The following is a 72,089-nucleotide window of genomic DNA, read 5'->3' as shown; positions in this document are numbered from 1 at the left end:
ATGGCTGCCTTGGTGTGCCCTCAGCTTGAGGTTCCTATCCAGAGACATGATATACCAGAAAGTCTGGTGCGTGCGCTACCATAAAACAAGGCCTTTCAAGCTGTGCACCTCAAGACTGAAATTCCCAGCTATATTTTGGTCTTTACCCCAGGAGCACACCCCCAGAGGCTTTCTGTGCCCACCTTCCATAATGCTGCCAGGGCCCCTTGAGGGATGGACAGCCATGTCCTACTCCCCTGCCAAGCCTGGTTAGACCTGGCTCAATCAGAAACACTCAGACCCTCTAAGAACAAGCATGAGACTCCCTCAGGAGACCTCTGGATCTTCTCATGTGACAAGTACCTCCCTTGGTAAGTTAGTGTGCTCCATTCCTGCTCTCACCCTTGCCCCAGGGTGTGACAAGCTCTGGTGGGAGGCCAAAGAGATGCTGGTGCCTTTCTGCATCTGGGGGGTCTACTGATTCCTGGCCCATTGATAGGAAGAGAAAAAGCTTGTGCAATCAGGACACCGTGTTGTTTTCCTTTATTTCCCATTAAATGCCTGAATAGCCAATACCACATTATTAATTTGTAACTGCCTCCTCTGAAATGCATTTCTAATTTTTGTAATATGCACATGTTTCGCTTCTTCACATATCTTATTTCAATTCATGTTTCCCAAGTATACTGTGGATACTTGCAGGCCTAACTCCCATTGAAGTTAACCACTCTTCTGGTGTGAAGAGAGGTCTCAATAAGGTCATAAATAATGACTAGAGCCTCTGTGAGGTTCTTTCTTACTGCCACGGTTGTGTGAAGTCACGTGAAGTGGCGTCAGTGTATTTTGTCTGGTCCCATTCATGTCCACAAACACTGGCAAACAATGTTGCTATGTTAATCTATCTTTCACCTGTGAAGCACTTGGTTTTGAACTTCACCCTTCCTTTATTCTGCATTAAAAAATGCTGCTGGAAGCTGCATTTGTTGTTGCTGTCCCTTTTGATTGTTCTTAGTTTGTATAAACTTACAGAAAATGTTTTTGATGTACCCTGGTACCTCTATTTATCTAAAACTACCTCAGTGTTATACAGACATATTTCCAAAAGCAATGGAAAAAATCCACAAAAACATAGTATCTACTAAAATGCATTCTGATTTATGTTCTTGTGGGCCCTGTGCTGTTTGGAAAGATTTGCTTTCCTCTCATTGGCAGGAATTTTTTTGAATGTACATCGTCCAATTATGTAGTTATATCATATACATCACAAATTTTATGCCTTTATGCTCAACAGCTTTGTAGTGTGACTGTGATATATTAAATATCACATAAAATAGTTTCTAAACAGATACTTCATTTTGTACAAACAAGAATCTTATTTTACTGGTGAGGTAAACTGATTTAAAGAAAAATACATCTAAACTCTTAACCTGGGCAATACAGAATTTATGTACTTTTCATTGCTCATCCCTGAGCATCAAACAAGTGACTTTACTCACATTTTAATTTACCATTGTTGCACTGTCAAAATTATTTAGGAATCATCCAAAGGAGAAAAAACCTCCATACTAGTCATATTTACCTGAGAATGATTCACTTCATTCATAAAAGAATCCAAAGGTATTTCAGAAGATCTAATTCTATTAACACAGTTCCAAAAAAATCCTGCTGGGCTTCGTTTTGCTCTGCCTTGTATTTTCTGTAGCTGTTTTGGTCTCTGACAGAGGCTGCAGAGTGCTTCTCTCACCTAGGAGTATTTTAATCTAATGCCTAAAACCTCCAACGTTTCTGTCATTAGAAAGAGTATATCCCTGACAGAGCAAAATGGAATAGGATCAGACCTGAAAAATGTGAAGCACAGAAAGGAATCAGTTAGTTCTAAGTTGCAGGGAAAACACCTTGTACATATGCAGAATATAATGAGCACTTTTGCCATAACTCTATCCAAATAAAACAATCTCTTCCAGCTACACGATGCTACATGTAAAGGCAAAGTAAGTTAGCTTTGATATCAGGATGAAATTAGCTATGATATCATACATTTCTTTTGAAATTGAGGCAAGGGTTACAAAAATAAATGAGGTTATGCTCAGAAATAAATGGCGAATAGCTCTGGGAGGCAAGATTTGTGTCTCTTGTTACTTTCTGAGTTACATATTTATTTTCTGCTATGGATGGTGAAATATAATCTAGCAGTCAAGCAAATTCAACGAGGGTTATTTGGTTGGTGTTTTTTGCATTTCTTTTTGCATGTGTCATTTTTCTCAAGAATCAAAACAACCTGATTTTTGCAATCGAGGGGAAGAATGTCAGGTTGTTCTACACAGTAGCAACCACAATACAAACTGCAGGCAGCAAGTATAATCTGACCTGTGCAGTCCAGGAGTGAGGACTGTCAGTATCCATTCTGAAAAAAAATACATATATATTCTGCAATATTTTATTAACTGACCTGGAAATATTTATTATTTTTATTGAATGAATACATCATAAATCTTACTTTTTATCTACTGACCACTCACAAATTATATGCAACATGAATGGGGGGGGGAGCCTGAGCCTTTGATAATCTAGGTGGGTAGCTGAAATTCGCTAATAGAAGGCACTCAAATCAGACACAAAATGCTTCACACAAGAACTAATTGCTGGAAGTTGAAGCTAGATAAATTCAGACCAGAAATAAAATCAAAGTGTCTAACAATGGGGACAGTCACTGAAGTTCAACACACAGGGCTTATGATGAATTCTCCACCACTGGAAATACAAATAATTCTTTTATTAAAAAAAAAAAAGATATGCTCTATTTCAAGTACTGATGTGGGGTCTAAAGAAGGATTTTTCTTTAGTGAGTCCTAAAGCCTGCATTACACAGGACTTCAGACCAGGTGATCACTGTAGAGGCATCTGAACTTAAAATCTATGAATCTGCATGTTGAAACAGCTTTGAAATCAGTGTGCAGATGGGCGCTTATCCCAGGTAGATGCTGAGAGTTCTGGGGTAATTTACATTTTGACCCATTTCCTAGACTTAGAGTTTCTGCTGTAGAACACTCTCATGACCCACTTTTGCAGTTGTCTCCATTTCTGACAATAGCTGCATTTTCTCATACCCTTTTCTCTCGCTTGCAGTTGAGATGTTGTTGTGCAAGGTGAACTTTGAAGAGGCAGTCTAGATTCAGAAGCTGCTCTTCAGCTGTCTAACAAGAAAAATGCCTGTGGGCTGAAAATAGAACAGTTAATCTAGATCCGTCTGATAGATTGGTTACACTAAGGATATCTCAGCTGATCTTCAAATACAGAACAAGGACAAGACTCTGATAAAAGAGCATTGATTAGGAAAGCTTGCAAGGTGAAAGAAATGGTAACAGAGAGGAGATCAGAGTCACCAGGTAGCACAGACTTGGCTAATTCTTGTCTACAGCTATAACTGCTTCACTTTCACCACCTTGTTAGGTGTGTGGGTTTTGTACTTTTTTGACAGACGGGCTAGAAAGACAAAACCTACAGGAAGATCTGAATTACCAAATAGAGCTGTCAACTTTGTGTGTCACTCGTGTGTGACTGGAGATTCCTGGAGATCCAAATAGTTCTTTTCCTTCACATCAAAAGTGAGAATGAGTCTCACCAGCCCATTTTCACAGCTTGTAGTGTGTAGGACATCAATCCATTCTTCTGCAGTCAAGGTCATAATTTCTTTTTGAAGAAGCTGTTTGTGCTTGCCAGATTCTTTCACATTGCATATGAAAAGGGTACCCCATATGTTGTGAAAAACTGCAGGAACTGACAGAGATTCCTTGGTATTACTAAATGGAGTAAGAAACCCTAACTGTAGCACGCAGTCTATTTACCCATGAAGAGCCCTCTCTTCCCAGAGCTCTGCACCACAAGAATGTCCATCTATCCCTTCACTCCACACCTCCCCATCCACACTGTGCACTGACTTGATACTGGCAGGCTGTGGCAAACACTGAATTCCTTAGTTTCCCTCTCAATCTCAACACATCCTCCTCCTTACCACATCCTTCCCCTGTTGCTGGCTTCCAGCACTGTCTGTAACAGCATCAAAGCCTGCAAAGCCTCAAAAATTAAAAGATGGGGCAATCACAGCCTAAGGGGGCAAAGTCACAGACAGTTGAGGGTGGGAGGAAAGGTTAGGGCTTGTCATGGATGTGCAAAGATGCTTTCTCTACAGCATTGCTGAGGAGGGAGCCCCATGGAGGCTTGCAGCACTCATGTTATTCTTGCCCAGGGCCCTGCTGAAATTAGTGTCAGTCTCAAGAGAAACATGCAATCCTTAAAGATACAAAGCTATATTTTTTGCAAGCACAGCCTATGTGCGGTATGAACGAACAATTAAGAAGTGGATATAAATCACTGATTTGAAACTGATTTTAAAGATGCAGATTTTAGAAAGGTAATTTTAGATCTTGCGCAGTATCACTAGGAACAGCACAGCAAAGTCCTGTTTCCTAATTCGAGCTGGATGAAGAGGACATTTGTTTAAAGATCTACCAGGACTGTGCTGGTGCTGAGCATTCCCATTAGGGGCACAGAGAATTCCACGTTTGCCACAGTGTCTGTCACTTATGAGTCAGTCTCACACCAGGTCCTTCTTCTGCTACGAAAAAAGCAACATTAGGATGTTCTGTCTCCTTTCCTGGGATCTGTATCAAAATGGAAATAACCCTCAAAATCACTTTAGGAGAACAAAATGGCAGTTTTGACATTGTATGAGCCATATGGCAAAGAAGGGCTTAAGCATAATGCTTCTGTTTCTTTCTCTCAACTGAAGATGACAGTAGTCTGGTTGTTTTTCAAATTTCTACATTAAGGTTTGTTTATATGTAGGTGAAAAAAACCAAACCAAAACCAAACCAAAGCACCAAAAACCAACCAACCCTTGTATGACATGTCTGGCTTAAGCTGACAAGCATACTGCATGGGTGATTTATATTTAGAGCAAAGCCCAGAGGTGTCTAAAGCAATCTGCTTTCAAAAGTAGATGTTGTCATAGTCTAAATCTGCTCTTAAAGAAAACTGGACCTCAGTGTTATTTTCAGGTTAAAATACACAATACTCAGAAGAAAGGGCAACATCTGAGAACAAACATGTGATGTCCAGAGTTTAGTGAGACACTTGACATCAGGATGCTTTATACTTATAGGTGAATGGCTAAAGCAATTTTGTTTTAATCAGTGAGTTGTGTGAATGGCATTTATGCAATTGATAGACATTTTTACACAAGCTACTGGCAAGTGCATTGACTGTAGATGGCTGGCTTTGGGGGGAAATATCTTTGCATTCTTCCTGGTGATGCTCATGGCAGAGGTGCCCTATTAGGTGCTGTTTTGTAAATCAGCGTCTTCCTCACAGCTGCTGGAACCACAGCATGTCCCTTGTGTATGTTCTCTGCCTGAGCCCCTGTCTTTTGCAGCTACTGACATTTCAAAGACTTCACATCCCAGTGCTTGGGGAAGATGGGAAGTGAAAAGGCCTCCTTGTGGGAGATTTGATTGCCCAAGGTTAACTTTTGGGTTTGTTTCCTCTCCACTGCTATTAGCTCCCTAGAAGCGAGCACGTGGGATATCTTATATTCAGATGATGTTGTTTCAGCACACCTAATGCTATGATAGTTGAATATTTACCCAGAAGCCTTATCTTCTCAAGGGATCAATATGTTTTGATCATTTATCTTTCCATTTAAAAACAAATATGTACATATATGAAGCAATGATTTTACTTTGTGCATACTTCTTTGCACTGCAACTTTCAGCTTGGAAAGAGCAAACTCTTTTGAAATGAATGCCATGGGAAAACCGTAGAAAATGGACCAAAAGATTTTGTATTCTTACATGATTTGTAAAAAGCTGTGGAGCAATGAGGAATTTCTACTTTAAATCTTGGAAGCAGCAACTACAACTTTGGCTAAAATTGAAAGGAGGAAAATGATTTAAAAAAAAAAAAGAAAATCAGCTATCCTTGGAAGACGCGTGCTCTGTTCTTATCAGCTCCTGTGTTCCGGTCTTCTGGTTTGTTTCCTGTGGTTCTGGCATTTCACCAACACAGACTTTCATCTCTAAAAAAAAAAAAAAGTTAGTGGCACATATTTATACTGAATTCCTTCATTAAAAAAGGGAGGGGCATTTGCTTTGAAAAAAATGCGGTCACTTTCTTTTCGGAACTGTATATATTACCTCTGTGTTCAGTGGCACTTCTCAGGTACTGAAGATGTGTTAGATGAACCTGTGCTTTAACCTCACACAAGGCCTGTGTTACCTGTCAGAAATAGACCATTCAGTACATACACTTGAAATGGCAGTTTAGTTTGGCACCCCATTAAAACTTCCAGGAGAAGACACACATTTCTTTTCACATCTTTTTGCTGCCTGAATTAATCTTTATGTATCCAGTGTTTAAGGAATTCATCCCTTTGACCACGCCATTTCAAGGTGGCATTAGGTTCAGAAGCTCTGAATTTTTGTCAACTTGCAATAAAGCATTTCTCAAGAATGTGGAGACCGTCATGTTATATAGGTTATCGTACAGTGACAAGACACTCGGTGTGCCTTCTTGAGCAATTTAAGTGCAAGGTGAAAACCTTATCCAGAAAGCTAATTGTGTACATATCATTGCAACCACGAACACATGGCTGTCAGAGTACCATTCCTTTTATAGTCCTCCATGACAATAAAAAGCATAGCAGTGGAAGAGGAGGACCTCAGCATATGGAAGAACTAGCCACTGCAACCATAGACTGGCTAAATCTATCAAACTGGGGGGAAGGGAAGGAAGGACCTAGAAATAAATGGAAAATGGGATAAAATAAAATACAGATTTACCAGAACTGATTGACCTGAAATTAATGAGCTTTCAAGAAGTCAGTTTCTTAGAAAATGTCATTTTTCAAATTTACCTATCAGGGCCCCAATTCCCTCGCCAATATGCTGCCACTAGCTGGGTGCCCGTTCCCCTGTGCTTCCTTGTGCTGCAGCTGCTCTCATGGGTAAGTGCCCCAGCCACAAATTCTGCAGCTGTAGGGGTAGGACTAGCACAGACCCCTCAGGAAAGAAACTGAGGAAACCGTGAGTTATTTCCATTCAGCGAAGTTCCTGAAACTTTGCTCAACCCTCTTACACCCGCTGATTCTGCCCAGTCATCCTCTCACACTTCCAGCACTCTTTTCTCCTAGCTGGTGCCCTGTAGATAGCAGTACTCCAATCTTCACCCACCCTGATTCCTGGAATGGAGTAGCACTGTGATGGCAGAATCTGTTGGGAGATGGACAGTGTGGCAGTGCAGTGCTGTGGTCCATCTGCAGCCTCCCTGTTGACTGAAAGACAATGCTAGGAAACAAAATAAAGGCAAGAAGTAGAAGACAAAAAGTTGACTTAAAATGGGAGAGCACAAGTGGAAGCAGCACTCAACGGAGAGACAGGACAAGGCAAAGTTCACACCACCAGGAAGCTAATGCCAGAAAATAAAAGATGATTATGTTTTGCTTCTTAGCTTCATCCTCTTTATTCTTTCTACGTGGCTTTCCATAACCTTTTTCATGTTATCTTTCCTACCCCATATTTTCTTCCCTTCCTGACTCTTCAGTATTTACTGCCTACTTTTCAGTGTGTTTTCTGTTTACAGAAACAGGTCATTAGCCTTCACAAACTGAATTTAAACTCTATTTGAAAATACTCATTCTGATTCCAACTACTGACAAAACCTTTGCACATTGTATGACTGGGGAGACAGAATATGACTGTGCTCTATGCAACATTCAAAGAAACACTTTTAAAGTCTAACCTCACAGCAATAGTCTTTTTCTTCTTTACTCCAATTTATCTTCTGTAACTCATCGTGTCTCCGGCCCAGTGAGTCACGAATTCCTGTTTCCAGATCCAGCAGCTTGTCATTTGTTACACACCTTCAAAAGGCTGAATGTCGAAGGTACTGAACTTTCCCAAATGAGTGCTTTTGCCATTAGTTCATTGTACAGAAGAGGGTTACAGTGTGATTACAGTGACTCTTTTCTTGAAAGAATATGTAGACAACATCTCCAGAAGATGTTCTTGAGCAGGCGGGCCAGCTTGTGCAGGGTGAAATCTCAGGGCATTCTAGTCACCTGTCATTTCTGTCTGTCTGCTTTCACACTGCTTTGCAGCACGCTTTTCCAAGCACTGGAATGCGCATTGGCACCTATCTTTTCTGCACATGTGATTTCCTTTTATAAGCTAGGCACTTATTAGACCTAGCCCCAAATGTTTAATGTTACCCATTTCACACAAATCAACCTGTTTATAGGGAGTTATCTGTAGTTAGCAACCTCTGCATTTCTGCAAATTAAAAATAAAATCACATCTAACCAAATAATTTGTTCTATAATTTAAAGCCTGGATCCTAATCACAGGTGGAACTGTGTGTGAGAGGTCCTTTTGAAATCAGTGGGACTGATTTTACTAATAAAGTAGCATATATACTGAAGTGTTCCCTTGGGCCTCCTTTTAGTTTTTTTTTCTATTTGTAAAACATCTGCAGGAATTCTCCTTTGTTTACTTAATTTTCCAAATTATACAATGATTTTATGTTGCTATTTTCTGAATTGATTGTGAACTGTTTTTGTATTAATGTGCACATTTATTCCTGTGGAAGGAGATTTCAAATGATGATCGTGAATTTAGGCCTCTCTTTCATTTTCACATCATACATTTGCTATTTTTCTTCTCCCCCTCTTCACATCTGAATACACACATCCACCAAGCATTCACACAGCAATCTAAATAAGAGGTTGGGCAGCTTAGGGTAATTCCACACCAAAGGACCAACAGTTAGGTACTGAAGGGGGCATTGGGGAGATCACTTTTAACTTTCCCTCTCCAATATAAATATATGCCTGCACATCCCTTCTTCTTACTCAAATATCAGTCTGACTATGCCCACTTAAAATATCTGTTACACTCCTAAGGTAAATGGAGAAGTGTAAGGAGGCTTACTACTGAAAAAAAGGATTGTGTATGTTACATATACCATCCTTAGGAAACATGGCCCCGGGCTTCTCTTATCATGTGCGTTCAACAGATGTAGTCTGTGTTTCCCAAGGTAAGTCCACGCAGGGCTTACACCCTGTGAAACAGGGAGCTGAAGAACTCTCCACAGCTGTCCGATACCTTTAGTTCCCACTCTGAGCAGAGCTCAGTTTAATTCAGCACATCAGGTTGGTTGTTTTCTTGTTGCCCTGACAAACTTTGCTTATATTATAATGAGAAAGCTCTTTCCCAGCATGTAGCCTTAAATTTGCTTTTCAGCAGGTGGCTTATGGTTTAACTCAAAAGTCACAATGTAAATCCTGACAGTAGATTATATTAGTTAATAATATAACACTCAGGCCCTGGGACTTAATGATTAATTTTCTTTTTATTATTAATAAATTCTGCCCAGAGAAAGCCTGGGTGAGGAAAAGAACTTGGTCAGAGTTCTTTCTGGATTCAGAGTTCCTCTGACCCATTATCTTTTAATTACGTCTCACTTCTGTGCTTTTGTAGAGCAGTGATTTTAATGATTTTAATGAGCTTTATCACAAGTGAGCAAGATATGTAATTTCTCAATTTCAGTGCACCCTGTGAGATACTGAGCTCCCCAACTCAGGGGAGTTGAACCTCTCAGCACCTGACAGAATTAAATCCCAGCTTCTATGCAACACTGCTGTGGAGAGTAACTGACTCCCATAAACCCTTTAAAGTCAAGTCTCTTTTGGTTTCACATGTGGAATTGGACAAGCAAAGGTTACCAGGGTTTCAACAGCTGGGACTAACCCTGTGTTGTGAACAGCTGGTTTTGAAACCGAGTAGCCCACACAATGAGCACAAGAAAGATTACACCGAGTTTCTGTATTGATTTTCAAGGTGGTTAGAAAAGGAAACTGAATTCAGAGAATGACACAAGGTTTAACAAGTTTGCGGTTTCTCTCTGAAACACTTTGGTAGAAATCCTAACTATCAGCTGCATACTAAACCTGCAGTAACAGTTATTTTATAGGACTTTTCTAGGAAAGACTAACATTCAAGAGACATGACAGCCAGTAGTTTTAAGTGATGTCTTTGCAATTATCCCATCTCCCTTGTTTGCGTAGCTGGGGGAATCGAGGGGCTTCACAGAAAAAGTGGGAAGGGTCCACAGAAGAAGAAGGGCCAATGACACATACATCATCTTCTTTTGTTCCAGAGGTTCAGTTTTTCCTGAGTACATAAAGAAGGGTGTGCCAGCATCTGAAAAGAGTCAACCACCATTAGGCTTTTTCCCTGAGATTAGTTTTATATTAATGCTACTCCACTGACTCCATCACGATTGCTTCCGCTGCATGAGAGTGGAAAACAGGAACCTTTCTCCTCCCATTACACATGCTGGGAGTTTACACAAAGGAATAAGTCTAATGTTCTAATGAATATTAATGCTGTAAGAATCCAGAAATTATATAGAAAATATATACTACAGAGACTTAGAAGCATTGGCATGGTCTGGTGAAAAGCGAAAGCATTTTCCTTAATATGCAATTTGCCAGCACTAAAATACAAATATATTGTGAGATAATCTCCCACAAAATAGCTGTAATAGCAGAAGAATAAAAAATTACTTGTATGCTTGCAGACTCATAGGATCTCAGAGTATCTCTTCAGGGTGTACTCACTGACCACTAAAACATTCTTTGTTGTGTCTTAATACTGTAATAGAAGTGGTGACTTATATGTTCTCAAACAGCAGAAAGAGCAAACCCTTGAATGCAGAATAAGGTTTAGCCTCAATAGAACACACACTGGAGTAAAGGCCAACAAACCTCTGAACCTGGCAAGCCATGTCAATATGAATATGTACTAGCAAACTGATCTGTGGCAGTGATTCTCTGCACTCTTGCTCTGAATACATAACCTCATTTTTTATAATTGTAATGAAATACAATTTTATCCTAAGCTACAGGTGATGCTTTGCTGGGAATTTATTTTTCTGCGGAGGGTAGAGAGAGGGTGGAGTTGCAAACATTACATGTGTACCACACAGTGAAGTGCATGTTTGAGAGCTAGTTGAGCCCTGACCTGTGTGCTTTCCATCTGCAATGCTAGCATTGGGAAGTTGCTGTGTTTTGAAGCGCCTACACTGTTCTTGGCACGATCTGCTGAAAGACCACATTGTAGTGTACACAGTCCTGCTCATGCCTAAATTATCCACAACACGTTAATGAAAACCTGGTGCTGACTGTTCAGGTCTTCCTGAGGCAACCACTTACTTGGCTTAAGGGTTTACTTTTAAAATATGGATCACTGGCTGAGACAGCCGGCCTGGACCTATGTTTAATTGTTGGTGAGACATATCCTAAGTGTTTTAATGTCTCCAGCTCACCATCTAAGGCCTGCTTCAACAAACAATGGGAAAAAATAATGTATTTTTAAATGGCTTAGATCTTAACTTTTTAAAAGATGTTGAGAGTGAGTATACATTCTCCTTATTCAAATTCTGCTTAGTATGAGAGGATGATGAAGAGGTGGCAGAAAACCAATTTTTACTTTAGTTGTTCTAGGCTTGTTTTACCTCTCTTTTTCACAGAATCATAGAATCATTTAGTTTGGAAAAGACCCTTAAGATCATCAGATCCAACCATTAATGTAAGACTACCAAGCCCACCACTAAACCATGTCTCTAAATGCCACGTCCTCCATCCCTATCATATGTTTGAGGAGCCTCGTATTTGCTCTACCTAGCGGTCATTTATTTACAGCCAAAATAGTTTTCTGTGCCTGATGAGAACAGTCAGAGCATAGCAAGGTGCTGAGCACCCGCTGCACCCGTCACTGTGGGAGCCCCCAGAGCCATCACTGCAGCTTTGGACATGCATGGCTTCTCAGGAATTCCCTGGTATCTGGCCACATAAGCGTTTGCTAATACCACAATGGCAGAGATGCTGTGTGACTGACCAGCCAGCCTCTCTTGCCCTACAACTACATACCAAAACCCCATATAATTAAACCCTAACCAGCATCCGCTTTGGAGAGGTAAGAGGAATCACATGGAAGATTTCACAGTGTGCTAACGAGGTACAGTGCTCTAACAAGACAACTAGATATGAACTGGGTCCCAAGGCAACCTGGCAAAGAGACCTCAGCAACCCCTCACAGTTTGCTTGGAATTAATATCTGCCTTTGTCACAAGGGCCCTGACCAAATGGCTCAGGAAACACAGCATGCTCTGTATCTCTCCTCACTGTACTAGTGTATTATCTTCAATAATGCATTTTAATGTACTACGTGGGCAGGAATACAAGGTCTGCAACAAGGAAGGCCAAGGCTCACTTGGAATTAAATCTGGCAAAGCATGTCAAAGATAACATGAAGGGCTTCTTTAAATACATCAGCAGCAAAAGGAAGACTGGGGATACAGCTGGCCCGCTGCTGAACAAGGAACGGGCCCTGGTAATGCAGGGTGCAGAGAAGGCGGAGTTACTGAATGCCTTCTTTGCCTCAGTCTTTACTGCTAAGGCTGGCCCTTGGGCAACTCAGCCCCCAGAGAAGAGAGGAGAAACTGGGACAAAGGAAGACTTACCATTGGTTGAGAAAGACTGGGTCAGAGATCACCTACGCAAACTGGATCCTCGCAAATCCATGGGCCCTGATGGGATGCACTCGCGAGTGCTGAGGGAGCTGGCGGATGTTCTTGCTGAGCCACTCTCCATCATCTTTGAAAGGCCGTGGAGGACAGGAGAGGTGCACAAGGACTGGAGGACAGCAAATGTCACTCCTATCTTCAAAAAGGGCAAGAAGGAGGACCTGGGGAACTATAGGCCAGTCAGCCTCACCTCCATCCCCAGAAAGGTGATGGAGCAGTTCATCCTGGAGGTCATTTCCAGGCATGTAGAGGACAAGAAGTTTATCAGAAGTAGTCAACATGAATTCACCAAGGGAAGATCATGCTCGACCAACCTGATAGCCTTCTATGATGGTGTGACTGGCTGGGTCGATGAAGGGAGAACAGTGGATGTTGTCTATCTTGACCTCAGTAAGGCATTCAACACTGTGTCCCATAACATTCTCACAGGCAACCTAAGGAAGTGTGGGTTGGATGAGTGGACAGTAAGGTGGCTCAACAACAGAACTCAGAGGGTCGTGATCAATGGAGCAGAGTCTGGATGGAGGTCCGTAACTAGCAGTGTTCCCCAGGGGTCTGTGCTGGGTCCAGTCTTGTTTAATATATTCATCCATGACCTGGATGATGGGATAGAGTGTAACCTCAGCAAGTTTGCTGATGATACCAAGCTGGGAGGAGTGGCTGATACACCAGAAGGCTGTGCTGCCATCCAACGAGACCTGGACAGGCTGGAGAGCTGGGCCCAGGGGAACCTGATGAAATTCAACACGAGCAAGTGCAAGGTCCTGCACCTGAGGAGGAACAACCCCATGCACCAGTACAGGCTGTGGGCTGAACTACTGGAAAGTGGCTCTGTTGAGAAGGACCTGGGAGTGCTGGTGGACAGCAAGGTGACCATGAGCCAGCAATGTGCCCTTGTGGCCAAGAAGGCCAATGGTATCCTGGGCTGCATTAAAAGGAGTGTGGCCAGCAGGTGGAGGGAGGTTATCCTCCCCCTCTAGTCAGCCCTAGTCAGGCCACATTTGGAGTACTGCATCCAGTTTTGGGCCCCCCAGTTTAAGAAGGACATGGAACTCCTTGAGCAAGTCCAGCGGAGAGGTATCAAGATGATCAGCAGACTGGTGTATCTCCCTTATGAGGAAAGGCTGAGACACCTGGGTTTGTTCAGCCTGGAGAAGAGAAGACTGAGGGGGGATTTCATCAATACCTATAAATATCTAAAGGGTGGGTGTCAGGATGATGGGACTAGGCTCTTTTCATTAGTGCCCAGTGACAGGACAAGGGGCAATGGGCACAAGTTGGAACACAGGAAGTTCCACCTCAATATGAGGAAAAACTTATTTCCTGTGAGGGTGACAGAGCAGTGGAACAGGCTGCCCAGGGAGGTTGTGGAGTCTCATTCCCTGGAGACATTCAAAACCTGCCTGGATATGTTCCTGTGCCCCCTGCTCCAGGTGTCCCTCCTCAAGCAGGGGGGTTGGACAAGATGATCTCCTGAGGTCCCTTCCAACCCCTACCATTCTGTGATTCTGTGTGATTCTGTTTTACAGATAACTTGCTTTATTCTAGACTATTCTGGTTCTGTTTTTTTTTTAAATGAATTTTATTTAATGGTTGTGATTTAACCACATTATTTTTACCAAATAGTTGCTAATTTTTGTTCTAGAATACTTTGTACAGTTTAGCACAGGAGGATGATGCCTGTAACAGCCCAACCTGGATATTAGGAAAAATTCCTTTACTGAAAGAGTGGTCAGGCATTGGAACAGGCTGCCCAGAGAGGTGCTGGAGTCACCATCCTTGGGGGTGTTCAAAAAACATGTAGATGTGGCACTTTGGGACATGGTTTAGGAGACATCGTAATGTTAGGTTGCTGGTTGGACTTGATGATCCTAGACGTCTTTCCCAACCTCAATGATTCTATGATTCTATGAACCTAAGCCGCTTCAAGAACAGCTGCAGCAAGCAGCCTTCTAATCCCACCTGCACCTTCAACTGCTGACCTCACCTCCTGCCTTCCTTAGGTGGCCGCTATGGTGCACAACTGGTACTGCCTGTGCCCCACTGGATTGGCACTTTCCAGTCTGCAAGCCTGTTTGGGTACCCATCTGGAAAGAAAGTTTTGAGATATTTCCCTTAAAAACAAGTGCTTTGATGACACTACCTTACAAGCCCCTTACAAGTAGCCTGACACTCATGAACACTCAGTAGATTTGTTTGCAAGAAAGGGAAGACTGATCTTCTGTCATTACAGGTTAGTTCACACTTTGGGGTAATAAAAGCTGAGGGAGCAGGAAAAAGGATCAAGAAAACCCTGATTCATTTAGCTCTCTACTTTCTGAGCACCGTACACTTTCTCCTGTCAGGTCCCTAATACATATTTCTGTCCTGGTAACTGCAGTCTGTTGATCTCATCTTGTGTAGTACTGGTCTGGAAAGTGCTGATATGTTCAGTTGGCCAGTATCAGAAAGAAGAAAGTTTTGTGGCCACTCAAGGGGACATAGTTCAGATTCCTGAGCATAACACTTGGCGTGAAAGAATGAATATTTGCTTTGTCTTTAAGTATTTAGGCTTTGCTTTCTTCTCTTCTTTGTACATGTGTGACTGTGATTTTGAAGAAGGCTGTTAAAGGCATTGCTATTTGCAGCCAAGGTATTTTACAATTATATTAACATGTTCCTTCTTTTTGTCAATCTAAATCCTGCGTGAAAGAGGCTTTTAAATCAAAGTTTCTTGTATTGCATTCAGAAGGAATCAAGATGGGCTTGCCCTCATATGGAGTTCCACTTCAGACTCCATGAGGTACTATCCTTGACAGCAGTCACCAGGATTGATTGCAGATCCAGAAAGAGACAGAGAGAGAGAGAGGCATCTAGGCAGGCCCAAGCCCACTCTGAGGTTTAAAGACTGATGCTGAAAGCTTACAATGCACACAGTTTTAGAAAGGGAATAGCTGGACAAGTACCAATGTAGCATGTTTCCACTGACTTAATTAAAAGATTGTTTATGATGTGATAGACTAACTTGGTTTTTCACATAGTTTTTCATAGTGGTCCAGGACTGAACAAACTGTGGAAGGCATATTGTGAATGGTATACCTGACTGGAAAGGTGTTGAAACAGGACACTTAAAGGGCTTTCTCTTATCTTGACGTTTAGGTGTAACTAACCCCAGAATATGCATGAAGCCATCTGTGACTTTGACAGTCAGAGGACACATCATTTAAGATGAAATAAGCACTCCTGCAAGCCCTACGAAAAGATAATTGATATCAACTTCAGTTTTTCTTGTCTAGCTTGAACGTGAACAAGCTTCTTGCCCCTTCCCAGCTCCTTAGACTGACTAGAAAAGTATCTTTTCCTTGACCATTCCTTAAATGCTTAAGGTATCTCACAAAGAACAATAATATTATCACAGTGTTTGTTTTTCTGATGCTTTTGATGTACGTGTGCTGCTTGTGACAATGATGGGAAAATACTGAGAGTAATCAGAAAACAACATTTATACACCTGGCAGCCAAGGACATTGGGAGTGCCTGTGGACATCTGGGGGGACCCTGAGGAAGAGAAAGCCTTCTTTCTGCTACAGTGAAGGGAAAAGATTAGGTGGGTGTGGGCGGGAGAAGGTATGATTGTTTTCTCTGTGTGATAGGAGGGGTTAGGGAAATTGTTTATTTCTTTGTACCAGTACAGGAAATGTCTTTGTTTATGCATGTATCTGTAGCACTGGAAGAGGCAAAGTCTTTCTCTCTGTCAGCAGGGATGGATTATGGGTTGGGTTTTTGTTTTTTTTTTTTTTTGCTTAGGCATAGGAAAAGGGAAGGTTTATTTTTCTGTCCTTTTCTGTGGAAGGGGATGAAGGGCAATCTGTCTACACATCTACCAGCTGTTTCAAAAAGGAAAATATGTGTGGTCTGTACAGACTTCAAAAAGCTTTGAGCGTAGGTAGGAAAGTTCATTGCAACGCTGTCCCAAGCTGAGCAAATGTTCAGATAGCTATTTTCGGCTCCAATGACGTTCCAACTGACAAACCAGGAATTCAAAGCATTGTACTCCACAAAGCACGTTGTACAGTTTGGAAAACAAGGCAAATAACACACCACCCCCCCCGGCCTCTCATTTCCCTCATTCTAGCTTGAGGCTCTCAGGACTCCAGGGCAATCCCAAAACCTCTTTTCCCTGACCGCTAATTTTCAAGTTTTCATCCCATTACACGTTCCGGGTTATGTGTCCTTCCTCCCACGGTGCCATCTTTGTCCCTCCAGTTTGGCACCAGTGACCCTCGCTGCCTGAGGAGCTAGCGATCCCCCGACTTCGCCCCCCCCCCTCCCCGTTTACCCTCCGGCATCGCCCCCCTCCTGCTCCTGCCCCGCAGGGGCTGAGGGAAGAGGGGGCGAGGCGCTGGCTGCCTGCCGGCGGCCAAGATGGCTGTGACCCCCGCGGGGGGCGGGGACCGGCGGCGCCCGGGGACCGGCCTGAGGCGGCCGTTGGGCGGCCGTTGGCGCTGAGGGGCCGTGCGGGCGCTCGGGGGGAGCGGCGGGCCGCGGCGGCGGCGGCGACGGCGGGGAGGGACGGAGGGAGGGGAGGCGGCCGACGGGGCGGGGACTGCCCCTCCAGTGCGCTGCTCGTCCCTGTTCCGCCGCCCGAGGAGGAGGGTCCTGTCCGGCCGCCTTCTGCTGCCCCCTCCTCCGTGTGAGGAGACCGGGGCGACCGGGGCGGGGGCGGGGGAGGTGATGAGCTTGGGCCGGGGGCTGCGGCGGCGGCGCGGCTGCTGCTGCTGCTGCTGCAGCGGGAGGCGACGGCGGGCCGTTGGAGGGTCTGTCCGGCCGGCCCGGCGCCAGGGGGATGCAGCGGAGAACGTGTCTGGGTCTGGGTGTAGCTGATCGGAGAAGAGAGGCAGCAGCCGACCGGAGAGGCCGAGGAGCAGCGGAGGAGAGCCACCCTGACATGCCTTTTCCTCTCCCTCCTCTCCAGCGGCCATGTTAACCAGAAAACCCTCAGCTAGCGCCGCCGCTGGTGCTGCCTACCCAGCCGGTAAGGAGAGGGCTCGCCGCGATCGCCACCGCGCCGGGCTGCGGGCTCCCCGGGCCGCGCCGTGCGGGGCCGGGCGGGAAGGGAAGGGAAGAGGGGGGAGAGGTTTGGCCGCCCCGCGGCTGCCCCCGCAGCCGCCGCCGCAACCGGGGCCGTGCGTGTCGGAACAATGATCCACGCCCCCCCCCCCCGCCCCCGGCGACCGAGCCCGGGGGGCCGGCGGGGGGCTGCGTGTTCGGCTCTGGCCTGCTGTTGCTGTGCGGGGTGGCGAGTTCGCCTCAGGGAAAGAAGGGGGGAAAAAAAAAAGAGGAGAAATCAGTTAGAAAAACGACCCAGTAAAAATTGGGAATGGCTACGTGTGCCGGAGCGGCCGCGTTTGACAGGGGGCAACGATGCTCATACCCCCTTCCCGCTGCAGACTTGTGAACTCGCGGTGGGTCCCCGGCGGCGCCGGGATTTCGGCGGGCCAGACGGCTCGGGGAGGTCGGGCGGCCGCCCAGCCCCGCGGCGTGTGCGGGGCAGAGCCGGCTCGTCGTCCCGGTGAGGCGCCTGCCGGTGGCGGGTTAATCTCGGATGAAGGGTTTAGCCGGGCGAGCGCGGCCCGCCCGCGCTATTAGCCGGATCGGTGCGTGTGTGCGCCGCGGCGGTGATTAGCTTTTAATGGCTTCTGCTTGAAGCAAGCCGGGCGGCGGTGCTGCCCTTCGCGCTCACCCCTCTGCTCTCCGCAGGCAGGCCAGGGGACAGCGGCCGCCCGCTGCAGTCTTCCCCGGGCACCGGAGCCGGGGTCTCCCGGGCAGGAGCTGGGACCGGCCCGCCGTCGCCCCTCGCATTGCCGCCGCTCAGGGCCAGCAACGCTTCCCACACGGTGAGCCCGGGCACGGGGCGGGGGGCCAGGGCGGGGCGGGCGGGGAAGGGGCGTCCGGCCCCGGGCGCTCGCCGCGCCGCCGCCGCTCTCCTGTCGCCGGTTGTCCCCCGCGGCGGGACCGAGCCCTCACAGGCACCCCGGGGCAGGAGAGGGCAGGGGCACCGCCGTCGGGGACGCCCCGTCCCGCCTGACGAGGCGCTTGGTGCTTAAGCAAAGTGCATTTAATTTCTGCAGACTCCGATCAAGCGTGCATGTTTGTTGTGAGGCTGGGACCCTGTGACTACAGGGAGAATCAGCTTTCTCTCCCTCCCCGCCCCCCTCAGCCCCCCTTCAGTCTGGTTTTGTGTCTCATTTTCAGTGACAAATTCGATCTTCCACACTCGCACAGAGGAGCTGTTCTGGTAAATGCATTTTTTGAGATGACATTATTTTGGCAATGAGGTTAGTCACTGTGATGAAAGGGTCACATGAACTGTGGTGAAAAATGAAGGCTGTTCTCCCCTTATATGTCTGATTAGCTCAGGCCGATAGCTGTCTTACGATAGAAATAGCTATTGCTGTGCTCGGGGACAATGATTGGATGAATCCTACTTTATTGCTGCAGTAGTTTACCTAAAGAAATAAGCACTGATGGCATGAAAAGGATGTTATTTTCCGGTTCTGTGATATCTCACATTATCTCCCACTCCTAGTTAATCTACTAGGAATGAAACTTCCCAAGTATGCCACTATATATGGATGAGAGAGGATATCTCTGTCCTGAAGGCATGACAGAGTAGAGGGAGGGTCTATATGCTGTCATGTTAACACTAAATATCTGAAATTTTTATTGCATACATTTCCTTTTAAATTATGAAAGATTTCATACTGACCCTGAAAGGCACTGATGGCATAGTTTTTTCTTAGAATTAATAGGTTCTTCATGGATGCTCACATGCTATCTTCGTAAACATATGGCAGAGCTTTAAATGGTAATGTGATTATGGGCTAGTGGAAGGTGAAACTATGCATTTAGATCATTAGTGTTTCAGCGACTTTCTATGTAGCTTCAGGGGAAAAAACAACTTATTCAAATCCATTTATAGCAGGAATTGGCTTAAATGAAAAAAAAAATATCAGTGTGTGTATGTAGGATGTTCCCAAAAGGAGTGATGAATATTCTGCAAATTCAAGGTGGAGCTGCATACTTGAGATCGACATCATTGTATATTTACGTAGCTAGGGTATATATCTGAATTGTTCATTAGTATCAAAGGCCAATTTTTTCATATTCATATACTAGCTAGGTTGATTTTAGAGTTGGGGCAGCAGCTTAATTTTTTTTTTTATAAAGGCAGAAAAGAAATGTAGTACAAACAGCCTGGACACCCATCATGAAACTGCACATACAGATGGGCCCACAAATAACAGGGGACCACATGTAACAGAGCCCAGGCTTAATTTAGGACTTAGGAAAGCACAGTGGTCCAGCTATATATCTGGGGCTACTTACTAATTTTGGAAGGACAGAACTTCGGTATTTTTATACATAGATTTATGTGTGTGTGTATTATATATAGCGTCAGTGCATATATACATGCATAAATAGAGATGAAGTCTTTACGAAAGCATGCAAGGGGTGTTCAAGCATTATATTTCTGTGTTTGGAGTATCTATATATTGTGTATGTCTGCATATGTTTATATATAGCATGTATGCATGTGTATGTATATATACATAGAGGTTAAATACTTGTGGAAGCACATAGGGATGATCAAGCATTGTATCGCTGTGTTTCGTGTCCCTCTAGATTCTGACTGTTGCAAACTCGTCCTTTCCTTTGTGATACAGAGCCTACTCTACAGTATTTATTTAGCCTTGGGTACTATGACAGAAATACCTCAGCCTGCCTTTTTGAATTTTGTAGGTGGTTATTTTGTGGTTGTCTAGCATAACTTTTTGTGGTAAGGATCAGATGTGACATCAGAATGCTGGATCTTAACCTAAAAAAAAAGGGCTGTATCTGTTATGTGATCTTTCTATAAACTTCAGGCCTACTGACCTCAGCTGACACTGACTGATTGAAACCATTGGGTTTGCATCCCACTACTTTCTCCAGTCAGACCTATTCAAAATGGAACATTTCAGTTCTCTTAAACAATTTTCCTTCTTTGTGTTCATTTGCTTATTCTGTTTTCATCCCTGTTGTAGCTATGTGACTTCTGTAATAGCTAAAATTTGGGAGTATTTTAAACTTTCAGAAGGTATGGTTTGCTTAAGTGGCTGGATGTAAGTAGACAAATTGTAAATACACTAGTTGTGAAGAGAGACTGAGATTGAAGGTAGTTTTTTGTTTAAGTGAAAAGGTTTTTCTTTTAATTCAGGCAGAGAAGAAATCTGCTACTTGCCATATTTCATGCAGCAGTGAGTTGTGTGGTCTGGCCTCTAGTGAAACTTGTCCTCTACTTTCAAGTGAAGGTTCACTGTTTGGTAGAATATAATGGCATAGGAGAGCATGGGTTGAAGAGGAGAAGATGCTGTTTTACGTAGGCTTCGTGTAACAGGGCAGAGGCTTTGGCTGCAGTCTCTGCATTCAGAGCAACCTTTGTTGCTAAGCAGGCTGTTGTGTATTATACCAGGGAAAGGTTTTGCTTATTTTTTAGAAAAAATTGTGGCTTCATCCTGGGCTTATTCACATCTGCTTCCATTCCTGACTATCTTTTTGGCTCATGGTAGAAAACGTGAACTTGTTTCCATCCCGTTGTCTTCTTCATTTTCCTCTCCAAAGTCCTTGCTTTCTCTTTTGAAGCCTTAAGTTCTTGCCTTGGTGATTGGAACCTTTTTCTATTCACTCTCTCCTGTTTCATTACGGTGTTCGTACATCCGCTTGACATGCTGCAGTAGAGATTATCTTGCTCGCCTGCTGCTCTGCTCATGTAAATCCCCACCCGTCTGTGAGTCCCTCTCCCAGACTCTTGTCTCCGTCTCTTGTCTACCTCCATTTCTGTTCTTTCTTATTTGGCACATAACCCTGCATTCTGCACTCTTCCTGTTTCTCTTGCAGTAAAGCAGTCTTAATCTTTTTGTCCTCCTGACCAGTACTGTAACAACAACCCATTTACAGTGCATGATTCAGTCCGCCCCCCCCTTCAAGCCCTTTCTAAGTTTACCCTACAGCAAGCCTGTTTTCTTTTGCTGCTGAGGATAAATGTCTATCCTTATACTTTTGCATCAGTCATTCAGTCTTAATCTTAAAAATTTTTAATATAAAATTTTTAAAAATTAGTTTGTAATGGAACAGAGAGGTTCCTGGACTCTGTTAACATGAAGATCTGGTGCGTCACATGCTGCAAATTTTTATTGTGTGCAGCTGCTTTAAAGCAGGTAAAACCAAAGAAAATACCTTCATATTGTGGTGTTCTCATGTAATGAATTGCCACAGAAATGGTGTCACATTTAAGTGGAAATAACTATACAGTCATGACCTGGACTTTTTTATATCTAGTTTACTTTGGATGGTTCTTCTACACAAAACTTTTGTCTAGAGGGAATATGAAGCTATCTTAACTTCTCATGGGAGGGCTTTGAAATTTGGGCTCCAACAGCTGGTGACTGTGTTATGGGGACCACAGTACATCTGGGCACGTCTTGTATGTGTACACTGTAGGGCTCAATTTAGTGTGTGTTGACTGTTGACTGTCCTTTCTGGTTTCAGCATGTGTAATACATGCAGGGTATCCCAGAAGTATTCAGGCTCACCACACCTGCATAGGCCTGACAGGAGGAAAAAAGTTTATTAATCTGTATCATTCCTGAGGCACAGTTCTGTCTGTGAAAATACTTGCTATATAAAGTCAAAGCTAACTTTTCAGAAAATAAGCTTATCTGGACCAGATATGACAGCAGCAAAAATCTAAATGGTGTGTTTTTTCTACAGCTCTTGCTGAGCCACAAGCTCTTTAGGACAAGGGCTTAGTCTTTTTCAGTGTATAAAACCCATACTCATAATAAAACCATTACGATAATCCTGCATTATTGTTACCGTACTAATTAGCAGCTATTTTTAGTACTGGACAGAGGAATGCTGTTGAATTGATTTATCAAGGAAGAAAAGGCCTTTTGTACATTTGCTGAGGCTATAGTCAAAATAGACAGTGAAGCGTGCTACACCTGATACTGTATGTGTTATTGACACAGTAGGGCTGAAACTGGCATCCCCAGAAATGCTGTAAAGAAGGGGGTGTACAGTGTGACATTTATTCTTAAGTTATTACTTTGGAACACTATTTCTCCCTTGTCCTCATCTATGCAAAGTAATAGAAAATAAAGATATCTCATTCTTGTACAGTATTTCAGCAGGCAATTGTGATTGCTTTATTATTAAGATTCATTTTATAAACCATTTTAGATTCTGATTGACAGCAAAATCTTTTTTTCTGGAGTTTTGCTCTAAATAAAATGATAATATATAGCTGAAGCATGTGTCTGTCCTGGAGAGTTTTATAGGGTGCTAATATCACACCAAGCGACTTTTGCAAAGATGGAATAGGATACAACTACATAATGTCTTGATGCTTTTAGAAGATGAAATTGAGAAGAGGTATATGACTCTGTGATGTTCAACCCTACAGTCATAGTCTTGTGGAAGGTCTTGAAATAAGGCCATTGCACTGGCTGAATGTTACTGCAAAGGAATTGTCAATTGGTTTGCCTTCTTGTTAGCGGGGTGGACTGTTTTATGGTACTTCTATGTTGTTATAGGCCTGTAGTCTAAGTATAGGAATTTACTGTTCTACCTCTGTCCCTAAACCGATTTGTGAAAACAAAACAAAAAACCAAGCGCCAAACATTTCATGCCCCCCTCCCCAAAAAAAGTGTTGGGTTTTTTTGTTTTGTTTTGTTTTGCCTGGTGTCTCTACTTCAACGGTTAGGTGAATGTTTTCAGCATAGCCATCAGCTTCCATAAACTGAGCAAACCAAAGTTAAAGCAAAATTGTAGTGGTGATTCTGAAGTTATGAAAACCTACTGACAGAATTAAAAAACCCCATTGTACTGTTTGCTGTTTTGTAATTGATGTTGCCAGTAGATTCAGGAAGGTTAGTTCTTTGAGTTCAAGCTTACCTGTTATTTCAATATGTTTTATGGAGAAATGTATACATCAGTAAGGTTTTGAAGATGCATGCTATAAAAATATGTAAATCATAGAAGGTGTAGATGGGTCTGAGCACAGTAAAATATAAGTGAGCTGCATCAGTGCGTGCAGGTTGTCAGCTCTGTAGGTTGTTTGTTCTGGAATTTTCAGGCCCATCTGCAGAAGCAAAAAGGAGACGTGTTATAAACCTCTCAGGCTTACAGTTTCGGACAATAGGCTGATGGAGTTTCTGTGTACCGTGAACAGTTCGGTACTGAACTAAGAAGGCTGTAGTCCTTTGTAGCTTCCCAAGCCCATTAGTTGTGGTTCAGGGAATTTACAGCGTAACTGGTGAAGCCTGTGGAGCTTGTAAGCAGTGCAAGCCTGAACTTGACAGCAATCTCAGACACCCAGTAGCCAGAAGTAGATAGGCAGAGCAAAGGGCTGGTGAGAATCCAACCCACATCCAGGCTGGATATAGAAGAAGGGGTGGTGATTCTTGTGCAGGCAGTACTCTTGAGATGGGGAAAATCCATTTTTCATATTGACTTTGTGGTTGTGATGTGTCTGATAGCTCTGAAACTCCTGTTGGGGTTTTTGAAAGAAAAGTGAGCTCTCTTCTCCGCCACAGCTTTTGGAATAGAGCCTAGTGATATTTTGGTGTCTTTTCTTCCACAAAGAAAACTAGTGCTACTGTCTGCATCTGCATTTGCATTCCCAAGCAGCAGCTGACTGAAACTGGCAAAACCGGTCACTTCAGATTTGGGGTGAAGCTGGGATAATGCTGGTGATTTCTTTCTACTGCTTAGGGAGAAAAAAGCCAACCTGTGAGCAGCAAGAGAAACGATGAGGGTGCCTGAAGGTGCAGGAAGCAGAGCTACATGGTTTACACTTTAGAATGTGTTTCCAAACATGCTTTTAGGAAAAAGAACTCTTTAGTCCCTGTTGAGAGTGAATAAATGTTTGGGTTTTTTCCTAGTCCTGGTACAAAGCAAATAACTGAAGTCTGAAGAATTCCCCAGTACTGAAACAAGCAGTGCTTAGGAAGGACAGAAAATAGTTAACTCTGAAAACAGGTGACTCAAGTGAAAAAAAAAATTAATTCAAGATGTGACTGTGGCAATGAGTACTTGGGGTAAGAAATTCTTAAAGATGGTTTTCTTCCCTATGCTCTTTGTTCCTCATTGTCTGTATGCTAGTATTATCTATTTCTGGTTTGTCCAGATATGTTCTGCTTTGTTGTTCAACCAGTGCTGCAGAAGAAACATTTGTACCTGGAATTTCCTAGCTTGGGTGCTTGTAGTCTGTACAGTTATTCTGCTGCTTCATTGTGCATTTCTCACTAACCTGCAATACCGCATGTGCTGAACCTCCAACACATCTTACTAACTAGATCTGGTTCTTTGGAGGTGTGTCATGTAGCACCTCTTGGGGCAGAATTTTCTTTTTTTCAGTAACTACTGTTTGTATAGAGGATCAGGCAGCCTTCAGGAAACTGCTACTGCAATGTGCTTCAGACTTGCCTTGAAGGAAATCCCTGGAGGCATGGTAGGCTCGTTAAGTCCCCTTGATGCTTTTGAGACATCAAATTAGGAAGGGAATTAATGTCGATATCTTGTATATTTTCACTGTGCTTAAATGTTAAAAACGTCTTTGCCCTGAATCACAATTATGTGTAACGCTTTCTATGAGATTGATCAAATTTGATAGTGTGAGCCCAAATTGCTCTGCAAATAAATGTATCCAGTCAAACTGCAATGATGAAGTAAAATGGACCAGTTATTCAATGTGAGTCAAAAGGGTATCAGAAGAGTAGTGAACTAAGGGTATCAGAAGAGTAGTGAACTCAGCAGAACCGATCCCTTGTTCTTATGTTGTGTGAATTTCAGAGCTGCAAATTTCAAAATATTTTCCAAAGGTGAAGCTTGTGTCCAGCTGGCTTCTCCTTGGGAACAAGTTGCTGAATTTACAGAATCATGCTTCTGCCATATCAGACTGATGCCTTAACAGAAACACGAAGTATGTTGGAGTCTGCGTGGTATGTCCTGGTTTTCTCATTAGGAAGCACTTCTGCAGTTGCAGCACAGATTTCATTGCCTCGTGTCACAGCACACAACTGTCATTTTCTGACTTCATTTCAGCAACCTTAAGTGAACGGGAAATGTGTTTTCCTTAGGTGCCTAGAAAAAATAAGGTTCAGATTAAAAGTGCTTTCAACCCTGGCTTGATCATCTGCCTGACAGTAACAGTGAACTTTTGGTTAGTAATTTGGCATAAATACTAAGGCTGGTGAATCAGCTGGAGGGACAGCAGGGGAATTCTTCCCATGTTTGTGTAAGACCAGGCAGAAGACAAACTAATTATCCTCTACTGTAAAGCAGACGAGGAATTCTAAGGACAGCTATTTTAATGGCAAGTATATGCTTGTAAACTTCTCGTTTCTCCTTAAAAATAACAGGTTTTGAGCAATAGTTGCTTTCACACCGCAATACTTCCAGTGTTTCTTTCCTTGAAAATGCTGAATGCTGTTTATTCCCTTGTGAAAACTGTCAAGAACCAATGTAATTTCTAAAATCAACTAATCCTTTTTTCCATTCCTTTAAAGTTACTTGTATGTTCCTCAAGGCAAAGATTTTCTGTCTGCTCAAGTCTGTATCAGGCCCCAAATCTCATCTTGGTTAAAAGTTCCTATATGACTGGTTTGGGAAAGTGCTAAAGGATATGCTTATGCGTCATTGATCTGAATGCTGTGCTGATTAGTGACTGTCTCAATTGCAAGCAGTGAATGGCACCTCTTGAACTTCAGAAATGTGCAGGTTCTTTTCATCTTTGTGCGTGTCACAGCGCATTCCTTATTGCTTAGAATTGTATCTGGAGCTTTTGATATACGGCAGATTTAGAAACAAATTAAAACCTTGATTTCTGAGGACAGGTGACTAGGAGAGCCTTAGCCATATAAGTTGTAGCAGGCATTATATACTGATCTCCAGCATCAGTAAAACTGCTACTATGTTCTGTAAAGTCTAATTTGATGTCCCTCAAGCACGCTTCCTGATGTTACAGGACTGTTGCCTTGAAGATTCATTGGAGGAATTGTTAGCTTATCATGGTAGCACATCTATGGTTGCCTTGTTGCAGACATTTTAGGGAGTCATGAAAGCGGCATTTGAGAAACAAGGATCTGGAAAATTTAATAGCATCTAGCAGCATCACAGTATATGTGCTGTATTTTTTCAATTATCTGTAGACATCTGACTTCAAAGAAAATACTGAGTTTTGAAGTGATTTAGGCAGGATGGCAGGTTGAAGAATGCATGGCGAAGCACAGAGTTCATGCCTTTCTTGTTAACTGGGTGTGTATTTATTTTCAATTTTAGGTTGGAGGCAGTAAGCACACAATGAATGAGCACCTCCATGTTGGTAGCCATGGACAAATCCAGGTTCAGCAGCTGTTTGAAGATAATAGTAACAAGAGGACGGTTCTGACAACACAGCCCAATGGACTTACAACGCTAGCCAAATCTGGATTGCCAGTGGTTCAGGACAGACAGACAGAGAGTGCTCACAGACGACAAGGGAGCTCCAGCTCTTTAAAATCTACAGATGGAACAGGGAAGGTGAAAGCCTCTGTTATGACACCGGAGCAGGCAATGAAGCAATACATGCAAAAATTAACAGCTTTTGAGCATCATGAGATTTTTAGCTACCCTGAAATATACTTTTTGGGTCCAAATGCAAAGAAGCGGCAAGGTGTGATCGGTGGTTCAAACAATTGTGGGTATGATGATGACCAAGGGTCTTATATACAAGTACCCCATGATCATATTGCGTACAGATATGAAGTCCTGAAAGTTATAGGGAAAGGAAGCTTTGGGCAGGTGGTGAAGGCTTATGATCACAAGATGCATCAGCATGTGGCACTAAAAATGGTGAGAAATGAAAAACGTTTTCACCGCCAAGCTGCGGAAGAAATTAAGATCCTGGAGCATCTCCGGAAGCAAGATAAGGATAACAACATGAATGTTATTCACATGTTGGAAAACTTCACATTCCGCAGCCATATCTGCATGACATTTGAACTGCTGAGCATGAACCTGTATGAATTAATAAAGAAAAACAAGTTTCAGGGCTTTAGCCTGCCTTTGGTCCGCAAGTTTGCCCACTCAATTTTACAGTGCTTGGATGCTTTGCACAAAAACAGAATCATTCACTGTGACCTTAAACCTGAGAACATTCTGCTGAAGCAACAGGGTAGAAGTGGTATTAAAGTGATTGATTTTGGCTCAAGTTGTTATGAACATCAGCGCGTCTACACTTACATTCAGTCACGTTTTTACCGTGCACCTGAAGTCATCCTTGGTGCTCGTTATGGGATGCCCATAGATATGTGGAGCTTGGGCTGTATTCTAGCAGAGCTTCTCACCGGTTATCCACTTTTACCTGGAGAAGATGAAGGAGACCAGCTGGCTTGTATGATCGAGCTATTGGGCATGCCTTCTCCAAAACTCTTAGATTCATCCAAGCGAGCCAAAAACTTTGTGAGCTCTAAGGGTTATCCCCGCTACTGCAGCATTACAACCTTGTCTGATGGCTCTGTAATACTTAATGGTGGGCGCTCTCGGAGGGGAAAACTACGTGGCCCGCCAGAGAGCAGAGAATGGGGTAATGCATTGAAGGGATGTGATGATCCCCTCTTCCTTGACTTCTTAAAACAGTGTTTAGAATGGGATCCTGCTATCCGTATGACACCCAGCCAGGCTTTGCGGCATCCCTGGCTAAGGAGGCGGTTGCCAAAGCCTCCAACTGGGGAAAAGGCCTCGGCGAAGAGAATTACAGAGAGCACTGGTGCTATAACGTCGATTTCCAAGTTACCTCCAACTTCAAGCTCAGCTTCAAAACTGAGGACTAATTTGGCACAGATGACAGATGCCAATGGGAATATTCAGCAAAGAACAGTGTTGCCAAAACTCGTTAGCTGAGTTTGAAAAACCCAATGCTGTTAATATGAGAGATACAATGTGGCTGAGCCTTATTTGTATGAAAAAGTAGCTCAGATATATGTTTTTATTTGCTCAATAACTTTATTCATTTGTATCTTTCAACACTCATTTTAAATGTAAGAAATGTTGATTTTGTTTTTATAAAAACACGGGGACAATGCTTTAAGTTTTTATACTTATTTTTTAAAATGTTTGTCTTCTACAGTACAATTAGCCTTACTGTAACTAGTGTGACACAGTAATAAACATCAGTGGCAGGCCACTGGTTACAACATGACTGTCATGCATTGCAGCGTGGTGTCAAAGATATTAACCTTTCTCTTCCATGGTTCATATTAGGTTTCACCTGGTGTAAATTCAATAAGACTCTGCCTTTTGGATTTTATGGGTATGGGTCTTGGTTCTGCAAACACTCACAACTAATGGCCGATGGAACTCCAGGGAGAATGCTCAAAGAAATACAGTTAAGCGCCTGTAAACTTGTAATCTGAAGTGGAGCCATAGCATGTTATATTGTCGTTTTCTGTATGGTAGCCCAGAGGGAGTAGTGGTATCACTAATGATACAGTCACCTCCTGTGGAATGCTTTCTCTATTCGAAAGTAATGTCTTTTGATCAAAATGAGCATTTAAATATAATGCAAAAGTAAGAACTTCCAGGGCTAAAATGACTCTTTTACCTTGCATGCTGTGTGGTAGAGTGAGAGGAAGGGGCAGTCTAAGAAAGAATGAAGATGTATGTATGTCTGTTCCTCTAAATCTGAAGGTGACTGATGAGTTGGTAAAGCAAAACGTTCTGGACTTCATTTCAGGCACATGCCATTGAGTATTCACACTGGGCTTCTTGTCCCCACACCCTCACCCCTGTTTTCTTTTCTCTTCTAATGTGCAGCTTGGTGTCCCTAAATCACATAGGCAGAAGTGCTCATTCTGTCAGTTTTACACTGTAACTTCCAGACTGTTATGCTACATGGATTTCACAGACAGCTTTTATTTCTTCTGACAGTGTTTGTCTGAGTGACTGTGACCTCTCTGGTACATTTACACTTCAGATCAAATCGGCATGTCGGGGCAAACACTATGTTGCTACATTGCTTTCTGTAGAAGAGCACTTCACCTTAGACAGCATAACTGTAGATGGAAAGATCCTCAGTGGAAAGCTTTTCACTTGGCAGACACCATTCTAGGTACTTTCTAATGAGGGGGAATTATCAAAGGAAAGTTAAATGGTTGGAATTTGATTTATTCTTTGGCTTTTGTAGCTGAAAATTAACTTTGAAGGAGCAGTTAGAGATATGTGTAGATTTGTTCGTGTGTGTGTGCTAATGCTTGGTTTTTCTTTTTTACTTTTAACTGCATTCATGGAAGAAAGATGGTCTTTACTGAGAAATGTCTAGACCTACGAGAGAAATATTCACACGTTGTAGCATGTTTTCAACAGGAACAGTTTGAAATTTAAGATCAAGATTTCATCACGTAGAATGGCTGTGGTCTACATTGGATGTGTAAAACATATGAAAAGGGAATTTTAAACAAAGTAGAACATAATCTAGAAGGGTTTATGGATGCTAGAACAAGACATACTAGAATGGATTGCATTAAACCTCAATAACTTTACTATAAGCAACATTTATATGCACAGATTTTACTGAGTTACTTGTACAAATTATGAAAAATACTTAAAGCATGGTCCCCTGAGAGGCCAAGAAAGTTTCCGGTTAAGTTCTCCTTCATATTCATTACTTTACCACTTATAGCTTAATTTTTTTGTTTGTTTGTTCGGTTTATTTTTAATGCAAGACTGGGGGAGGGATATAAATGCAAAATGACAGAATTCTCAGGAAACATATCGCTTAACTTCTTGCCAAAAAGTCAACACCTAAAGAAGCTCCAAAAATAATTTCTGAGTAGAGGATGATATTTGTTGATTGATAACTATAAAAATTAGAGCATCAGTCAACCATTTTTCTTACTTCTTTTTAAAAAAAGATCGTTTCCTGCCTCTAGTCTAATTAAATTATTTAGTGTTAAATGTTCACGACTTAATACAATGTGTGTAAGTGCAATATGTAAACATGTATGAGTTCATGTTAAAGATGAAATATAGTAATACAGCTAAGAAAAGTGGCTTTTGGAATATGAATATCCAGTAAGTTACGGTCAATAAATTCTAAGTCTGGAAAAGAGATATATTAATTTTCATATAAAATTAACTGACTGTCATGACTGTGGGAATACAATACTATGTATTTTTCTACAGTAAGTGGGAATCTTTACTTCCTCCACCACCTACTTGGCTTTACCACTCCTGTCTACCTTAACTCTTCCTGCAAAAGTTAAGAAATAGGGATGCTTATGTTAGGGGCGGAAGAAGAATCACCTCCCTTAATATATTTTAAAGGGAGCATTGACACATGTTCCTGCCTTTCATGGCAATTAAAGGTGAAAACGTTCATAATGTTCATGGTTCATTAATGGGCTAAAACCACTGAATTTTCTTTTTCACGTAACCAGTTCTTAATGCCAATAATGCATTTATGATCTACCTTCATAAATGCTACCGGAAACTTTAAGGCCAAAATATAGTGTGCAGAGCTATTTTTTTAACCCAGATACAGTGCAACTTCCTCTATACTAAAGGAGCAGCTCCATCGAGGTTTTTAAGTAGCGTAGCTGCTTTTTATTGTAGCTTATTTATACCTGTAAAAAAGGAGGGAGGGCGGGAAAGGACGTTGCCTCTTGCTTTGATGTGATTTTATTCTAAGGGCTCTGATAATTAGGCTGATAGAAGTTGGCTTGGAAACAGTGCTTAGTCTCACATGTTACCATTGTCTGGGGATGTCTGAGCTATTTTCAGATTTAGTGATAGCACAGTGTTGTCTTGTCTTTGGTTGCAGTCTCACTTGGCTCAGTTTCTTGCACCACTGGAGTGTTCATTACCACTTAAGTGTATTGGAACAACAGAGTGATGCAAGATGTGTAGATTAACAATAGAGGATGGATTGTGCCCTTGGTGTTAACAATGTGCCTTTTGTTACAAATGCCGTGTTGTAGGGCATTGGTCTTGGCCTCTTTAACCCTTTGAATACTGGATAGTAGGGATGAAATCTATTTTTAAATGCTATACCTGTCTTAAAACATCCTGTAGATGATTGAGGCCTTAATAGAAACAATAAGGCAATCACACTGCTGGGGTGGAGAGGACACACTGTTCTTGTAGTACGTCTTGTTAAAGGGTTAAAGACGGCCCTTCCTCATTGGTTGTACTCCAACATCAAATTGATTTCTTTTTAAATAAATTTTTGTTATGGTGACACTAGACAGAAATCAACTGTATTTGTAAAAATTTACCTCAAGCTCTTTAGTTTTATAGTGTGATTTAATCCCAGGGCATTTGGTATGAACCAAAGTGCATTCCTTTTATATGTGCCTGGCTCTTATAAAGGTGGCCAGGGATTTTTACAATTTGGGTGCAAGGCACTTAAGCCACTTTTAACTTGGTGGGTGGTTTGGAGTTATAAATGACTTCATGGGAATGTTGAAAACACTTTAGACATAAGTAGCATCGGGCAATATTGGAATCTTTAGGAAAGGGTGTGCATTATTTAATGCTCTCCATTTTTTTTTAGTATTTTTTTTCCATCAATACTATTTGCGATAAGTACAAAAAGATCTCTTTTTCCAGTCAGCAAAGATTAGAATATTGCCCAGTTTAATGCTATGGTAGCATTTAAATAAAATAACATTTGTGAATTATTGTTTCTAGGGGCTTGTACATCTCTGCTACAAATTGTAATTACTCGGTTCAACTGCTACGATTACGTCTAAGCAGCAGCTTGGGTTTTTATTGGGCAACGACTTAGACACGTGACTGTAATATGCTGCAACTGTGTGTACTGAAAACATGTGAAAAACGATTGAATGTGGACTGTGTATATATGTATGTATAATTTTCTGTGAGATGCTGCTGTTGCCACTTAACATTAAAGATGTTGTAGTGGGTTTTAATCCTAGTGGCCAGTTTTATGATACTGTATGTATTGTACAGCTGATGACAGGAGTTAAGACTGTTCTAGTGATTATTTGTTACATTTTATTGTTGTGGCCAGAGATCATTTCAGAATAAAATTTTATGTCCTACTTTACTTCTCTCCACTGTAGTTTGGGTTTTTTTCTGGTCCTAAAGAAAGCCTGTGGGGCGCTGGCATTTCTCACACATGGGAAGGTCTCCTCCTAGCCTGCTCCGTGCCAGCAGTGTCTCGTCCCCCAGCATGCATACTGGTATCTGTAATAGCAGTTACCCATTGCTGGAGGATGACTCTTCTGCTGCTTCATGTGTCTTGACGGCCTTGAATATTGCCCAAAGGCTGCTTTTGCCCAAAGGTTTCTAAAGTTCTTTTCAGGACTTAGAACGTAATATATTTTGTATTTTTGTTTGCCCCATACTTGAGAGGAAACATCTTTGGCAGAAGTTTTGCCTGCCTGGGTATTTAAATTTTTTAAAAAATAACAATAGAGCTGATTTTATAAGAAATATTTGATTGAGAAAGGTGCAGTGTATATTCTTAAGTGCTTTAAAAAAGCTCAGGTTTGTGCACTGATTTTTGAGTTGGGCTTACTTTTCAGAACTTGTCAGACTTCATAAATGCCAGGATAACGAGAACATGCTACACAAAGCTGGTAGGCCAGGCTGAGCTCAATTCTGTCCAAATACACATCCGGAATAATACCACTGTTTAGCGCAGGACTGTCTTGTGAGTAACTGGCCACACTGTCTTCTTGGTAATGTCAGTGTACACCCAGAGCAGCTTCAGGGAGAAGCTTTCAGATTCAGGTGAGACCAGGCTGAACTGGAGGGATTTTAACTGCTCTTTAGTGTCTCTTCAGCATAATTGGGAGATTCCAGAGCACAGAAACAATCAAGATTAAATAAACACAGTTTACTGTCCCTGAAGAGCAGCAAGCCAAAAATTGCATCTCTGTGGATTAAAACCTATTTGTTAATTACTGTGCTCTTATGAGGACAAAGGCCTTATTTAGTTATTTTCGCTTTTTTAATGGGTTTATTTCCCTTCTAATCTGTCTCTCACCCTCTTCAGCTGTCTACCCCTCTTGCCAGCTCTTGTACACCTCTGCTGCATCAGTTTTTTCATTTGAAGAACAGCAGGGGCCGTCTCTCCTGATTTCCACTGTCTGGAAGTTGGTTTTGGCCTGTGCCATTTGCTGAGACTCCCACTAGCTGGTGGGGAAAACCGCGTTGCCCTCTGCCAGCACTGCTTCCTCCCTGGTCTCTGCCAGAGACAGCTCGGATCCCTCTAAAATGGGACCCCTGGAATCCCACCCTGAATGATGGTCTGTAGTTGCTGTTATCTCCACGGTACTTCCTCTGGATGTCAGCTGTGCGTTTCTTGGGGTTTTTTACAGCAAACCAAGTACAGAATGTGAGAAGTGTAATTATGATCTAGTACCATGTTCTTCACTTCTAGGTGCTGCTGCTTTTCTTAAAAATCCCATTTTGTCCCATATTTTTAAGATGCCCAGCATGAATTTTACTCTTCATCAGAATATGAGAAATTAAAAAGCAGATAAATACTAAGGCAAGTATCTGTGTAGGCCTGTTTACAATCAGGAGCTGGTATTCAGAGGGAAAAAAAGATACCTATAAGACACATAGGGCCAAATTTGAGGTAAGCATGATCTTTCCTGGGTTCAGTGAAGGTTCAATAATTACAGTGAGGTTGGGTTGAGGTGGGCAAAGTCTTACATGCACCTCAGTGTCTGAAACCATTGATAACCTGTTATTTCAGTGGAAAAATATCTTTCAGAGCTTGTCATTTTAAACGCCATGCTAATAATTACAGGATAACATTAAAGGGTCGTTTCTGTAGCTAGAACTTTAAAAGTATACATTTCTTTAAAAAATGTGATTTATAATGCTATTATACTGCTAGCATAGTGTTGTGTTTTATATTTTAATGTTCCTGAGAGAAAGAGCATTCCTTGTCTTTGTCTTGAGTACATGCTTCTAGGTGTCTCCCAGCCATCAGGTGTGCTATAGCATAGTAAAAGTGGCATTGATAGAACTGGTTTCTGTTCCTTCACCGAAAATCCTCTGTGACTCTTAGAACTGGGGTTTCTCTGTCGTTTTCCCTATTTGGTTTTGTCTGTTGTTTGTTTGCTTGTTCATTTGTTTGCTTTTATGAAGTGCTTTCCTGCCTCTGGCTGTGGTGAGCCTTGGAGTTCTGCTGATTATTGAGCACTTTGGGTTAGGGAGTAGTGCAAACATAATGTTTCTTTAGCTTTTTCCCAACAATAAACAGAAAGTCTAGCTTAGTACCAAACTCCAGAGACAGGGAACGCACATTCACCTCCAGCTGCTGGGTTCCAGTCTCCACATCGGCTGTTAACCTTGTTCTTCAACTTCTGCATGAAGCTCAGCAGAAATGCCAAGTGCTACAGAATGAAATGGCTTGTGGGGGAAATGAGACTACAAAAACAAGGTCATGACATCCTTTTGGAGAACGTTTGGGATATAGCTGGAGTTAGGGAGAGGTTCTTCTGAGAAATTCTTGGTCTAGGAACTCTGCATGCCACCCTGGGAGGTGGCAAACACAGTGTTCCTGCTAACAGTGTGAATTGTTTTCCCTTTTTTGTAGGCTGTGTTTTCATTTCTTTGCTTTGGTTTGGTTGTCTGGAAGCTGGGCATGACTATGCATACCTTATGTGCCTAAAGATACTGTCTGGAGTAGCTGCAAATGGTGAAGTATTACTTTATAACTAACATTAGTGCTGGGAAAACCAGAGGTTCTCATTCAGAGACTGTCTGACCTGACAGTGCCCTGTGCATAGCACCCACAGAGTCCATATGAGACTGTATAAATGCCAAAGCATTGCAAAATAGAGGTGCAGTGAAGTATTAAACCTCGATTAAACATAACATGTGAGAGACGTGTCCACCAGCAGAAAAGCAAGTGCCAAACTCAGTTACCTAGTATTGATTTATTTAATAAGACCTCTTTAATTTAATAAAAATTATCTGAATAAAAAGATAGTATTAAGATTTTTACTTCAGCTTTGGTGTGGCAGTAAAAATTCCACACAGAATTAATTTTTGTTCCCAAGTCTGTGGGGTCCTGGCAGGCACTACAAATATACTTCACTCAAGCCACCTAGGTATAGAGACCTACTCTAATATAATCTCCTGAGAGATGAGCAGGACCTAAACTTAAAGAGTATGTGTGCATGTGTGCACAAAATATATATATGTGTGTTTATGTGTATATGTGTATATGATTCTTTGGAAAACAATACCAAAAACTCTGCAGGCACTCTTTGTAGTGCTTTACAAAGAAGGAGATGTGGCTTCGTTTTCCTTTTGCCTCTTTGAAGGTTCAGTATAAGCCCAACATCATAAGCACACGTCAAAGCAAACTCTCACCACTGGAGTCCCTGTTTCACTGTCGGGATGCGCAGAGTGAGCAGGAGGTGGGTGTCACCCCACGGACAGGTGGTCCTTGCACTTTTTCCAAAGTGAACTTTCACCAATGGGAGAGCTGTTTTCTAGCTTACCATGCTTGGCAACTGAAATTTCTCCTTTGGGATTGAAGTCCGGGTCCGTGCAGTTATACTGGGTTGATAAACTTCAGCAAAGAAATGCAAGGGCCAAGGCAGAGTTTGTAAAGCCCACCAGCTAGACTAAAAATGGATTTCTAAAGATCCCAGTACTTGTCGCATCCAGCTGTGGCACTTCCATAATGGCCTCTACGATTTGTGCAGAGACAGCTTTGCCCAGGATAGCCCTGGGCTGGTGGTCATGCCTACCCTGCACCCAGGCGGCAGTACCCCTGGCTCCCCTGCAAGGCTGGTGCTCCTCATGAGCTTCCAGCACTTCTGGCTTCCTCGGGGTACAAAGAACACCTCTTGGACAAAAAAAAAAAAAAGCAGCATTGCTAAGGAGAAATGAAACATTTGCGTATCAAAGGCACTGCACGCTAGCAACTGGACGCTGCGCTGCTATTTTCCTGGGTGTCAGTCCTGTGAGATGTTTTGCCCTGATGGACCTGCTCCTCCACAGACACCTCCCAGGCTTGCCCAGCACCCATCTGTCCACCATGCTGGTGTGGACCAGCAGGCTTAATTCCTCTTGAGCTAGTCTGTCACTGCTTGCAGCTTAGCCTGCAAATCGCTGGCCAAAGGCAGTGAATCTAGCAATTCTTTGTGCTTTGAAGGTGAAGTTGCTTCCATGGGGTACCCTGGCAAGGCGTCCCAGCCCACTGCTGAGAGCTGGCCTGAGAGTGGGCTGTGCCCATGTGCAAAGGTGGCACTGGCCCTGCTCCCTGCGGGGTGCTCCTGTGCCTAACGGTGTGCACAAGGTGGGGACACCTTTCCTGTGTGGTTCGTGCAGAACCAAAGGGTGATGCTCAAGTAAAGCTCTCTCACGCTGCAGGAAGAGGAAAGTGCTCCCTACCCCAGTACTGGTGGCATCAGGCAAAGCAGCTTAGCATTTGTCAGGGTGGGATGTGAGGAGGCTGTAATGCACTGTACTGCTGGCGCAGAGGGGAATGTTTCCAATCAGAAGCGTTTGCAGATGGCCTGTCTTAATTAGCTTTGACAAGTACCTAAGTTGCTGTAAGTTACACCACAAATGGGATCCTGAAGCTTTCATTTTTTGTCACTTTTAAATCAAGCTTTTTCCCTCTTCCTGGTACAGCATTCCCATTTTTCTTTCCATGTAAGGCTCTTGAGAAGAAATGAGATCTTTACGTAGCTGAGGAGCTATTTTTTGATTGACTAAATGATTTATAATTAGGAAGTAGCTCCTGCCAGTGCTCTTCATATGTTGACTGAAAATTGCCTGCAGCAAATCAATGCAGGCAGAGCTGCCAGAAAGGTAGGCTGATGTCTTCTCATAGCAGATACCTTTCAACCCCAAATTTCCTCTTTCCTCTCATACTGACTCAGACAAATTATCTTTATGGCCAAAGACTCTGCATGAGTTACAGGGTCGCACTCCAAGGGCCTTCACTGAAATACATACCTGTGCAGTTATTCATGATCTATTGTGTGGGAGTAGCGATGCTGGCAGCCTTTTCAGAGCCTGTGAATGAAATGTGCGTGAAATCAAGCTGAAGGCAAATGTGCCTCTGCCTTTGAAGGTTGCAAAGCAGAAACCTTTCCCCACCTGGTAAAACCCACTGGGCCTGCTCGCCAAAAAGGTGGCTGTGGAGCGGGCTCACTTGGGCAAGATCAGAAAGAGGAGAGTGACAGTCGCTATGGGCCTTTGAGGAGGCATAAATATTTTTCTTTTTTTCTCCTCTGACAAAACTATGCCATCATAGGCACCTGGGATGTTCTGACCAGGAAGGAGCTGGGCACACAATCCATCCCCAGCTATAGCAGAAGAACAAGATAAGACTTTTTGTTCCCACTTTCTTGGTTTTCCCTTGGCTGAGGTGGGTCTGGCAGTGCTGGGCAGACAAACTCCCCTTTTGGCCAAAGCTGAGGAAATCCCCGTGAACCAGCCTCTCTGCAGATAGGCAGGTTGGAGTGACACGGAGCATGGTGGTTGCAAAGGAAGGGCAGTAAGCAATAAAGAAGGGATCGCTTTTTTCCCCTCACTGGGGTTCATTCAGCTCTCTATTGCATTTGACTTTGATATCATTGCTTGAGCCATGAGTACCCTATGTATGAAAAAGACAGATTCAAGCCATGCAAAGTCAGGAGATTAAAAAAAATGTTACCTATTTGTGTTTTTTAATTGCCTTCATGGATTTCAGCTTTCAGAGTTTACACTTTTCTTTTTCTTTTCTACCTTCCAACCATGACAACCAGAACCTTTCTAGATGCATAGAGCCTAAGGGACACCCACTATTACAGTAGATAACCTTGTCATAAAATCCCTTACATAAATTTACTATTTTTCTGCTCTAGAAGTAGTTAGCTTACTAGCACCTACTGCTGCTGTTGGAAGACTGTTATAAGCCACTGTTTCTTTGATGGTTAGAAATGTGCTCTTAGTTTTAAATAGTTGCTGACTTTTTTGTGCTATTTGTTCCTGTGCCAACATTGTCTTACAGCCTGAATGATTCTTCAGCCCTGCTGGTATTTGGTCATGTATTTTTAAAGTGTAATCGTATCTCTCTCAGCCTTTCTTTTGCTAAGCTAACCCTATTAAGCTATATTTGTCTCATCAGTAAAACTGACTCCCCATTCCCATCCTGCTAGGTCTCTGCACCTGTTCTAGCTTGAGTTCAGCTTTGTTAGAGCTGTGGGTGGCATTCTGGTTGTGGTCCCACCGGGGGTGTGTACAGTATGAAAAATACCTTTCCCTGCCCACTGCGGTACTTCACTCAGACATCCCAGGATTTTTCTCCTCTGTGTCACACCAGCAGCTCAGGGCCATTCCTCAGCCCCTTGGCTGCTCCCCTGCCTCTCCTCCCTTCTGCCCCATACAGATGATGAGATGCAAGTCACAGCAAAATTTCTCTTGGCTGGTATCTAACTGCTTGACTTTGATCTATTAGATTTCCATTGCCTTATCATGAGAAATGAAACCCCATGATTCTCATGAGTATATGTAATGTAAGAAGCTGGAGCTTTTAGGAAAACATTAGAAATTATGTGACTGTAAGAAAACTAATCATATTCAGCATTCATTTTTCAAAGATATGTTTCAGGACGTGATGCAGTTGGCTCCAATCAACATCGATGTATCAAGGTGTTGCTGTTACACCAAAAAAAATAGCAAAGATGTTTTGACTATTATGCTGCTGGCTCCCCTGACTTCATCTGGTGTTTTTCCTCAACTCCTCACTCCTAGGATTGCTATTATACCGTTATTTTCTGACCTTTTACTGAAATAAAAGTTTCTCGTCTCAGAGCTATATCTGGAAATAAGTCTGTTGTAACCCCCAAATCCAGCGAACAATTCCTATGAACTTAAAAGGAACAGATTAGAAAAAGAAAGCAGATTTAAATTCTAGACTAAGGAATTTTCAGGACATGTATCAATACTGCTAATATTTTCTGAGTGTTCAGAGTCCTCAGTGTTATCAAAACCAGGTAAATAGTATGATTTGAAACAAAAATCCTGGTTTTCTACACACTTCATTGAGAGTTACTTCATGGAGAGACATCAAGCCAGATGTGGTGGTACTGTTGTGCCAGACCTGGCCATCTTGCATTGAAATGTCTTACAGTGAGTGCTCAGGTACACTGTTCTTACTCTTTTAAAAGTGCACAAAGAAGGAAGATAATAATAGTAAAGCAGCTGTGGAAAACGAGGAATACCTAAAATTGCTGGAGTGAATTTAGTCCCTATGAAACACTAATAATGAGACTGAATTTCGTGGCATGTGTTCTTATCATGGGTCATGAGAAAGTGAGATAGAGGCTGGCCCCGACCTCTGCCAATTCCCACTTCTGTGTCACGCATAAAAGGGTTGCAGATGGTGAGAGGGGCTGGCTGTGCCAACTTGAGGGCTTCAATAGGATTCACTAATGAGTTTAAGTCAGGGTTTGAAGGCATGTCTTCAAAGGTGGTATGTTTAGACTGTATTGACCCCTAGTGCTAGCTGTTCTGTATCATGTGATCCCAAATGTAGGGGCTTCTCTAAAAAAAACTCAAAGCCCACATTGATGACCAGGGAGGAACCTTCAGTGTAAGTCTTCACTGCCCATTCTTTTTATTCTAAACAGAGAGCTCCCTCCTGTACAGAATAATGGAGTTTTCTTGCAAAGAAAGGCTTCTGCCTGGGATTTTTTTCTGCTCTTTCCTTCAGTACAAAGTTTCCTGGACAAGCTAAGACAATAAAGTGAATGGAAGGGCAAGAAAGTATTATGGATGGCTGCTTTAAAGTTGGAAAAAAACATTTTTCAAGCACATTCTGAATATTTATTTTGAAATATTGTCAGAAGCGTGAATTTTTAAGGGTTAGGTTTTGCTTTTGTTTTTCTTCCCATGCTTTACAATTTTTTCTTTCTTTCCTTTTTGGCACTTGCTTATTTTGCCATAGGAACCTGGAGAGCAGGAGAAAGCAGATTAAACATGAAAGAAGCCAGAGGTAGTCAGTTTAAATGTGAAACTGAAAACACTGCAAAAGCTTTGCAAGGAGCTTTCAGGCACACAGAAAAGTCACTGAAAAAAAATTGTTAAACAAATGAAACAGGTCTACATTTGGATTTTCTGTACACGCAAGTTTTTCCTGACTAAAACTCTAATCCTACAAAGATTTTATTGCCTGTTTAGCCTAACACACATAAACAGTTATTATTGCCAGGGTGGATTAGAAGTCATGTTCAAAGGGCTTCTGTGAAGCTTTTAATTGTTCTAAGATCTAACATTAAGGACCTTAAGCTCAGAAGAACCCACTTCTTGTGGTCACTGGAAAACATGACAATATTATGGTCTGGCTTTGGATGAATGACTGAGGAGATGACAACCAAGGCCCATCGCTGAATAAATAAATATTCACACCAAGGGTTTGCTTTCTTTTTCAAGGAGGGCTTAGGGAGCTTGCGGGTATGTTTGCTTCCTGAAGATGATGTTTGGATTAAGTCAGTTTAGGAGAATACAGTTGTTTCTACTTGACAATGAGCGTAGACAGATACAACTACATTCTGGTCCGAGGCTGGGAGAGATTTTGGTTTAGGCATTATTTCCCTACCTAAATGCATGGAAGTAACAGCATCTATGTTTTATTTTATTGCTACCTTTCATAGCAAGGTTATTAGGAAATAAAATCAACAGAACCTTAGCCTCCAAAATGGGCAAGAACCTGCTCCAGGAGCTGTTTGGTTTGTGTCCGTTGGGTGATGCAAAAAGCCAAGGCGGAGGAGGAACCAGGTTTGATTACTGCAGCTGATGTAATTCGGTAATAGCTGGTGACAGGCAGAAACTATAGAAGATACAAATGATAATTCCTTGGGGAGCTCCAGACATAAATAATTCATCAAAATGAATTTTATAGTAGGGGTCAAAAGAAATTGAAGAAACCCTGAGTGTTAACTATCTGAGGGAGGAATTGACAGACTGTTTTTGTACAAACCATGCGGGGCGGTAGGGGGTGGGGAAATACACGCAAGTTAAATGTAAGTGAAGAATAAGACATTGTTCCTGTTACCTGGAACCAAAGTAAGAGAGACACAAGAAATAATAAAATGGAAGGGTGACTAAGGAATCATCAGTAACTGAAACTGCTGCTGGATAACAGTGCCAGAGACATGCTAGGTAATGGCAACAGCAGAGTGAGTTGTCACAGGTCCATACTGTTGCACAATGTGTATAGCATATAGTCACACAGAAGAGTGTCTTCTTAGTAATCAGCTCGGTAACTTACCTGTAGTTACGAGCTGATTAATCTCCCCCAAATATTTCATGTGTCTGAGTAAGGAAATGCTGCCTGTCTGTGTGGGAAGGACAGAAGTGCTGGTATGGGACATCATTGTTCCTGCAGGTAACATCTGCAAGGGACTAACCCGCAGGGTGGACAAAGCCATTTCCCATTGACCATGCCATAGGCTACGTCCCCCAGCATCACCTGGTGGCGTTCTGGGGCTGCATCCCAATGTGAGGGGCTTTGGGTGGCTTCTACCTCCAAAAATGTCTTCAGAGGCTGGTTTTCCAGGAGGAGGAAAGCTATCATGCCCCATGCAGCTGAGTTCCCCAAGGGAAAACAACAATGCTTCGACTGAGAAAATTTAAGGTCTGTTTCTCTGAGACTGCTTTTAAAAACATTTTTGGTGAAGCTCTTTTTTAGCTCACCTAACACAAGGGGACTATTTTTCCGCATACCAGGCTATAATTCTGCAACTGTTTGTGTTTGGGTTTTATGTTTGCCTTAGTTTGTGAGCTCTGACTAATTAAATAACTTCATCCTGACTGAAGAGGGGTGTTTTTGTCATATGTGAAGAAACACTGGTTTAGGATTAAGTTCTTATAATCCTGTGAAAATGGCATGTTGCTTATGTACAGAGCAAAATTTTCCACCCAGGCTCATGTTTTCAAAAATGGCCTCTAATTTTGGGTATCCAAATTTAGTATCCCAGAGGCTGATTTTCAGAGATATTGCCTGCCCCTGAGTCTGAGCATGTATACTTTACAGTCCCCAGAATAGCTTCTCCAGGCCAGTCTGCTTCGTTGCAGAGAGCAGCCCTTTTTTTTGTGCTATTCTGGATTCATATTTTGTCATTGTCTGAGAACTGCTGGCTCTCACATATAAAATGTTTTCCACACAGTAAGTTTTGTGCTCCCTAAATCTGGGAAACTTTCTCTTCCAGGGACTTTGATGTTGTCTTAGATCAAAGGTCTCCTTCCTATCCAGACCCCCCCCAAAAAAAAAAAGTATTTTCCAGTATAATCACTTGCAGATGGCAACTATGAGAATAAAAGGAGAGATGCTTTAACTACCTCAATTATTTTAAAGCAAAAAGGTGTGGGAGAAGGATCATCCCGTGTTACAAAAATCCATGAGGCTGGCTGGTACCTCACTGTACATGATGCCATCTGAAAAAAGTTCAGTTTGGTGCGCCTTACTCCTATTCAGCTGAGTAACCCAGAGAAAATCACCTTTGGACATAATAGGGTGAGGGGAATCAGAAGATAAAGCATTTAAAATGTTAAGTTTTTGTTTGTGCTAACCTTGAAAAAGGCAGGGAGTTTGCTGCGTTCTTGCTGCGTTTTCCCCTTGCCTGCTCGCACCTTTTCACATGGAGGCATTTTTCGTTTTCTGATCTGATGACAAGTTAAAACATGATGTTCTCTCTTACGTGTAGAGGTTTTGCTGTGTTTTAGGGGAAAAAGGATACACATGTGGTAATGTACCAGTTTCAAAAAATAAACAGAAGGGTACTCTGGTGAATTGTGCTGATCACAGAATTAATGTTCTCTCTTATTATGGGATTCATGCTGGGTGCAGGTAGCATTAAAGGAGGCTGAAAAACCACAAGGGACTCTGTAGGAATTTTTTTTTCTTTAAGACAAAGAAGCCTGCCTCTCCTGTCAGTTATACTGCAATTGCCAAAGCCAGATGAGAAGCAATGACATGATAAATAAATGCCCTGTGGCACATGATAGGACCAGCCTGTGGCTGGAAGCTGATGTCTGTCCAGGCCATTTCTGCAGTGGGAACGTCCAAGCAGCTGCTTTTACTCTGGATGCTTCAAAATCACTAATCACTCCTTTTAATCCACTAGCTACAGCACATGCTTATAAAAGTGGGCAGCACTTTCATGGCGGTATAGCCTAGAGAAAAGGAGGTAGGAAAAGCTTCTGCACCACTTTTGAGAAAGCAACGGGGGGCTGAGCCCTGTGCAAGGGATCCCGGCTGTTGCCGAAGAGGAGGGCATTTTCTTGACGGAGCAAGAAGCAGTGTGAGAAGCAGAGTGCTTACACAAGGCCGCTTGCTGGGAATGTACCAGCACGCTCTTCTCATGTTTTCTGTGCAACAAGCCTGACATTGATTGACAATTTTGCAGATGTACATGAGGATCAAGAATGGAAACTTTCAGTGCTTATACCACAAGGCCACACAGTGCCAGCTTTTGCCCATCTTCTGCGATGCCCGGTAGTGTCTGTTGCTGTCTGCCCCCATTAATTCTCGCTCCCTTTGAAGAAGAAGGGATGAGGTTAAAAGTCATGGTGCAGCCCTAATGGGGCACAGGGTGGTGGCAGGACCCTACAGTGTATGGGGCAGGAGGCAGGGGCCAAGTCCCCCCAGCTGGTCCCGTTGCTGTCAGACTAAGCACAGCCTACGCTGCTCTCCCACTCCTCGGCTTGGCCAGCGAGCCCTCGGGCTAGCAGGCACTCAACTGTTACTTGCAAATGCCCTGAACCAAAACAAGCAGAAATAAGGCAGGGGAGTGAGTCAGAGGAGGAAAAAGGGTTTCCTGTGCGTGAGGTCTTGGTGAGCAATGGCAGCCGGAGGGTTGCTCCCACAGTTGGTGTGAGGCAGGTGTCCTCCAAACAAGACTCCCCACCACATGCGCAGGGCTCCCCAGAGGACATGGGCTATGTTCAGTCCACAGTAAAAAGCCCCAAAGGCTTATAACACAGGCATAGGATTCCTAGCAATGATGGGTTACTGCTGGACCACAGCTCTTGCTAACATGGGCAGTTTCACCCACATAATTATAATAAAGAGAGAAAATGAGGATTTTGCTCATTTTATCTCTGCATCCCTGGACACTCTCTCCTCTCCTGCTCTTGTAGTGGGAAAACATAGTGCTGCTCTTCCTTTTCAGGGCCAGACACATGGATATGTACTGGCACTCCCTAGCTGCAGCATGAGATTCATATTATGTTTTTATATAGATCTCCCTTGCTGTCGGCTGTCCGACTTTCGGTGTCGGCACAGAGATGGCAGACGGACCTACTGTCCCCAGCGGAGCTACTACAGCATTGCCCATGCAAATGCCTTTGAAGTGAGGCACTTCGGTCCAGAGAGCACCTATCAAAAACCTGACACTCCCACTGAATAAACCCCTCACAGCACTCTGCTCTTGCTGCCAGGGTAGTTAAACAAAAGGATGCCACAAGCCCTTTCCCTGTGTGGGGTTTAAACAAGCTGTCCACTTGCTGATGATATCTGGACATTACTGGAGGGCAATTTTGTTCACCAAATTCTCCAGAGACAGATATTTTTTCAATAAGTTGGTGCTGAAAAGTGTTGTTCGTTTTGATTTTTGTGCACTGAGACCACGACAGCCACTCTATAAAGTGTTAAGCTCTTCAATCATTTTTATGGGTGTTGCTTTCCCCCATGCATTTGTCAAGTTTGGTTAACATTAATTGCCATTATTTCCTCTGAAACAGAGGATTAACCTGTAGCAAATTTTTGTACCTAGACTTCACCACAAAACAGTGGTGTCTGCTCATTTAAATACGAATGCATTGGCAACATGACACACTGAAACAGTATAATGATGCAGTCACATGAATTGCTCTCCATAAAGCTTGTCTAACCCTGTACTTTTCGTATCGATCCTGGGAGTGACAAATTCCATCTGAGGAAGACAGCACTTTGAGATATTAAAGTGTAATTTATGGATTCATTTACTGGGGTTCCAGAATTGATTTCCTTAAATGTTATGGAGCATATCTGATGCAAATCCCCTGGGATTTGGAACAATATTGTAAAATACCATCAATTCCTAGTTCCCTTTGTAATCATTTAATGAAGGCAGAATGTCCTTTGTTAAATGGGCCCTTTCATCCTCTGGGTGAATTAGGTGCAATTATAATTAAACTTTCGTTTAGAATTGGAACTAAATTAAAAACACATAAATAACTGAATCTTCAGGATTGCTATTCCTAATTAATAAGGTAACTGCTCTTGCTGGAATAGACTTTCTATGATGCATTAATAACTCCCAATTCCTATTACATATTTATCTAAGGCAATACATTATATTTCAAATGTTTAACAGAAGAGTCCTGTAAGGAAGGATCTAAAAAAATACTCTCTTAGATACTGAGTAGTTTTAACTGTACTGCAGATTCTGTCAGTGCCTCCTGCTGCTTCTGAAAGATGAGACAATAAAATCCACATTGCAATGTGGTGCAACATTTTATCTGAAACTGGGTGAGGTTCTTGGAGTGCCATGCGGAGTGCTAGCACACTGGCTTGGGTGACCTGAACGCATACACGCACCCCCCATCAAATAGCATAATTTCATTACTTTTTCTTCCCCCAGGCGTAGTTCAATATGTATTTCAGAGGCTAAGTCAGTCATTCTGCAAAGTAGTCAATGCTTAGGGTTTAGGATTCCGATTGCATTTCAGAGTAATACAGGCATTACTCTAATGTCTTATACTGAACCTTTTGTAAGTAGTTATCTGTTAAATCAGAGTCTTCCACAGATATCATGCTCAGCATGTGTTTATTTTAAGTGGAGAGAAAGTACTTCATGTGAAGCTCTATGTAACATCCAACCACTCTCACTTTCTTCTTCATCTCCGTAGTACTGCCACCAGCTTTGGAGTCCATGGTGTTCACTGCCCCAGGGTGACAGACAGCATGAGAGCTTGGGTAGGCTCCACTTGCTCCACTTGCAACCCTCCAAGCCCAATCATTTACCTTCAGGTTCCCTGAGTCCTGCCAAATCCAGCAGGGTGACCTGATTGTGGGTCACCCCAAGTGACTTTGGCTTTCCTAATGTAAGCACATACAGCCTGTGTTCAAAAAGAGGGGAATATGAGAAACAGCAGCAGAAGTAGTGAAAATAAGAATCATTAGGACATAACAGTAGAAAGTGAATATAATCCTCTCTTAGGAAAGGGTAAGAAAAGGGAAAGCAAAATCATGGAAGGTGTTAACCATTTTTAAAATATGTTTTGGTGATACGGCTAGTACAGAAAAAAAAAAGTCATATGGAATGTAATTCTCTGCTGGCAAGCAGCAATTTTGGACACCTTTAAATCATTCTGATATCTAGCTGCTCATTGTTATCATACATAAAATGCAGCACAATTATTCCATTGAATGTTGTACAGCTTGTGTAACTACACTTTTGTAATCTGCCTTGATATTTTTGCATCAGAAGTGTTTTAAAATATTAGACAGTCAACACCAATAAAACAATAGCCCTCTCTGATTTAGTGAAATGTACAGAACTACACACTTTTCATGCCAGAATATATCTGACAAAGTTGTTTTTCACCAAGCTCAGGACTTCTTATAGGCAGATATACTGTGCACCAGTACAACATGAATCCAGTGTCAATAACAACAAATCCAAGAAAACCAAAATTTGATGGCCTTTTGTTGCTGTGAATTCCTACTTATGCTCAGGGTATCTTGCCTTCAGAAGATATTAAATGGAAACAAACTTTTAGGAATGACACAAAATTAAGTTAATTTTGTTAAGTGTTCTCACTTATCAAACTGATTTTGAATAAGTGAACTGCAAATCTGCTTCATGGATTGAAGTAATTTAAGTTGATATAGTTTAACGAACATATTAATAGTAAATAATGAATGGAATTGGAGCAATATATAAGACAGTGGCACAGAGCAACTTTTGTTTTTAAGACTCCTTAATTGCAGAAGAAAAAAATTTCTCTCACTCTTTGAGCACTGCAATCATTTTAGCAACTGAGCAGAATATTTTGAGGGTGGTGAGTGCAGTAAAACAATGTTGTGGTTTGCTTTAACTGCTCAGATCAAGGTCCTAGTTAGCTTTCCGGCACAGATCTGCTGGAATGGATTTATTCATCTAGGGGATGTGTTTCGTAATCTAGGCATTTAATAACTCTAACTCAGTGACCCCTGTACGTAATTTCACGTGCATTGTTATAACACTTGCGTTACTGATCCTTAACTTTGCAGGTAGGAGGTATTGGCCGTGAGGAGAGGAGAAAAATGGGCAGTGGGCATGAAAAAAATCCCTTTGGTGAAAACCACATAGCTTTTTGCAGTGTTTTCTGCATGGACGTTCTTTCCTGACTTTAAGTTGTCATATTCATGTGCAGAGGTTTGAGCCAATTATACCTTTTTTTTAAAAATTAAAATGGCATCTTTAAAAATAAACCCTAACCCTCCTTTCAATCTCTCTAACTGTATACAACACAACACAGGCTTTGTACTGAAGGTTCAGGAAGTCTCTCTGCTGCTTGCCCATTGCAAACAGCAAGAGAACTCATGTCAAAATGTACATGGGCTTTTAAAAATTCTTCTTATGTTTCCCTCTCATTTGGAGCATTCCCACCCCTCCAATCCCCCAGCTCCCTTTATTGTGGTAAATAGGAAAAATCAGTGCCTGTTTCATATTCCCTTAGCTCTTCTCCAAACTAAATAGGTCAAGACATTGACTTTCCAGAGATGCTGGGTAACCACATTTTGGCAGAATTTGTGCTTGGTCAAATTTTGTCACGAGCAGGCATCTCAGAGTGGGAGTGGGAGGTGTACTCCCTGGTTTGGTGTACTTCTGTCATGTGGAGTCTCATCTAAGCATACCAAACATGATAGATGAAGTAATTTCTGCCTTTTGGGACCCTCTTTTCCTATCGTCTTTTTTAATGAGAGTCAGTGACTTACTCAATGGATGCAACATTGAAGGCACCGTCCCATCAGCATTTGTACTCTGTAATAGCTTATTTTTAAAAAATGTAATTCTTGATTCTCCCACATGGCATAATTTTTGTTTTCCTGCAGTTGTATGGAGCTGATGATCATGATTTTTATTCAGTCATTCCCAGTGTACTCAGATCTTGTCCCTGAGATATTAAAAGCAGTGCAAAACTGAACATGGTTTGGAAAGAAAAATACAAAGCTTCAACACAGCTATGAACTCTGCATTTCTGCTGCTGTTATGGTGTCCGGCCTCTACCTCTTCACAGCCTGGTACCCTTCCCCTGTCCCTGCAGAAATGTTGAGTGCAGTGGTGTGCTCCATCTGCCCTGGCCTCTGATGGGAAGAAGGGGAGGAGGCTGACACTCTACTGCCTGTCCCCCCCTCAATCCACTGCCTCAATCCCTGCACTCAGAGGCTCTACAGCCCATCTTCCCCAGGGTGCTCGTTGAGGTGCTCCACCACCATGCTGATTTGGTGTCATTCGTGGTACATCTTTCAGGCCCTGATTTGCCCTTCTGTTTCTGCAGATGATGCCAGGGCTGTACAACCAAGCAAGGGGGAGACCTGCCTGGATGGATTCTGACAACAGCTATGTCTGTTTAAGAGGTCTATATAGAAATGCCAGAATTCACTCTATCTGACATCTTCTTTCAACCTTTCTGTAGAAAATAGCTTTCTAGGACTTCCTTCCCATCACATAACTGCCTTTGGGCTGGATAGGTGTTCTCTAATGCTAAGCCTATCAAAAGGAGTATAGGAAAGCCCCAATATCCCCAAGCTGTCTACTTTAAGCCTGGGTAGTTTTATCACAAGTCTTTAACAAATTATAGAAGAATTACCGAATCACACAATAATTTAAGCTGGATGGGACCTCAGGAGATCATGTGAGCCAACCCCCTGCTCAGAGCTGGGCTACCTTAGACCACATTGCTCAGGGCTGTGTTTGGTTGGGTTTTGAATATCTGAAAGGATGGAGACTCCACAGCATCTCTGGATGCCTGGTCCAGTGTTTGTTCATCCTAGTGGTGATTTTTTTTTCCCTAACATCTAATTGGAATTTCTTTTGTTGCAACTCATGTCTACTGTCTAGATAAGTTTGCTGGATGAAAGACCTTTGTGCAATGCGATATCAGGCTCCATTTGCTGTGTCTTTACCAGTGAAATTAGAAGTTCTTTAACCGTAGGGCTACTTGGACTATTGGAAATCAGTTGTTGGTTTCAGTCCAGTAATAGCACCTGTGTCACAGAGCTGCCAAGGTCATTTGAACAGCTTGTCAAGGCTTCTAGCAGACTGAACGAAGAAGATAAAGGGTGAAAGGACAGACAAAACCATCCCCTTCATGTCCAATGGAGCTCTTTCCAGACAGACTTAAAGGATACTTGGCAGCAGCCACCAGTGCTTTGCTGGTGTCTGTCCTGAGTTTCATCACTTGCTAAGGAGAGGGATGCCTTTTGCCAGTGCAGTCCTTGGAGCACCTTCTGTGAATACCAGAGGCTGGTGCTCTGCACTCACTGAGCTCCAGTGACTGCTGCCAAACTGGTGCTCCACGATACGGCCCATTCTCCCAGCCCATCTGTCTTCTCCGTCAGGCCCAATGCTAGCCCTAAGCTAGCACAACGTTGGCAATACACTCCCCATCCGATCACACACACCTCTGCGCAATGAAGGGAACAGAACAGTTGCAGTCCCGGTGTGAAACCCATCTACCCACGAGCCCACCTTCTGCAAAGCATGGGTATTCTCATCTGCTTTTCTGAGAAGTGCCAGGAATAACACACCATTGGATTCTGTCCTGTTTTAACTATTGCGCACACCTCATCTTACAGATTATTGTAGGGTGGACCTGCCTTCTTGGCCCAAGCTTTATCTCAATATTTTGCCTTAACCATCTGGGCACGTAGGGTCCCTACAGACTCCCCTGTGACAGCTATCAGTGCAGAGTCTGCAGTCCAATTGCATTTAACTCTAACCATCCTTTATTTTTATTTTACCATGGCAAAGCTGATTCTCAGTTCTTTGGCTATTAACTTCCTTGTTCTTTTTCTTGACGACAAGAGATCCTGCAGTCATGCAAAACAGGAAACACAAGGGATGGGACACCCTACTCTGGTAGCATAGTGTTACAAAATAAAAAAAAATCTGTAGGAAATAATCAAGGGATATGAGAAGGTAGTGTGCCAACAGCCACTGCAGTACCCCAGACACATGAGGACATCGTTGCTGAGCAAATGTTTGGTGCCTATACAGAAAGAAGTTAATCCAGCAGAGATAACCTTCTTACCCAGAAAAAAACCTGAGACTGACCAGAGACATGTTCATCTGTTCATCTATTCATCTGTAAACCCATAAGGCCCTGATCCTGGATAGTTGCTTAGGGCAAGCTCAGACAGAACAGGCTTTCTACTGAAGGTGCAAGATGTCTCTCTGCTGGTGCCCTTTGCAGAACTGTATTTGGTCTGTCCCAAACCTGCTGATTCCAGCATGAAAAGTGCTATTTTTAGGTTGCCTGGAGACCCTTTCTCACCCCTGGATCCTATTAAAAACCTCTCTGGGTAGACAGCTTGGGGTCTAATGCCATTTGATTTGTGTTCATTGCTGAGGACTGAGACAGAAAGTGTCCTTGATTTCAAGCATTCCTGTTGTCATAGACCTGCCCTTAAAGGCCAGAGGGAGACTCTGCTGCTGCCTGGTCATCCTTCAATCCACAAAAATAATCAGAGCAATTTTTTTCTCAGTAAGAGATGCCTTCTTCTTGGGGGTAGGGGAATTTTCTCCCCTTACTCAGTGTAATGTTTTCTGACAACAGGGAGGTCATATAATTGGAGGTAGGCTTTCTTTGACAGATAAATATATGGCTAATCTTACTTCACAGCTGCCAGAGTTGTCTTCTAGTTCTTTGCTTTAGCCAATGTTTTCCCACCTCTTCCCTTTCTGATCCTCTGTACTTAAAGTCCCAGGGTCAAGACTAAAACTTGACCAAGTCTAAAACGGAGGCCAAACCCTGTATGCTAATCATCATCAGAGATGGACAGTCCTCAGGGCAGCAAGGGCATGAGAATTCAGAGCACTGGTTTCACTGAAATGCTTATTGTATTAGGGAAGGGAAGAAAAACATGATGGTTGCCCATGTCTTGGCTGCGGTTTTTAGCTAAGGCCTCCTGCATGCCTCTGAAACACTGAAGAGCATTCTGGACATCTTGGCCATGCTGCCAGACCTTGGCTCCTACATAATTGGTCTGACTTCCAGCATACTTGGAACATACGCTGACTTCAAGGGTGTTGGTAGGTTGAAAAATCCAGCTGCACTTCTGAAGCTTAAACACAGACTCAAGAATCCAGCTTAAGCTTTGATTTCTTTGGAAAAGTATGCCTTCAGTCAACAAAGCGATACAGGACTTGGCCTGGCTTTCCTTCAAAAGCCAGGAGCACATTATACAACTCATGCAGTCTCTGCTCTGCTGCGAGCCTGCCTTCAGAAGACTGTGGCTTTCTCAGGTAAATAGAGCCTTATCTAATTAGTTATTTATATATCAACAGTCCCCATAGAGTGCCGAACACTGTAAAATTATATCATAGGTGTGAGAAGGAAATTAATCTTCATGCTTTGAAATGGAAGAAGGCATTAATAATCCTGGCAATGACTTCCTTACTGCTATGTCCCTTCACATAGGGTCTCTTTGTAATGATGTTTGACCCCTAGGCTAAGCTCTGGAAAATAAGGGCAAAAGCCTCAACTCTGCATTTTTTCAGAGGCTGATACCTTCCAGCTACTCACTGTACCCCCTCAGCCCCCTCACAACAGAGGTGCAGCCCCGCTAAGCCAAACAGCCTCAGCGCAGCTTGGAGCAGTCCCTCCCCAGGAAGGAGCCAGTGAGAGATGAATTACAGCCCTCTCACAGCTACTGCGGTCTGCCTGATGCAGTCCAGACAACTGTCTGCTGCAAATTCGATTGAGTTCACCAAAGACCTCCACAAACTACTCATTTTAGATGGCAGTCCAAAGGGCAAAGGCCCTCTGTCCTCTTTGCAATCCAGTCTGCCACTTAAGCGTTTTGCCTCTTTCTTTAAAGGTCAGAATTAAATGGATATCCCTTTACCACTTTACAGACAAATGCTTTGGTAAGTGAGTGCTCAGCAGCCATGGGGATGAATACAGAATGTGGTAAATATCCTGATAGACAGATGAGATTTTTAAAATATGGGATTGTGCTTGTAATACAGAAGAAGAGGTGAATTTCTGATTGTTAGATTTGGCAGGGGTGGCTCTCTTCTCTTCAAGTTATTATCTTCTGTGCTGAATGAATACTGACATTAGAGAGTCAAGCTGCATAACACATGGAGATTATTAGTATTCAGTAAACAGATATGCTTGCAGCTCTCCAGCCCTGGAAATCTGCAGTGAAAATGTTCCCTCTGGCCGAAGGAGGCTCCAGCTGCCGTGCTGACAGCAAGAGCCAGAGGTGAGGTCAAGGGATTGCTTAGGGCCAGCCTGCTCCCAGCAGCAACGGAGACTTCTCCGGGGACATGAGAGCCTTCTCCCCTCAAAATGCTCCATGCCAGTAGCCAGAAAGAGTCACAGTCCCTGCTCTCAAATGAGTATATGTTCCATCTGTATTTCCATAAGGATCTAGGTATCCGTGGACAGTAGCGAAGAAAGCAAGAAGCTGGCCAGCAATGTTTCAGGAAAACTAAAACGTTCTGCAGAAACGTGTCAGCAAACCTCTGCCAAAACACAGTCAGAAACCTGGCTCCCTTTCTGCCAGGCTGCCTCAGATCTTCTAGGATCCTGCATTTTGAAAGAAAGAGGAAATCAAATTGAATTAAAAAAAAAAAATAATTGACAAACCATTTTTGTAAATCTAATGAAACACCTCAGTGCGTATATTAAATGGCTAATGCCAACACAAACACACCTGGGGCATGCTGATACCAGGATGTCCATAAAGCTTGCTCCAGCTGGTGTCACGTGCATCCCTTCCTGTCGTGCTGCTTCCACAGAAGAGCCTGAGATGAAAGCCTTTGCCCTTCCTCCCCCTTATTAGCATTCTGGGGGGTGATGAAGACAGAAGTTCAACGTTCAGAGCGCACCTTCCCCGGTTCTTTCACTTGCTAGAAGACTTCTGCAAGTTGTTAATCTTTCTTTCTGAAAACACTTGCTTTCATTCAGTGCTGTATATCTGTGGGTCACTTCAGTCAGCCTCTGCACTAAACCGTATTTATTGCATTCTTCCATATTACAATTGACTGTACCCTACCATTCCTCATCTTTATAACAACAATAAACCCTTAAAATTAAAGCAATTTCATTTTGGATAGAAAAATGTAATAAGCCCTTGAGTGAGCCTCTAAAAGGTCACAGTTGTTTTAAATAAATATTAAAATTGATGCATGATCTTGGTGAATTCTGATGAGAAATCTTTATTAAAAACTGGTCTTATTTTTTAATAAGAGAATCTGCGAGACTAAACGTTGAGGGTCTTTATGCATATATACGTGAGCATACACACATATGCCATTGGCACATGGCAGTGTTGGTTGTGATTCCAAATTCTGAAGTCTTTCACAAACGCTACTTAAAAGAAATATAAATTCTTAATATGAATTAGATCAAGGTAGCAAGATGATGTAAAAGGCAAGAGGAATTTTTTTCATAAGTCTCATTACTAGAAATGTGCTACCAGTAATATTTTCACTTAATGGCATTTACCTGAAGGGAGTCTCAGCAGAGGTCGCGCTGTGCAGGGTGTTATGTGTAGAAAAGCATAGTCTCGGTCTTCAAGTATGTGTGATGTACAAAACAAAAGGAAGCAGGAAGAGGGGCAGCGTGAACCCTCTTTTCCTCTCATAGGAGTGGAAGAGCCAGCTCGCTGCATGACCATCCTTCCTCAGATTGTTTCTTCTGGATAGTTTGTGGGGAAAGTAAGCTTTGAGGTGGGTGGGTGAAAGTTGCTTCTGTGAATGCTGAAAGAGATTTTGCTGACAGTAAGGGGAGAAGTGGGAGAGGGCAAACATGGGATTGCGGGAGAAATGAAGGTGACTGAGGATGCTCCTGGTGATGGAATGACAGTAACCTTCTCTAAATGAGACAATGTGACAGGAATTGTATCCCAAGGGGTTTTGAGAGATCGCACAGAAAGCTGGTGTTTGATGTAGTGGAAGATGAGGTGACTTGAAGGGGTCAGGAAGGAAGTATAGTGAAAATGGTCTTAGCAGCAGTGTTTCTTTTTTTATATAATGCTTGTGGTGGTCATGATGTCAAAAGAAAGGACAGCTGTATTTCCAGAACAGTTGCCAGAGAGGAGGTGGCAGTAACAGTCAAGAGTGTGGAAGAGGTGAAAATCTGGTAGGATGAGGTAAGATGGTTTTGGAGTTACACAGGAAGAGCAATAACTGTAAGAGACAGCCTGAATACCAGGTTTTGGTGGAAGGGACAAGCAGAAGATGAAACCAGAACACAGGCCAGAGGACTAGATCACATGCTGCTCCTGCCACAATGGGGGAAGCAGAGACGCTAAAGGACATACCACCTTACTAAAATCCTTTGCACCTGGAAAGCAAAGAATGAAGCTAAAGCTCAGTAGAATGGGTCCTAAACTATTGAAGTGCTATATATTTTAAAAATATAGCATTATTAATTACACATAGGTTTTAAAATATAACAAACCCCCACTTATTTATCTTTGCACACCTCTCAGCTTGCACAGTGTGATTACAACCCCTCAGTCTCTCTGCCTCATTACAAGCAATGAATTTCTGCTTCTTACAGCAGCTCCTGTGCATTTTATGCAGGTCCCTCTGCCAGGCTGTGCCAGGCACACTGGTGGCACTCCAGGGATGAGCAGGCTGTTTAGTGTGGCTTGTCAAGCTTCAAAGGTGGTGTGCCTATTTACCCCTGCCTGCTTTATAGTGCCAGCATTGTGTTATGCTTAGGTTATATTTTGTTTGTTATTTCATTGCCCATTTCTGTTCAGCAGTCTCAGATAATTCCCTTTGAAACTGCTTTTGTCTTTCGCATTTCTTTGCTCGGAGTGGTGTTTAAAGTACAGCTTTGGTTATCTTCCTTTTTTGATACCCTTTCTGCTCCTGCCATAGTGTAACTTGTGACATAGTTTACACAATATAATGAGGGTTATCATTTGGGTGATTAAATTGCTATGTTTAAACACCCTGTTTGAGCTTATTGCTACTGGAACAGACTGTGCGGTGCTGACATTTTCACAGTGGATCCTGCAAAATTGCCTAGTCCTCCTGTGTTTCTGATCTTCTCAGCCTGTGGACTGTGGATTACGTGTTCAGAACACACATTTGGTTGCAGGCAGAATACGGACATTATTCTGTCTCTCACAGTCTTTAGAGAACTTGCCCAGAAACGAGAAATGCTGTTGAAAAAGCCTTGCCTTGCAGGGTCTGAGGTGATGGCATGGAAGGATCAGCATGCAAGCTATGGCACATGGTGTGCAGTACACGCCATTACCTGCTCCACGTCTTAAATTACAGAGAGGAAATCAGTCTCGTAATCAGCCCCTGATTATGCTATTTGCTGTTGTTACACGCTGAAGGAGGAGAGCATCTGCTTCTTCTTTTTAAACACTTGTTTATGAAGCAAGTCTTCCTGCCAAGAATATAAGCAAAGGGCTGCTTTTATCCCAGCTGTAGGAGAAAGCTGGACTGGGAGATATATCTAAGGTTCATGCAAGGTGTAGGGATCCTCCTGGAGACGGGATGGGGCAATATGGCTCCATGGCCAGCCCCTGGGGAAGGGGCTGTCCTCCACCCTCCCACAAGTTCAGAGAAGCCTTCATCTGCTTTGCAGCCCTTCTGCAGGAGCTTTTTCCTGTGGAGCAGTGAACACTGGCCCCACCAGCACTGGTCTTCTGCAGCTTTTCGCTACCTTGCTGTTTGTCTTTACTAAGGAACCTTTTCACTGTGCTTTTCTTGCTCTACTTCTCTCCCTCAGGACAGCCCTTTGACTTGTAGTAGTAATTTGCTGGGTCTCTGTGGTCTTTGAATTGAAATAACAAAGCTGATGTTTCCTTGCTTGTACTTTCCACATCCCCTGTCTCAGTGGTAGTGGAGAGCCCAGGAACCTGGCAATGAGGAATGAACTGTCCACTCAGCAGCTTTAATATGCACTTACTTTCTGGGAAAACAAGCCTGGGCAAGGGCATCACGAGCTCCTCCCTTCAGGGTGCAACAGTCTCACTGCTGTTGTATTATTCGGTCAGGTTTTTAAAGCAATTGAGCCTCTCCCTGGAGCTTTAATAATTGTTTGGGATTTCACTTTAAAAAAATAATGGAATAATGGTAAGCTAGAACATCCAAATAACTTCTAAATTAGTGTGATCAGTGCCAAGCGTATCAGCACTAAGCCAAAAATCCAGAGCCTTGGACAGATCGTTCAGCTATTTGATGTATATTCATTAATTGGTATGGGAGTAGGGAGGGAACAATGCACAAATGGAAGTGAATTCTTGCTTTCAGTTTATGTACACAAATACTAAAATGGGGCTGGTTTTGCTTCATTGTTAAATTCCAGAGTTTTTTTCAAAAGCACACTCTTAGTCCCAGCAAACAGTTGGAGAAACGCTAGCTAATTTAATTTATCATCTTTTGCATGCACAGCTGTGGATGGGAAGGAAAGCTCTGTTTTGGCATCAGAGACATTCAAGATTGAGCTTTGCTAGCTTTAAGCCATTTTAAGAAGAATGCTTGCTTACTAATCTTTGTGTGAGGAAATTCAGAGCTCCTCGAAAGCTGGAAAGGTTGAGTTCACAGCTCAAAGTCTGTTCCAACCTGGGGGCTGGCTTCCTGTGTGTTGTCCTCTCTGTTGCTTAGCACTGCCTGTCTTTCACAATATTTAATCGCAAGCTTGCAAGACCACGTGGAGAGCGCGCTACAAATAGCAACTTGCAGGGAGGAGTCAGCCTCAGGAGGGTTTCCCCAACTTTCTGAAAGCCATCACTAAACAGTGACACTAACTTTTTATTCAGCGGTTGTCCATCTCCTGTGATCTTTAAGATGAAGGCACTCATATAAATGCCTTTCTGAGTGTAATTTTACTACTAATCTTGGGTTAAGGGATAAAGGGATAAAAAAATAAACGGTGTGTGATTTGTCACTTACTAGAAGGGTGACTGGTGGCTCATCTTCCATTTATGCTCTTAACTTGAAGTTCACCATAGATCAGCAAATCCACATGAACTTAGGGAAACTCAGGTACTAACGTGTAAGCCGGCTGCCAGGCTATGCCAGTGCGTGCATAGAAGGGCTGGTGGCTTCTTCTGTACTCTTTTGTGGTTTTTCTATTCAGGAAATTGTGAGAGAAGGAAATGGGAGTGATTCCTATTTCTGCTGCCCTTCTTTTGGTGATGTTGCAGGAGGAAAGTCTCTGTTCCTTCCCTGTGCTGCTTGTTTGACTGAGCTCTCCTTAGGCAAGAGGCAGAATGTGCACATGGCAGTAGAGTACATGGGTGTGGGGGCAGTAAAATCCTGTTTCCAGCCCTCTCCCAGTCCTATTGGTTGGGAGTGCAACGCCCTTCAGAGGGGCACTAGGGAGAGCAAAGAGGAGGGGGAGAATTGGTCCATGAAAGGGCATGTCATTTCTGGTACAGTGCACCGGGATACTCAGTGCATAACAGAGACAGGAGAAGGAAAAGAGGGAATAATGGGGAAGATGACGTGCTTTGGTGTGATCATACAGCTAGTCCAAAATCCTGGTACATATGTCCTGTTTTCTGCAGGCTGTCATGCATCATATATTTACAACAGCTTCTTCAGAGAAAGGGGAGTTAAACATTAATCTGTCACTTTTCCTCGATGTGTGGTTTTAGGGCCAGGTGATTATTATTTCCACAGTGGTGGAGCTCAGGGTGCAGTGCCATCAAGACCCATTTGGGGATACCTGGGCAGCACACGTCCCCTGTGGGAGTGCTGAGCCCCAGCGTCTGCCCTGCTGGAAGCCAAGGCCATGGGTATGAAATGTAATTTGTTAGCTGGGAGAGGTACTTTCCGCGAATGTGTTTACAGTGCTTTGGTAGGGCATGTGTTACTGCTGTATTTGAACTGCTTATTGATCTGAGCGAGGGCTCCCACCCCCTCCCTTGAGGCCTGGCCCCGGATGAGCGCTGCGGGGATGCCATCAGCAGGGATGCCACTTGCAGCAGCGCCTTGGCAATCACCGTCTGTCCTGGCAGACCTGGAAAACCTCTGACAGGGTCTGTAAGAGGGATGCACAGCAGCTCAACAAGGACAGATTCAGGGTGTGATGAGCAGTCCTCGAATGCACTAGCCCACAACAAAGTAGAAATAGGGGTACAAAAAATGAGCAGGGACAGTTTTGCATGCTGAGTGTCGGTGATGAGAGAAATACAAGCAGGAATTTCCTGCCGATTTTTTCTGCTTTGAATATTACTGAAGCATCTTGCATGCTGCCTCTAAAAGACATGTTCAGTTTCTAGGGAGCACAAACTACCAGCTCAGTCGTGCCCAGGCTTTTACAACTGCATGCTTTGGAAAGTAAGCACTACACCCAGCTAAAAACTGCACCTGGCTAAAGGCTGAGTGAAATAAATGCTGAAGTGACTATTTAAGCCTGAAAATCTATGTAAGGGTTGAGATCACTGAAGATGTGATTGTGCTGTCTGCAGGTAGCTTCGCCTGAGCTGGCTTCACTTTAGAGCCTACATCTGTTAGCCAAGATTACTGTGATATGAACAGCAAGAAGTATGTTGTATGGGACAAAGCTGACTAGAATTGAAAAGCTGAGTGGGAGAATTGCACATTTTCTTTCAAAGTGGAGCCCCTTGGAAAAAACAAAACAAAACAAAACAATGAACACTGACATTTTAGGCTATTCTTTTTTAACGTCCTAGAAAGTATTTCTGCTAAAAGGATTCCCAGAGCTGTGTCCAGATCTCTTTTCAGTGATATTAGCCCAGGCTTTAAAGAAGAACAGGCAAGTTCTTTCTTAATTGTTTTTTAATTGTGATCTCTTTTTAAATTGTTTTAAAAGCTGCTTTGTTTGTGGTAAAGAGGACCACTTCTTCTGTTCCCACCCAGGGAACTGCAGCCCAATGCAGAGAAGCCAGAAAACAGATTATTGTATTCCAGTGCAATGTATCTATTAGCGAGGGACGGGAGTCACTAGTTTTCCCTTGAGATTTAAAAAAAAAGAAAAAGGGGGGGGAGGGGGGGAAGGAGAAACCAAGCCCTGGGCACTGTGGGTGCCCCAGCATTTGTGGTATGGGGTCTCCATGGTGCAGGGTGTGCCACAGGCACACTGTGGTACCGCTGTGCTCAGGAGCATCCCTTCACCTCCCAGCCCAGTGGGCCTCCCATTCTGCACCGAATTTATCTGCCCTTCTGTGGCAGGGGGGTGTGGGGAAGCAATGGAGATGATTGCCATGGGCATAACTACTCTGCAAAGCAAGCAGGTTTCCAGCCCATGCAAAAGAAGAGCTCATTTTAATTCCCATATACAACTGTGCAGGTAAAATAGGTTAGCACTGCTGGCAATGCATGGTGCATGGACGGAGCCAGGTAGGAGGAACCTGTCTCTGAGTGACTATAAGTCCTTAAGTTTTCTGCAGGTGTTCAGAAGCTTTTCCTCAATGTTTTCCCTTTACCCTAATGCAAAAGTATCCAGAGCGCCAAAAAATTTTAGGGACTCTGCACTAGACTCTACATGTTAGAGTTCATTCTCACAAGAAGAAAAATCCCACTTCAAAATTGCTGGGAGTTCAAATTGTCCTATCACAATATTAAAAAATGGGATTCTTTTATTTTCCCTAGAGGTTTCTACCCTTGTGCTACTTTTTGCTACTTACCAAACAAAGTGTTATTTTCTTCTGGGCTGTTACTGTCAGAAGAAAACTCAAATCTATGATTTGAGTACTGGGCGAGGTGTGTGTCTTCACTGCATGCTGCTGTACCTGAAATCTTGTGCTCTCAAAACTCTTAATTGAAAGGGCAACACTGCAAAAGGGGAGAGGAAAGCAAATGGCATTATTTCAGGAAAGCCAGGTTGCCAAGAACTTAAGGAGTAGTCCAACAGAGCACTCAACGACATATATAATGCAAACAAGGAAGCTGTGATTTCAAAGCATAGTATTCATGTGCTTACTTCACTGGGACCTTAGCAACTTTTAACCAGCAGCTGAAATGCTATCTAGGAAATTTGGAAGCGGATTTTACCCACAGAGGAATCCTTTCTGTGTATGTGAGTCTGTATCCTCCTGGCAGAAGGACCTGTGTGACTCAGTGTCTTGAGGAGCCTCGGATACACATGAGGTCTGTGACTGCGTGGTTAGTGGGGACCCATTGGAGGTCCTGCCCTAAGGACTGACACCTGGGTTGCCGCTGGGTTGTGTGACACTCTCTGCAGGATATTTGAATACTGTTACCCTTCATTGTCTATATCTGGTTTTGTACTGATCTCCTATTCACAGTTATCCATCTCCTCAATCAGTCATTGCATTTTCACCTTCAGAGCATCTTGGCCTGACTGAAATATAATATGAACCTGCTAGACCAATATTCTGCTTTTTCTGCTTCCATTTGATCCTGGACTCAGGCTTATGCTTAGCTAGTTTTTAATTTAAATTTTATCCTGCTGCCATATAGAAAACGCCTCCTTGTCTGCAACACAGTTTTTCTAATCCACCTGTCACTTTCTGAGCCAATCTTCCACAAATTACTCAATTTTTTTTTGTTCTTGTGGCCAATGGGTATACTGCCAATTTAAGTTGCTTTTGCCCATTTTTTGTGTGAAGTGGACAGCTTGTGTAGTCTGTGGAAAACAATTTTAACAGGTTTGTGCCACACTAAAAAACACCTGAGAATGTACTTTTGAAACTGAACTAAATAAAGCTAAAACTTCTGGTTAAAGTAAAAACTTACCTTTGCTGCTATGCAGTTACACTGATTCATCTACAGAAACACAGATTAAAAATAGCGTTCTGGTCTTTAGAGCCTCAGTTGTGTTGAGATTTTTGCATATGGTAAGAGGAAATGATTATTATATCTGATAAATGTCATATCTGTAGCTTGGTATAGAAAAGCACTGTATTCATACCAGTCCTCTTCAGGGAGAAGAATAAAATAAGCTAAAATCCCATATTGCTTAATTTTTCATTCAGTTGCATCATTGGTATTTATACCAGTGCCTTAAGCTTATCTCAAAGTCATTTTTATTAAAACCACTTTTGAGATCACCCTAAAAAATGTCAGTTGGCTTGTTTACTCTCCTTCTGAAGGAAAAGTTAGTTGTGATGGGCATGAAAGTTGTATAAGTCTGTGAGTGTAAGCAAAAGTTGGGTTGGTGGGGTTTTTATCAACAGCCATGGAAAGTTTACTTTTGAATGAGGTTTAAAAAAAAGATCTGAAAATTAAATTTCATACAAAAAAAGTTTGCAATGGTTAAGAAACAAACATTTGCCCTTGGGAGTTTCTTTGTTGGGAAGATCCCTCCAGCCAGCCCTAGCTCTTTTTTCTCTGTTGTGTTACTGCCAATGCAATACAGCAATACTCTACAGATGACAAGGGTTTTTTTAAAAGCATGGTTGTTCTCTGGTATGAGTCCCCAGGGTGCACATTTCCAGGTTTTCCCAGCTCTCCCAAGGATGGTGGTTTCCTTGCTTTTCCAACAGCCCCAGCAGGAGCAGCATGCCAGCTTCCCAGGGCGCTCACCTGTGCCAAAGAGGGAGTGGAGCCACCCTGGTTCACAGCCCCAGGCAGCTGCTGAGACCAGGCCAGCCTGTCCTCACGCTCTCTCCAAGCCCTTAGTTATGTATGCAACTCTCTTCAAGTGCTGTTTGCATAAGGCTTTGCATGCGTTTGATACTGTCTTTGAGGAACAGCACTTAGTTTTTCAGATAAAATTGGAGAGTGATTTGCATAGCTCTCAGTGCCGGGCTGCCGAGCACTCAGGCTCTGCCCTGCTGCCCAGCGCCTCAGCCGGGCAGAGCATCCCTGCTCCCCTGCCAGGGCTGTCCCAGGTGGGCTCCACTGGAGGAGTCCTTTGATACCTTGGTCAAAAAAAGCATATTAAGCCTGCTGAGAGGGAGGCACTGTTTGCTTATGGGGCTGAGGTAAGATTGCTAAGGCTTTAAGTTCATGTGTAAGGCAGCAAGATGATAGTTTTTCACTGGGATTAGATTTAAGTCACATACACATGCAAATCCAAACATTTGCAGTGAGCTCCTCTTGTCATTTTTGATGCCAATGATTGGCCCAATTCCAATAGGGGGGCGATTTTAAATAGTCTTTCCTATCTACAAACAAACAGTAAGTATAACTCCCTGAGCTCCAGCTCCTTATACAAATAACAATGCATCATATTGAGCACACATACAGGGGTGTTCCGAACACAATAATGCAAAATGAGTTCTCAGAGCAAAAAGCATATAGTTCTGCAATCCTTTTTAAAAAAGCAGTGTCTATTTGTAGATACTCTGCTTCGAAGTCCATCAGAGAGACAGACCTGATCTGCTGCTTTTTGCCCCAAAATAGTGTTATGGAGTTGCTCCAGTGGGGAAGCTGCCTCATCCAGCCAGCAGCTGTGATGGGCTTCATTACCGAGCAGGCCTTGAACTGACGGTACTGTGGGTGTGGGGGAAGGACACCTGCCACAGCTGAGTAATTAATATTTTACAGTATGGGCTGGAGCCCAAGGGTGAAAGTCCGAACAAGTCAGGTTGTTGCTTCCTGGTCTCTGCAGCTGGTTTTTCCATCATGAAAATGAAGCCTGCTGACAGGCACGGGGACGAAAAGGTGCACTGCTTGGTGCCGTTCTTTCCCTACCCTGTATCAAGTTCAGGTGTACCTGAGGTGTCCCCAGGGTCTCTCCTACAAGCATCACGTAGCTGTAAAATGAGCACAAGCATTAAAAAATAGCCTGATTATTGTAGTTTTACTAGTGATAGGATACAAAAGAAAGAATGGCTTCATTTTGTTGCTATTACTTGAGATGAGAAAGGAATAAAGACAGTCCAGAATGGACTTGCTTAGACTGCTGTTTCTGTTGAACTAAGTGTAACTTGGCAGACTTCAGCCTCTGAAAGATGTTTAAGCAGTTGTAACAGAGTGGTGATACAGCACTGAACACACACACACACACACGCTTGCAGGTCAGTTCCCCATACCGTGTCTTTAAATACAACACCCTGAGCTACCCTGTTCATGGCCCTCAAGCCTGAAATTGAAGTGATCAGATATAAGGTTATGTGCCTGTCAGCCCAGCCTCCCCCAGCTGAGCCTTGTCAGTAATTACATTGGATTTCTCTACATTTGTGAATTCCAGAAGCGAGACTGCTGGCTGCCGGCTGTAAGTGTTGGAAACTATTTATCCCTAAGATGGTAACAAGGCAAACTGGCACCTTCTTTTTCTCTATCAGGATTATCTACCCTCATCAATCACATCTCATACTTGTGAACTAAATTAACAGTTTTCCATGTCAACTGAGTTTTTGTTGCCCAAGCTCGGCTGTGATTGCAAAGAAACAATGGAAATGTTTGCACACATAAACACCAGGCACCTAGGCAACAAAATAGAGGAACCTGACCTGCTTGTGCAGGATGTGAAACCAGCTACTACAGGAAGGGCAGAGACATGGTGGAGCAGCTAAAGTCACTAGAACACACATATCCAAGGATAGGCATTGCTCAGAAATGGAGGTGTAAAAGTAGAAGTAGTGACTGTCAATGAATGTCAGGGATATGAGAGTGGAAGGAGCAAGGGATGCTGTTGCTAATAGAAAGTTGATTTTGATCCAAACCATTTGGGAGAAGGAAGTGAAACCTCTGTTGGGATAGTGCTGGGAACTTGCTAAAGCACTTTCTTTCCTCTCTCAGCTATCACACAACTAAACTAGCAGCCAAAACTTCCTTAGCCACCATTCCTTCTCCTTTGCCCTTCCTTGCTGCCTCATGAATCTCCACCTGAACTCATCTGTCCAGGTCTTTTACTGGATTTCTCCATGTTTTCCACTCCCCAGGCTAAGCAGCCTCTCACTACAGCCAGCAGGTTATAAATAATGCATCGGTAAGCTTCACTCTTTGTTTGCAAAATGTTTGAGCTGGCTGGCAGCTTCCGAGTTTCCTGCAATCAGTGTAATTGCCCAGTTTGTTAAAAAATATGCCCAAGCTTGATATTTCAGGGAGGTGAATCTTGGGAGGCAGCTCTAGGGAGAACGGAACATCATCTCTGCTGAATCAAAATGACGTTTTCCTTGTGAGAGCACCAAAGCCCGGCTCTTACCGGAGGTCCATAGTGCTGGCATTGCTGTGACCCTCCACGCACCCATCCCTCTCCATGGCATTGCCAGCACTGGTGTGGGGTCTTGTCAGGCCAGGCCAGATGTGCCTCATGCCCTGAGAGGGAGCATCCAGCAAGGGCAGCCACAGAAACACCTTGGCCACCACCTTGGGCAAGTTCCATGGCCTTCCTCATACTCTCTGATCCTCCATGCAGGACAGACCTGAGCTGATGCAGGTCACAGTATCCAGCCTCATAGATCGGCTGAGGACTTTTATGCCAGTATTTATATGCTTTTCCATGGTTGTAAGAAGTCTCAGGTCATATGAAGGGGTAGAAAGAGTATTTGGCAATTGGAAATCTTCCAGACTTGGAATAACTGAGGGACTAAGACATCTTAAACACATATCCCTGGGAGATTATACAGATTGATAATGGTTAAATCCTTCTTGTCTGGAACCAGATAGATGGCATTATATCTAATGTGACCCATTTGCCCTAACACCCTCTGGAAGTCACTGATGCATAAAAGTTACCTGCCAGGCTCCACATCCATCTGGCAGGACCATTTCTTACATCCAAGACTGGCCAAGGAGTGTTTTCTGTGTCAGTGTAAGAAAGTCCATACAAATCCCCTTCTTGATTTAGATTGTATTGCTGTAATTGAAAGTTCAGGTTTTAAAAGAAAATTGACCAAATACATTATTCATCTAATAATAGAGAACATAAAACTTCTAGGACTTAAGCCAGGAGGCCAGTAAGAACCAAGAAGCACTGTATGTTATGAAGAATAATAATGTGCCTGTGTTAAGTGTCTGTATGATGCAGAGTAAATGAGTGGTTTTAAAATGTCTTAGTATAGATTGAATTGAGATGAATCGCCTTAATTTTCAAGGACAGTCTGTCTCTGGCATGGAAAAAGCCAGCCGGTACATCCAAATGCACAAATATGGGAGTTTGTGTATTCAGGTCTTCACTCCACCAGGGGACTGTTCTGCACAGGATGCCTTTTGTGCCTCAGCTGTAGGGATGAGATGGAATTAAAAGATCAAAATATTCAGCAGTTTCACAAACAGCCTGGTGCTCATCTTTCTTGCAGTGGCCCCATAGTGAGCTGCCCAAATCAGCTTTCGACTAGCTGGCTCAAGTGCTTGGGAAGGTGGGTAAAGCATCAGGTATTTAGCTTGTGCCAAGCTGTGTGTTTCCCTGGCCATGCTGGTAGTAGAATCTGCTTTATGTTGCATATGGAGATGTGAGAGGACACTGGAGGCTTCAAGGTGAGTGCATGAAGAGAAAAGAGATAACTGTGAACACCTTGGTCTGCTGTAGGTGAGAACTGTAGATGTCTACAGAAGTATGGTTAAGTGACCACCATCTCGGCCTCCGTTTAATGTCTTGATCAGCCTGTAATTACTGCTTCAGAGCAAGGCTCGAGAGAGACTGTGGAGCCACTGCAGCACTGCCTAGGATTCAGCTGCTACTTCTGTCCTCTCACTAACACATTTAGGACTTGGAGGTGTTACTGCTCCCTGAGCAGGACTTCTTGCTACAAATGGTGGATTAGGTCAAAATGACACTGCTTACTTTGCTTCCTCTGCCAACAACTTCAAATGAAGCCGATCAGAGATTCCCAGTGCCTCTACTGACAGGATCTGGCAAGATTTGATCATTAGCTCAGTTTTCCCCTAGTCAGTAAACTCAGAGGTGCATCCCACAAGACACACTCTGTCACAGCTCCTGCTGAGTGTTCACATGGCAGCTGTGGTTTGGCTGCTGTGCCATCAGTATGCTCGTGACATTCTGCTCCATGACTTTTTTCAGCAGATCCGGATGGTGTAATTTCCCTTTTTTCCCTGAACCTGGCCAATATGGAGTGTTGGACAAGAATCAGCTGGCAGACAACCTGGCAAGAGGGGGTGCGAGGTGCAAGGTGCAAGGAGATGGGCAAGAGAAGCAACTCAAGATACGGTTGCAAGTCATGACTGCACTGTTACAGCCTGACTCTCCCCACCTTTGACAAGGATTTTGTCCATTTTTGAGTATTTCCAGAATCCGAGGGCTCTCAGTTTCCCATCTAATGAACTTTCCAGACAGTGTCTTCCAACACAACACCTCACACAACAGGATGGACCCTGATTTTCTGTGGTCTCACCTTAAGGTCAGAGTATTGCAAGGTGCCAGCAGCTGCCTGTGAGAAGCCTGGCGAGGCTTCCTCTGGTAGAGGAACTAGGGGCTGCTTGGCCATGCAGAGGGCATCAGCAATATCTCACTTTTTTCTGTCTGCTTCTGGGATCTGTTCTACCTAATCAAACTCATCAACTCCATTATGGGATTAGGGCAATTCCAAGTAACAATTTGAAGCACTCATTAACTTAAGCCTGGGACCTGGAAACAAACATAGCAAGTTCATATTTAAATCGGTCTGTTCTGTAGAAAGACTGGATTTGGCAACACCACATTGTTAATAATTTTTGTTCGTTTGTTTCGGTTTGGGCTTGTTTTGCCCCCCCCACCACCTTTTTTTTTTTTAAATTGCTCAGCATTTGTTTTCACAGGATCACAGAATGGTAGGCGTTGGAGGGGACCTCTGGAGATCACCTTGTCCAACCTCCCTGCTTGAGCAGGGACACCCAGAGCAGGGGGCACAGGAACGCGTCCAGGTGGGTTTTGAATGTCTCCAGGGCAGGAGACTCCACAGCCTCCCTGGGCAGCCTGTGCCACTGCTCTGTCACCCCCACAGTAAAGAAATTTTTTCTCGTGCTTAGGTGGAACTTCCTGTGTTCCAACTTGTGCCCATTGCACAAGTCAGTGGGCACCACTGAAAAGAGTCTGGCCCCATCCTCTTGACACCTGCTCTTCAGATACTTACAAGCATTGATAAGATCCCCCTCAGTCTTCTCTTCTCCAGGCTGAACAAACCCAGGTGTCTCAGCCTTTCATCATAAGGGAGATGCTCCGGTCCCCTCATCATCTTGGTAGCTCTCTGCTGGACTTGCTCGAGCAGTTCCCTGCCATTCCTAAACTGGGGGGGCCCAAAACTGGACACAGTACTCCAAATGTGGTCTCACTAAGGTGGAGTAGAAGGGGAGGATAATCTCCCACCACCTGCTGGCCACACTCCTCTTAATGCAGCCCAGGATATCATTGGCCTCCTTGGCCACAAGGTCACATTGCTGGCTCATGGTCCACCAGCATTCCAAGGTCCTTCTCAACAGAGCCACTTTCCAGTAGTTCAGCGCCCAGCCTGTACTGGTGCACGAGGTTGTTCCTCCCCAGGTGCAGGTCCTTACAACTTGCTCTTGTTGAATTTCATCAGGTTCCCCTCAGCCCAGCTCTCCAGCCTGTCCAGGCCTTGTTGGATGGCAGCACAGCCTTCTGGTGTATCAGCCACCCCTCCCAGCTTGGTATCATCAGCAAACTTGCTGAGGTTTTGGGGAATCAAGAATGAAATGCTTGGAAACTCAGAGTTTCTGCTTAAACACTCCAAAAGTAGATTGAACTGATTGTCGTATTTGTGGAGATCATATCTAAAGAAGTTAAACATTCAAAAACCAACAAAATGTTGCCTTTAATATGAAATTATATGTTTATATATATCAGATATATAAAATCAGGCTTTTCTTACCTGCTAGTAATCTTGAGTGGACAAGTGTTTCAAGGAAAAGGAGTTGAATGATGGACAGCACAATGAATGAAGTCTGCTGAGAAGATTGTCAACAGAAACCTCCCATGTGAGAGGATCTTCAACCTGTATAGCCGACATGCTCTGAGTTGCCTAAATGCCTAACTAAACTACCCTGAAGCAGATGAGGGATTATCTTCCCTCAGTAAGCATTTCCAAGAGCTGCTGGTAAAGCATTTCATTTCAGAGCGATCCCTCCAGTCTGTACCTTTGTCCTGGTGGCCCACTGCAGTTTACCCTCTGAAAAGAGGTATTTTAGATCACACTTTTGATTTATTGTTGATGAACACTAGCTGGTACGTTAGATTGATGTATAAAGAGGTGTTTGCTGCAGTGGGGCTTAACCAGGTGATATAGGCCAATCTATTTTTTCAATTTATGGTGGTAGAAACACAAACCGTAGCTACTGGCTTATTCTGACTATAAATAAAGTGTATTTGCCACTTTCAGTACTGAGAGAACCTCAGCAACAGGAACCTCTTTATCTGAAGTTTTAGCTTTCTTCATGCATCACTGATAGTGGAAATGAAACACAGGAAAAAAAAGAAAGATAACTCTGCTATAAGCTTCAGTGGAGCTTTAACATGCTGCAAGATGTTTCTGCAGGGATTTCCCATCTGCCTTTACCTACCAGAGTTACAGGAGCTTATCCACCCACAGCAGTCACAAAGATAGAAATGTTTTCAAGATGTAAATGCTTCTCTGAGCATTAGACCCTGCTAGAGAAGTCCTTTTTCCAAAGATTTTAGAATTTGGTATGTTTGGTCTCCTACCTTGCAATCTGAAGAAATTGTTTCCATTTCTGTGCATTGTTTCCTCTCCCCCCCCATCAATAAAAAGGAGAGAGTGGTATGCATGACTGTTTAAGAATGGATTCAATGTGCTATAAATGATACATTTCTAAACAGTAGATTTTGTGCCGAAGAAGTTCTTCTTTCTTCTCCTCCTCACTTTTGTACTGATAACTGGTTACACTTTGCTGCTGCTTTAAAGTTTCCTTCTCCATGCCTTTTCCATCATAAATTCTGTTTCAGCTGTCCTTTGTACGGTACAGTCTTATAAAGTATGTTTCCATATAAATCTCCAAAGAGCTGGGAGTGTGTAAATGAGTGCTTCTGTTGCACGCCCAGAAGGTGCTTGGGTGCTTATGGTTTGGGAAACCACCACCTGGAGCTGAAAGTCCCAAACAGTGTATTTTCAGAGATCCTTGGTGTCTGCAGATTGATGGCAAAGGGAGCAGAGGTGTTTAATGAGCTTGAGATGCTTGGTAGTTTGGAGAATAGGCTTTGGATCAAAAATGCTCCTTGTGAGGATGAGGGGCAGCAAAAGGCCTATGCCTTTTTTCAAGCAAGCCTGCTGACCCTCTGCAGAGAGACAAATTTCTTCCTTGTAGCTCTGTTGATTGAGTTCCAGGATCTGTGGCTTCAGGGACTCCTGCTAAACACATACAGTCATGCAGGAAAGATTTTAAAATTAGCAATAAAAACATTGGCAAATAGTTGTAGATGAAATCAACTATTGCTCTCTGAAATAATCTCTCAGGCTCTGTCTCCATTGCCTTGCAGCTCAATGCTCTGCAGAGATGTGCAAGCCAGCGCTGCATACAAGCTATACAAGCTTTGTCTTGCTCATAAAACTAAGATGGGGAGGGTGACTAAGATGACCCCCATGTCCATTTATGAGCCTAAAACACATTCATAAAAAACGCTGTCAGCATTTTGTCCCTTCTTGCCCTAACCAGATGTTTCTGTATCCTGGTTTGCTGCTGTGAGACACGGGGGGACAAGTGGGAATACTCAGTGCTGGTGTCAACTGGAGGTTGGCACCATTCGGCATTGCACAGCCGTGCACTTTCGTGAGAAGCCAGTCGGCTTCTCTGACAGCTGATCTGGAGCCAAGACACCAAAAGGTTAAGGCGCAGCTTCTCTGTGGCTGCTGCTGCTCAGTTTCCCATGGTGTGGGGAGGGACAATCCTATGGACCCAGTTTAACCTCTCGAGTCCTCCCCGAGTGCTTGCTTGGCTGCAGTGCTCTACCATATTAGGAGCGTATGGAGCAAAGCCCAGGAGCCAGGATCAGGAACTCTCCTGTCAATCTGAAGAGCTGCTGCTATATTTAGTAATGGGCACATGGGAGTAGCAGCTTAAATGTGGGAGGGGGCTGCTGGAATGATGAAATGTGTTTGAATCTACTTGACTCTTGATGGAAACTCTCAGATTGTGCTATCTCTAGAGGTTCTTGTACAGAAATAAATTACATTTTCCGATTTTTGCAATAAAAAGAAAAGCAATTCATCTGACATATACCTCCACCACAATAGTTTTGATGAACAGCAATTACTGCATGGCAAAATAAACCCCTCGTTAAGTGTTTATTTACCCCCTTGTTTTGGTCACATGCAAACGAATCAGCAAAAGTGTATTGCATTTAAATGCAATTATGACAGCCATTATAATGTTAACAACAACTTAGATGTGTTTTTTTTCTTTTTTCTTGTTTTCGTGGAGTGTTACTTGAAGATGAGAGAAACATTGTGTTTTAAATGCCTAAATAGGAAAATGAGAAAGTACTGCTAGGAGCAGGAGGACTTTCATTTGCAATTAGCACACTTATTCTCTATAAACAAACAAGGCCCCTTGCATCTAGTGACCATAATCCAAGAAAGAGCCTCCTAAATGATTAAAATAATAAAGGATTTAGTGTGATAGCAGTCAGATACATCTGATGAATGACACTTTGTTTTAATAGAAATATACAACTGTTCTCCATCCAGAACAGCAGTTTTTCTGGTTTTCAGCAAAAGCAGTGTTCTGTGGTTTTCTCTCCCCGTTTCCCACCCAGACTGAGTGCTCTCCATGAAGGTCAAATGAATCCTCCAAGGTCTGGTACTGAGTCAAAAGCTAAATATGGAACCAGGTTTCCCCTAGTTCCCACTCATCTGCGAGTCACTTGACTACATAATCTCTAGGAAAAGCATGTGGGGCCAAATCATGGTCAGGAAGGCTGAGGGGGGAATTTCAGGTGAAATCCCCTTGTGGAAATTTATTTTCTTAGTGCATCCAGGGAGATGCAGAAGTTTGGCACTAATCCATGGAGGGGTTGATGTCTATTTTTTTGCTGAACTAGGAAAAAAGGAGGGTCTACAGAGTCCTGTGATCCTATTCTGGGTCTTGAATGCAGACCCATTGCCCTGTCTCTCAGCAGGACTGCAGAGTTATACCCATTCTGCCATAGCTTCACTCTCCAGCCCTGTAGGCAACGTACACAGCAGAGGCTGGAAAACCTGATGCAGCTCAAGGCAAAGATTATTCCTTGTTTTTCTTCTGGGGCTGGTCAACTTCTCGCTACATGTGAATATGACTGGACATTTTTTCTCCAGAAAAGCCTGTCTGCCATTGTTCAGTATATATTTAGTGACATTCCTGTATAACTCCTCCAGGTATACAAGATATACCTAGTGCATACATAGTTATAGATACCTAT

General features: G+C 43.1%; 1 protein-coding gene across 2 annotated transcripts; it reads left to right on the top strand.

Annotated features, from left to right (window-relative positions):
• Window positions 1-17,194: 17,194 nt before the first annotated feature.
• On the top strand, window positions 17,195-32,748 carry DYRK2 (dual specificity tyrosine phosphorylation regulated kinase 2). Of its 2 annotated transcripts, XM_075080859.1 has the most exons (3): window positions 17,196-17,631; window positions 18,357-18,493; window positions 26,982-32,748. In XM_075080859.1, exons 1-3 carry the CDS (start codon window positions 17,577-17,579, stop codon window positions 28,581-28,583), a joined length of 1,794 nt encoding a protein of 597 aa, XP_074936960.1. In that variant the 5' UTR covers window positions 17,196-17,576; the 3' UTR covers window positions 28,584-32,748. The 2 variants fall into 2 exon arrangements, with proteins under 2 accessions (XP_074936961.1, XP_074936960.1); XM_075080860.1 differs by lacking the exon at window positions 18,357-18,493 and having other exon boundaries at window positions 17,195-17,631.
• Window positions 32,749-72,089: the final 39,341 nt, after the last annotated feature.

This window comes from Phalacrocorax aristotelis, chromosome 1, assembly GCF_949628215.1.
Source record: "Phalacrocorax aristotelis chromosome 1, bGulAri2.1, whole genome shotgun sequence".
Taxonomy (NCBI): domain Eukaryota; kingdom Metazoa; phylum Chordata; class Aves; order Suliformes; family Phalacrocoracidae; genus Phalacrocorax; species Phalacrocorax aristotelis.
Note: the sequence above shows the minus strand (reverse complement) of the source record. Positions and strands in the feature narration are given on the sequence as shown.

Coding starts and splice junctions, on each gene's coding strand:
- DYRK2 (XM_075080859.1), top strand. CDS start 17,577: ATGTTAACCAGAAAACCCTCAGCTAGCGCCGCCGCTGGTGCTGCCTAC. Junction 17,632..18,356: donor TGGTGCTGCCTACCCAGCCG/GTAAGGAGAGGG, acceptor TGCTCTCCGCAG/GCAGGCCAGGGGACAGCGGC. Junction 18,494..26,981: donor CCAGCAACGCTTCCCACACG/GTGAGCCCGGGC, acceptor TTTCAATTTTAG/GTTGGAGGCAGTAAGCACAC.